Genomic DNA, 69,410 nt, shown 5'->3' on the forward strand with positions numbered 1-69,410 from the left:
ATTGCTCTCAGGTTGGCTGTGCATCCTTCTAGATGTCCGGCCCTCACTCATTCCTTCACTCGTTCATTCAGTGTTTGTTAAGCTGCCTCTGTGTGTTCTGGTCCTGAGAACACAGCTGAGAAGGAGGCAGATGGAACTCCTGCTTGCCTGGAGCTCTGTACGCAGACTGTTTTTTCTAGCACGAATGTAATCAAATCATATTCACTGTTTCATAGTGGGTTTTTTTTTTTTTTGAACAATATACTGTGAGCATTTTCCCTTGTTAATATATGGAAATCACAGCTCATTCTTGAAGAGCTTTTTTTCCTCCAAAGATTTTATTTATTTATTTGAGAGAGAGAGAGTGTGGGAGAGAAAGCATGAGTGGTGGGGGAGGGGAAGAGGGAGAGGGAGAAGCAGGCTCCCCGCTGAGCAGGGAGCCTCAGGCTGGACTCCAGGCAGACCCTGAACCGACTGAGCCACCCATGCACCTTGAGAACATTTTTACATCTACTTTTTGACAAGGCAATATGTTCACATGTGTGAAAAACTTAAGCAAAATACATCCAGGCACCCAGGAACCATCAACCTGCTACCCGTGTCTTCCCGGCTCCCTGCCACACACACACAAGCAGTTTTACTTGTTTATTATGAATCCGTCCAGACTTCCCATACATACACGTGGGTACATACAAGTAGATAATCCTTCCTCCCATTTTTAATCCAAATTAGCATAGAACCCCCAAGTGTGACATAGCGCCCGCCGGGACGCCACTGTGTTGAGCTGTGTCGGCCCCGCGTGGTGTCCCCACTCCACAGCTGTGCAGTCTTTCATTGATGGAATTGCATGACGTCACTAACAGATGACAAGACCCTAACCATTCTCTTAGACACAGCCCTTTGCTGATGGCTATTTGGGTCATTTCTAAATATAGCATCTTTGTCTCCACTGCAGATTCTTCCATCTTATGGATACAGTAATCAACCAGTTCTCTGTTGTTGGGCATTTAGGTCAACTACCAACGTTTCACTGCATCGAGGTGAATGTTCGCACAGATGTCTTTGCCTACCTTTCCAGCTGTCTTCACAAGAGCACACCAGCTATAAACCACAGCTCCCTAGTGCTCCTACGCCAGGCGCCAGCACCGCTGTGCTGGGTGCCTCATGTGTGTGAACCCATTAAATCCCATTAAATCCTCACACTCACCGGGGGTAGCAGAGGTCATACAGGTGAGGGGACCAGACTTTGGAGAGGCTGAGAACTGTCTGTAGTCTCCTCAGTGGTAGGTATAGAGCTGGGATCCGAACCCGGGTGAGACTGAGTCCAGAGTCTGACACCCCAAACAGAGGACAAGCCACCAGCTGGCCCAACAGATGGGACCTTCCCAAGGGCAAAGATGGCTCCCTCCCAACAAGATCCAGTCTCTCAGAAATCTTCTGGAGTACATCGGGGGTCCAACATTCAGGGGCTGCGGGGCCCAGGCATTCTGTGATTCAGGGAGCCCAGGTGGGTGTCAGACAAAAGGGAGCAGTGTGGAGTGCAGCCCAGTGCCGATCTCCTGCCCTGTGCAAAGGGGCAGGGACTGCTCACTCCAGCCCCACTGACTGTCCCATGTGGGAAACCTGTCCTGGTTTTTCAACAGGAGCTGGAAATCAAATAATATAGTGAGGTCTTCTTATGTACAAGTGATGGCAGCTGATTAGAAAACACAATTGCATGTGTCTGCTGCTAAGTCTTAAATGGTTGGTGGGGAGAGAGAGAATGTGGAGAGCTTAGCTAGCGATGTATCTGGGTGAAGGTCATGTGCACATTCATCGTGCAGTTCCGGCCACCTTTTTTCTGGAGATATCAACTTTTAAAAAACAAACAAACAAACAAACAAACAAAAAACAAACCAGAAAACGGGGAAAAGAAGAGACAAAACCAAATAGAATAAGTGATTCTGGGCTAGATCCTGGTCAAACAAAAAATCTGGCCATAAAAGATACTTTGGAGACAACAGGGTGACTGGAATATGGATCATGGATTAGATGGAGTTACAGCTTTTTTCTCTGATGGGATAGCCATATTGCCGTTATGAGTGAGAATGTTCTTGTTCTTCATGCTGAAGGGCTAGGAGCCAAAGGTTTTGGTGGCAGTAACTTACCCTCAAATGATTCAGAAAATAATGTATACCTACATGTGGGACAGCGAGAGAGATGGAGAGAGAGGAAAACATGTGGGCTCAGCATTAGCAATGGCCATCCCAGCCTTCAAAATCTCGTGTCCTTGAAATTTTTCATAATAAAAATTGTGTATGTGGGGGGCGCCTGGGTGGCTTAGTTGGTTAAACAACTGCCTTCAGCTCAGGTCATGATCCTGGAGTCCTTAGATCGAGTCCTGCGTTGGGCTCCCTCTCTGTGGGAAGTCTGCTTCTCCCTCTGACCCCTCCCCTGTCATTCTCTCTCTCGCTCGCTCAAAGAAATAAAATCTTTAAAAAAAAAAAAGTGTACGTGGGTCCTCGAAATGGCCCCTGTTTGCCACCTATATGTAGCTCAATTAACCCTGATACCAAATGGGGAAACTGAGTCCCAGGGAGAAGAAAGAAGCCTCTTTTTAAAATTTTTTTAAACGGCTGTCTTACCTTCCTAATTCATTTTCCTCAGCCAGTGTGAGAGTGAGTATTTGGACTGGTGGCGAGAGGGCACTTCCTGTCCCTTGGTCTTTTCTTTCTCCCCCACCAGAGCTCTATGAGAACGGTTCTGGTAGAGCCCCATTTTACAGAGGTGGAGACCTAGAGAAAGGAAGAGACTTGACTGAGTTGCACATCAAGTTGGGGAGGGAAGCAGGTCCTCAGGGATTCCTGTCTTCCTTTCTATACCTAGAGAAAGAACCTGGCTTTGGGGTCAATAAGCCAGGTCTGCCACCAGCTTTGTTGCGTGACCTGGGAGGCTGACCTCACCTCTCTTAGCTATAATTTGTGGTGAGGAATTAATGAGGTAACATGTGAGAAAGCTCCTGAACCACTGCCTTGTGAACAGTTAGAGCCGTCCCACGTCCCTCTGTCCCAGCAGTCCCCCAAATCTCAGAAATCTCCAGCTGTTACACACACCCAGCCTGCCCCAAAGAGCCATGGCTCCCGCTTCCAGCCCTTCTCTTCTCTAACCCCAGACCCACCTGGCTGCTATTGGCCCCCAGCCTTGCCCTAGCCTCTGTGGGTCTCCTCCTACCAGGGTTGCCACAAGCCTTGGACCCATGACATCACCCTTCTGAGCATTGGGTCCCCTGTACCCTCCCTCCATACCCTCCCCCCTTGTGCTGCCCAGGGCTTTTTTTTCTCTTTATTGAACTGGCTTCCCTCCTCCTCCCCAAGCTTTTAAGATGTAGTTTATATACCATAAAATTCACACGGTAAGTATGATTTTGATGACTTTGGACACAAGTCTACAGCCCCGTAACCACCATCACAAGCATCCTATAGAATATTTTCTTCACTCCCAAATTTTCCTTGTGCCCTTTTGCAATTAATCCTCCTACCTCAAGTCCCAGGCAACCACTGATCTCTTTGTGCCGCTGTTGTTTTGGCTTTTCCAGATGGCATACAAAGGGAATCATATCTGATGTCACCTTTTTTAGTGTGGCTTCTATGACTCAGCAGAAGGCACCTGAGAGTCATCCATGGTGTTGCCTGGATCTGCAGCTCAGCCCTTCTTCATTGCTGAGTAGTAGTCCATGGACAGATATACCAAATTTTTTTTTCTATTCACAAGTTCATGGACATTTGGGTTCTTTCCTGGTTTTAGGTCTATGAAAAAAGCTACTATTAATATTTGCATACAGGTTTGTTTTTTCTTTTTTTAAAGTAGGCTCCATTCCCAGCATGCAGCCCAACATTGGGCTGAAACTCATGATCCCACAATCAAGACCTGAACTGAGATCAACAGCTGGACACTTAACCAACTGAGCCATCCAGGTGCCCCTACATAGAGGTTGTGTGTGTGTGTGTGTGTGTAAACACAGGTTTTCACTTCTCTTGGGAGTGGAATGGATCGTAGTCAGGTGTATAATTTTATAAAAGATGGCCAAGCTCTTTCCCAGACTGGTCATACCATTTTGCATTCCCACCAGCAAGATTTTCCACCTCCTGGCCAACACTTGGAATTGTCAGTCTTTGAAATTTTAGTCATCCTAATAGGTGTGTAGTAAGCCTCGTTGTGGTTTTAATTTGCATTCCTCTAATGACTAATGATGCTGATTGTCTTTTCACGTGCTTATTTGCCATATATCTTCTTGGTGAGGTGTCTGTTCAGATCTTTTGCACATTTTTTATTGGGTTGTTTGTTTTCTTATTTTTGCGTTGTAAGATTTCTGTGTATATTCTGGGTACAAGCTCTTTATCATAGATGTGTTTTGCAAATATTTTCCTTTGGGCTTGTTTTGAGGATTCAATAACATCATAAATGTTCGATAAGTGGGTGTTTTTATCATTATTATTCTTATTACTGCTCTTGCATTATTACTCTGTTTTGTCTTTGTGAGTAGAACAATACTGCATGCCTCTGAGTCCAGAACTCCTTGTGGCACCTGCCAACGGAGGCTCCCCTGCGCCTCCAAGCCACATACTCAGGTTCCCCCAGGCTGGTCCTCTCTGAGGGAGGCACAACCTTCTCTGGAGTCCAGGATATCTCTGTGTTGTTTGTCATTTCTAATATTCACTTATCAAAACCAACCAGCTGGCCCAGGCTGCTCGGCTGGGCTGCTGCTGGGAGGGGAGGCTGGCCCAGAGGAGACCTCAGATACAGCTCGCCCTCCCTGCCCTGCCCCCCCACCCCGGCAAAGCCACATCCCTCCCATTGCCCGGCTCACAGCCCTGACTCTGGCGTGTTGGGCATGCATGGACGCGCTCTCTCCTTTGAGCCTCACCGCAGCACTCGGGATTTGATTTCCGTTTGCCCGAAGAGACGCCCGAGGCTTGGAGAGCCCATCTGGCCGCCCCAAGTTCCACGAACGGTGGCTCTGAAGGGGAATGGCTGGTTTCTCCTGCAAGCCCTGGGCGCATGCGCACACGCTCAAGGAGCACCGCCCAGCTCGTACGTACCCTAGCCGGGCCGAACGCAGGACAACAGGAGGCAAACAGCGACTGTGTACAGAGCACTGGGCCCGCAAGAGTTATGCCGCTCGGGGGAGTAGCTGTAAATTTGTCCCATTTTACAGATGAGAAGACTGAGGCTTGCAGAGACCCAGTGACTCACTCGATGCAGTAGTGGCAGATCAGGCTTTGCACGCCAGGCACGCCGTCTTCTCAGACCAGGTGCTTGACCGTCCTGCCACGCTGGGCCCACAGCCTTTGTCCCTTCCGCGAGGCCTGCCCAACCTGTGGGGCCAGCTGTTGCGTGCTCCCAGGCACAGTGTGTGCGTAGCCTCACCGACCGCCGCAGTGCCGCTGGGGAGTCCGTCATGCCCTCCCCACTTCACCTGTCTCGGGCCCCTTCCCCTCTCCCTTCAATCAAGCTCGCTGCCCCTCCATCTCTGCACCATTTTCCATTTGCAGCTGCTTCTCTGACTGCCCTCTCGTACCCAAGCATCTTCCTCGGTCATTGAAGCCTTCCTGGTGGGAACAGGCTGGCTCAGACAGCGTGAGGAGAACCCTGTGGCGGGACCTAGCTACGTTAGGATGCGGGGGACCCTTCCCCCCAGCCCGCTCCCTTCTGAGACTCCCTTCTTCAAATCCCCTGGCACGGTGGGGAAGGAGTTTGCCCCGGAATATTCACTGTAGACGCGAAATACACGCAACTGCATCGCAACAGGGGACCTGCTAAATCCTGATGGCAGAGTCGCTGGGATTGTTCGCTGGGATTGTTCGGAGGAGCAGAAAGGATGCAGATGCCCTCCGCGGGCTGAGATGAGAGGGCTTGCAGGGTCTTAATGCGATGTTAAGTGATGAAGATATGTATAGGGCGGTGAGAAAAGAGCAGGTGTGGCCTTGTCCTTCCTAGGACACACGAAGGGCTAAGTCCTGGGTGGGCACCAAGGTGGCTGGTGGGGGGGGGGGCGGCTGGCGGCATAGAGACATTTTTTCGTCTCATACCTTGTCACTTTTCACTGTGGAACTGAAATTTCCTCCTCTGTGAAGCTATCTCTGATTCTGCCACCCCAGGTGTTACTCTAAGGAGTAACTTAGAGGTCAGGGATAGGCCCCGCCCTTCTCTACATCTGGCTCCCCGCCAGCCCCTGGGAGGCACCTTCCACCTGCCATCGCTTGTCTGTCTGGGTCAGACTGGGCACCCCTGAAGGAAGGGCCTGGGTGGGGCATCTCCTTCAGGGGAGCCCCCACATCTAGCTCAAGACCCAGGAGGCCACTGAGTTGGCCCAGATCCTGAGGCCTCTTCCCTCCCCAAGGCCTCAGGAGGGGGCTGATTTCATGGCCAAGCCCTGGTTGAGCTCTGACTGTGTGCTAAGCACATCCTAGGCCTCCCTTTTGAAAGTGAGTATCCAGGAGTAAACTGAGGCTCTCGCAGCAGTTACGAAATCCCATAACTCGCCTGGTGTCATGCACTAGCAAACGAAGGAGCCAGAATTCCATCCCAGAGGCTCTTGGCAGGCCTTTGAGGGATACAGGCCATCTGTGGTTCCCCCTGCACCCCCCCTGCTGGGAGGCCACTCCGCCTGGAGGGGCCTTTCTCTTGCCCTTGGATGAGGCTGAGGACCCAGAGACATGTTAGGTCTGGGCTTGTGGGTTCCCTTCTAGCTTGACGACAGCCGCACAGGGTTTTTGGGAACCCAGAGTGGGGAGCAGTAACTCCACCTGGAGCAGCAGGGAGAGCTTCTTGGGGGACGTGGTGTGACACTCCGCCTAGAAGGATGCGTCCAATCCTTCCACTCCATGCGTTTCCCCCAGCAAGCTCGTTATCTTCTCTCCCCACACCTACTGCCTGGCCTGGTTTTATCTTCATGATTGGCACCCTTCTCCTGAACCCATGGGAGGCTTGAAGCCTCATCCCTCCGGCCTCCTCCCTTAGCCTCCACCCCCTTCCCTGTTCTAAGAGATGCCGACACCCTGGGAAGTAGGGGAGGTGGCTCTTCGAAGAGCCCCTGTCCACGAGGAATTGCTGAAGGACTGTGGAGTTTTTAAAGAAATGGTTGCAAGTTATCCAGCGTTCTTCCCATTGTGAGGCAGAGTCTGTCTCCTGTCCTGAAAACTGGGTGGGTTTCTTTGACCAATCAAGTAAGGCAGAAGTGATACTGCGTGACTTCTGACATCGCATCAGAAAGGACCAGGGAGCTTCCACCCGGTTCTCTGCTTGCCAGACCGAGGAAGCCCAGGCTGCAGGCGGAGGCTGTGTGCAGGTGCCTCAGTCCACAGACCCAGCCGCACCCAGCCCTGCGGTCCTCTGGTCTCCGGGACCCAACACTGAATGAAGGGGTCTCCAGGTGACTCCAGCTGAGGCCGCAGATGTCCTGGGTCAGAGCCAGGCCGCCCCTGCTGTGAGCATGATGAAATAGTTCTTTTACCCTCCTGAGTTTAGTGGGGTTCAAAACTCGGCAAGAAACAAGGTGGGGAGTGGATTTTGTGACTTTCCCTGTCTCTATCATTCTTTTCTCAACACGTATCTGCTGGGACCTAGGAGGGGCGGCGGGGGGGGGGGGACTGTGGAGGACCTCGGCCAAGGGTCAGACCCTAGAGGTGCTGTTTACCCGTCCTCTGTGAAACAGTTGGACCAGGTTAGAACCAGGGAACTTGGGCTCCCTGCCTCCCCCAAACCACTGTACACACCCCAGCCCCTGACACCCCTGGAGCCTGGAGTTTTGAGTCACTGAATGGTGTCAAGTCCCGTGAGTCTCTCAGCTTGGATATTTGAGGAGGACTGCCCAGAGGAGGCAAGAGTGAGATGTAAAGAAGAGGCAGAGTTAAAAATAATGATGACAATTTGTTTATTTACATTACAATGTCAAATAGGGGCGCCTAGGTGGCTCACTTAGTTAAGTGTTGGACGCTTGAGTTCGGCTCAGGTCACGGTCTCGTGTTGTGAGATCAAGCCCTGCGTCAGCCTCTGCTTAAGACTCTCCCTTCCTTTCTGTCTGCACTACCAGCCTCCCTTCTGCTCTCATGTTCTCTCTCTAAAAATTTTTTTAAAAATAAAATAAACAGTAATTATATTACTGGGCTTTATTAACATACCAAACTACTACATATTTAATATATATTAAAAATAACACATGGTTCTTACAGAAAGAAACATTTGACAGAAAAGCATAAAGAAGACAAACACATTCCTTGTGGTCTCTGCCCAGAAATCACCCTGGCTGACCTGTTGGGAGTATTTCCTACATTCTCACCAAGCATCTTGGTCTAGGCAGCCACTTTTAGCAAAATTTCCCCATGGTTCAAGCAAGGCACAGACCAGCTGTAGTAGCAACTACAACAGAAGAGGCCATATTTGGAGCATGTGGCTCGGTGCCCTCCCTCCCTGCCCCTGCACAGCCCCTAAGGACAAGGTTATCACAGCAGCACCCCCTGCAGTGGCCCCAGATCTGAGTCATTCACGGAACAACACCGTGGGGAGGGGGGCTCTGAGTGTGCAAGACGGAAGCTCCTTCCCACTACTTCTTGGCTTTCTGATCCCCAAGCACAAGCAATAACCTCCAGGGCCAGGGCAGTGGAAATCTATCCCTAGGAGTGGGGCAGAGCCAGCCACTTGTCTAAGCAAGCCGGGGGCATCATGGCTGCCTGCCCATCAGATGCCTGAATCAATCTCAGTCCTTCACTGGGGCCTCCCCCCAGGACGGATTCTCTCCACCCAAGAACGTTTGCAACCCTCCAAATGACAGTTTCACCAAGACGGATAACCTGAACGCCCTTTCTCCCGTTATAGCGGGAAAATCTGTGGTTGCTGGATAGGGTCTGCTCCCAGAGCATTTCGAAGGATGGGATGGCTGAGCCTTTGACTCTGAGCAGGAGCAGGCTGGGGGTGGCAGCCAAGGGCATTTCACGCAGGAAAGCTTCCCCAGCTCAGGGCTGTGGGCAGTGCCCTGGCTCTAGGCCTGGACAGGGCACACCTGGGCCGGAGGAGGCTTCCCCTGGGGCCTCTATGTGGCGTGCTGGGCAATGCTCAGTGCCATGGGGGTGCTGGCCAGGACAGATCTCGGGCCTGCCTTTGGGCAGGACGGCTGTACTGCTCCAGTTTCCTCCTGACCGGACGCCCGCACATTGGCCTCTCCCACCCAGGGGCCCCTGGGTAGGCACCTGTGTCCCTTTCTGGCCTGCCCTGCAGCTCACCCTGGCCTGAAATCTCTCCAATGCATCCCCTGCCTCAGGGGTAGAGCCACCTCCCCTGGAGACTTCAGAAACCACCAGCCCCTGGTGTCCCAGCCTGCCCTGGACGGCGGACCAGGGCACAGCCCAGCAGACGGAGGGTGCGAACTCACTGAGCACAGGCAGCGGGAGAACAGCAGCGCCGGGCTCTTCAGCGGTGGGCGTGGCTTTGGCACAGACCCAACCCCCAAGCCCCCCCCCCCCCGCCCCCAGGCCCCTGAGGCCCCCTGTGAGGTCTGCAAGGACAGGGATCTGCAGAGGGACCTGTGGCTTTTCTGGGGAGCATGTGGTGGGCCGGCCAGAGTGTCCTGGAATGACTAAGGGTTCTCGACACCGTTTCCATCATGGCCTTCCACAACCTGGGCCTGCTGACACTAACCTCATGTCCTTCCTCTCCTGTCCGCTCCTCCTGCTGGAACTACGCTCTAGATGACCGGCTTGTTTATTTTCCCCTCAAGTCGACTTTTAATTCTTCTTAGGGCCACGCACGTCCCCAGTGTGGAAAGGCACACAGCACGACGAGGCCTGCAAGCAGTACAAGGACACCCCAGCAGCCCCCTGTTCCCACCCCCGGGGAACAAACAGGAATCGAGCGTCCGGTGTGTGCCGGGCTCTGTTCTGGGCACTGGGGACGCCACAATGTCCTCAAAAGAGGAAGTCCCCCCTCACCGCCACCGTTGAGATTCTAGTGGGACTGCCTGCAACCCTTTTAGCTCTTTCTTCCTTATTTCTTCATCACATGCTTTGATGGCCATTTCTGCCTTTCTTTTCGGTTTTAGACAGTATCTGATAGCTTCCCAGGCTGGAAGGTGAGGGTTCAGTTCTCTTAGACGCGGACCTCTGTGGCTCTCCTCCCCAGGAGCCCAATCTCTTGGCCCCAAACTGTGGGGCTACATCAGACTTTGGTGTTTACAATATTGTGATCATGGAAATGCTGTTTCCAGCCGAGCTGCGCAGAACTACGTTCTCTATTGTGTGTGTTTTGTTTGGCGGGGGTTAACTACTGACTTTTGTCCTTTTTGTGTCAAGGTGGGCACTCAGGGGATCCTTTCAAACTGGAGGCTCATGGCCTTTGTCTCTGGGAAGTTGGGAGGCATCGTTCACTGCTCCTTTTACAAACTCTTAACTCATTTTGTTTCCATGCCCACCTGTCCCACCCTCCGGGGGACCTGGTGCCTCCCAGCTGAGTGTTTCTAAGGGTCTGTCAGGTCGGTGGTCTGGCCTGGGGTTGACTCCTCCTCCTCCAGACCTGATTTCACCTTTCTCTACTCTCTAAGTTGGTCACTGTTTGTCTGCTGATTTGCTAGCTTATTGTGTTGTGGATTCCTCTTATCCTATCCTTGTCTTTTTGTCCTTGTGTGTGTCCTAAAGATTTAATCTATTTATGTCATTTTATTTTTTATTTATTTTTTTAAAAGATTTTCTTTATTTCTTTCTTTTTTAAGATTTTATTTATTTATTTGACAGAGAGAGATCACAAGTAGGCAGAGAGGCAGGCAGAGAGAGAGAGAGAGGAGGAAGCAGGCTCCCTGCTGAGCAGACTCGATCCCAGGACCCTGAGATCATGACCTGAGCCGAAGGCAGCGGCCTAACCCACTGAGCCACCCAGGTGCCCTATTTATGTCACTTTAGAGGGGTTTTGGGAGGGAAGTCCCGTTCGGCTCCCTAAAGATCTATTTCATTCTATTATGTGTCCTAAAGATTTATTTTATTTTATTTATGTCATTTTAGAGGGGTTTTGGGAGGGAAGTCCCATGGTACAATGTCCCCATTCAGTTCATGGTTATTCCAAGTCCCCTTTACGTTTTCCTCTGAGCACCTATTGTGTACCATGGACTATTTTAGGTCAGCTCGTACCCCCTTTCACATGACTCTTTTTTTTTCATCCAAATCTGAGCTCAGACAATACTTCCTCCAGGAAGGCCTCCTTGACTACCCTGTTTAATGGTGCCTGTCTGCCACATCACCGTACTTTACTTTTGTTCATAGTCCTGACATTTTCAAAAGTATTCTATGGATTTACTTCATGGATGTATTGCCTTCCTTCTCAACCTATCCCAGAGGTTTGCTCCATAAGGCAGAGACCTTGTTCCTCAGTACTTAACACAGAGTCAGGCCAAAGTAGATGCTTAGGAAATAAACGTTGAATGGACGGATGGATTTGAGCTTGGGATCTCCAAGAGGCAAGCTTCAGCATGACCTCAGGAAGAAGCTGGTAATGGTCAGAGTTCCCTGGGAATGGAAGACTCTTCTAGGGAGGGAATGAGACCCTTATCATGGGAAGGATGGAAGTTAAGGCTTGGGGATGACTGAAAGGGTATAGAAGCACCGAAGAGAATGGATGCGGGAATCTCTGAGGCCTTGGCTCCGGGTTACTCTGCTACTTTCTAGGGAAGCCAGGTCACCTTTCAATCCAAAAACAGCTCTTTGCAGGCCGGTATCGGGGTGAGCTCCGGTCACGGAGTCAGCGCGATCTTGACGCACTTCCGCCTCTCTTCTCGGTGGTCTGGCTGGGCGACTTGTTTGTCTCCGTCATTGCACTTGGTGCAAACACCATATGATGGTGATAAGGACAAATCCGAGGTCCTGGATTCGTGATGACAAGCATGAGCCCTTTCGTGAGCTACTTGATATACAGTAGGCTGTTCTGATGATGTGGGTTAACACTCTGGTTTCATTCTTCCTGGCAGTGAGAACTTGGCTTGGGCCTCAGTTTCCTTGTCCGTGAGATGAGGCTCTGACCATGCTGACCTGACTGGGTCATGTGAAGTCTCAGCCTTGGAGTGTGACAGGTGTCAATCAACACCCAACCCTGCCTCTTTGGCAGGCAAGACCATGTGTGAGGACCTGGGGACAGAGAGCCTCTGGACTGGGCCCCTGGGCATGTTCCTGGGGGCAGCCTCAGGGTTTCTGAGCATATCCTTGCAGAATATCGGGCTGGACAGACCCAGGGGCTCCGTCCGAAACAAGGGCTTGGCATCGTTCCAGAAAGCAGTGGCAGGAGTGCAAGGACAGCTTGTTCTGCTCAAGGGAAGGATGTTGCAGATCATTCAACGGAAGCTCCGCAGAAAAAGGCAGGGAAAACTCTGTCTCCGTCTGACAGTTTCAACAATAGTTCTGCCATGATTCACTGCTTTAGACATCTTTTTGGGCCTCAGTTTTCTTTTCTGTTAAATGGACACAGTAATATTGTTATGCCTCTTGCTGGGCTGTCGTGAGCCTTTCGCCACTCCACAACTGTGGAGTGCTGGGGACACTACAGGGACAAAGTGGTTACCCTCCTCATGCACCTGTATCATAGGGAATCCCCAAGATGATGTGTTTAGAGTAGGTGCCCTGCTTTGCTGGCAGAGTCATCAAGCTTGTATAAATTCACCCTTTATACTTGAGAATGGTGGCAATTTAAGTAAGGCAGGTGAGCCCCTGCCTTTCCTCTTGGTTTTCACCTCTGCACACCACGCCCTCGGAGCCCGAGCCCGAGGAGGAGGCACCCACCGACTGCCGTACTCTTCCCCGCATGCCTTCTGTAGCTTCGGTCCACGGCTTCCTGCCGGTCCAGTGCTGGGCCCGAAGAAACCAGCTCCAGCTCTGGTTTTGCAGGAGTACAGGTTAGACAGAGAGGCAGATAGGGGTGCAGCTGCCGGCAGAGCCGGGGTCCTCCATGAGAGGGCTGGGATGGAAGAATTGGGATTGTTTGTCTGGGAAAGCCTCTGCATTTTATTTCAGAACTGGGCCTTGAAGGAGGATAGGACTGAATCAGGTGGAGAAGGCAGGGAGGGCATTCCCGGCTAAGGGAACGGCCTTTGCAAACAAAGGTTCAGGGAGGAAAGCTTGGGCTGGGAGTGGCTGCAGTGGGATGGCACCTGGGTTAGCTCCCCGCTTAGGGAGCCCTGGCAGGGTTTGGAGTGTGGCCAGTGCTGTATTTTGGAAGGCTCTCTCTGGCTGCAGTGTGGAGGAACTGGGGGCAGGAAGCAGAGAGAGGAGGGGGAAGGAGTAGAGGCGATGGCTGATTCTGCCCAGGCCTAAAGTGTCCCGCTCACGTCCAGCCACCATGCCAGAGATGGTCACCAGAGGGCGTTGTGTGTCAGCAAGCCACGGAGGTCCCTGCCCCTGTCAGGGTGGTGCAAGGACACAGCTGTGCACGTGGACTGAGTCTGTGAATGTCTCTACACCGTCTGCCCATTCCACGTGTGTGTTCACACTTGTGCACCCTGCTGTGTTCACGTGCACATATGTATTTGGGCTCCGTGGACTTACAACGGTGTGAAACGGGGCTTGTGGGGTTTTGATCATGAAGGTAGGTGTGTTGGAGATGTGCCAGAGGTACATATAGAACAGCACCCCCACCATCTCCCACTACTCCAGCCACAGTTATTCCACTAGAAACCACCTACCTCAGGGCCTTTGCACATGCTGTTCCCTCTGCCTTCATGCTCTTCCACCACATATCTTCTTGACTCCTTCCTCACCTCCCCAGCTCTGTGCTTAAGTCACCTTCCAGTGAGCCTTTTCTTGACCTCCATCTTTAAAAGTATAGTCCCCACACCCAGACACACTCCCAGTTCCTGTCCATCCTTTGTCCCATAGCACTTACCCTCTGACAGAGTATAATGATGTAATCTACACATTTTGTTTGCCTGGTTTGCCCACCAGACGTCTGCATCATCTCCCTGAGGGAGTTGTGTCTGTCTTGTTCAGTCTTGTACTCTCAGTGCTAGGCACACAGTAAGCGCTCAACAAATAGCTGCTGAATGAATGAATGAATGAATGAGCTTCCCCAATCCTGGATTCTGACCATCCTCTCTTTCCAGTTCTCTGTCCTCCCGGCTCCCTCCCACCTCAGCTCACACCCACATCCAAACTTTGACCACCCCCTCTTCCTCCTTGCATCTCAGTTTCCCCCGAGTCTACAGAGAGGGGTGTTAACGGACGTTCCTTCTCAGAGTCCGGGCAAGCTGTGGGGACCCCATCAAACTCCCCTTCTGGTTTCTGAGTGATGATGGAGTTGCTCAGCTGTCCCGTGCTCCAGAGAGGCAGAAGGTGGCCGGCAGAAGCTGCCGCACCTCGCTCAGAGGAGAAAGAGAGGCTCCGGGGTGGGGCTTCCTCCCCAGGCAGCAAGGCAGCCCTGCATCCCAGACTGGCCCTCACAGGGGGCTCCTTTTGCACCTCCTGCCCTTTGCAGGGAGACCCTCTCTGCTTTTCTACTGACCAGCTCCTACTGATTCTTCAAGGGCCAGTCTCAAAGTCACTTCCTCTGAGGAGCCTTCCCTGAGCTCATGCAGGTGGTGTCTGGTTCCTTCCTGAGGCTCTTGCTCATGAATCTATTTATAGCACCCCACATGGAGTTTTGTGATTCTTGGGCTGTCTGTCAGGCTCCCTGCCTAACCGTCAACTCCTCCAACCGAAGGGCCTTGTCTGAGTCACGGGGGTGCCTGGGAGGCTGGCACGAGACTAGAGTCACTCCATTGATGTCTGTGGCATGCTTTTCATGCTTCCTTTGTTCATTCCTCACGTACTTACGAGGCACCTACTACGCACCAGCCCCCGGCTGTGCATCAGGACTGCAGCAGGGACTGAGCTGGCAAGATTCCTGCCCGGGAAGGGCTGACGGTGTAGAGGGAGAGCTGGATAAAAAAAACAGAACAGATAGGAAAGGCTTCGGTGGCATGAGTTCTGTGCAGAGAATTAAAACTGATTTGGGGACATGGCCAGGAAGGCCTTTTGGAGGAGTTCATTTAAGTGGAGGCCTGCAGGCTGGAAGGGAACCGCCACAGGAATCCTGGGAGGAAAGGGGTTCCAGGCAGAGGAAACAGTGAGGGCGGAGGGCCCGAGGCAGGATGGGTATTGACACTGTTCAAGGGGCAGCACTGAGACCCTCAAACATAGCAAGGAATGGAGAGGGCAAGGGGGCGTGTGGAAGTGTGGAAGGCCGAGCGGATGGCAAGAGTCTGAGCCTAGAAAACCTGCAGGACCAGGATTACATTCCTGGTTGGGAGGTAGCTGCTACTGGGTGCCCATTTTACAGATGGATAAGCAGCAGGTCCTGAGGTGAAATGACTGGCCCATGGTCACATGCCCCATTGGGAACAGAGCACTCCACCCACCCAGGAGTGGTAAGGCTGAGATGGCTTCCTGGAGGAGGTAGCCTGCAGTGTATTTGCAAATATTTCCTGGGCATTTAGGAAGTGCCAGGCCTAAGCCAGGGACTCCCAAGCCCGAGCTCACGAGCTAATTTCAGAGAGGCCTCGTTGTCCCCATGGGACAGGTCAATAAACTGAGGCAAGGAGCTGCTCCATGACTTCTAGTAAGTGGCATAGCTGGCATTTGAACCCATACCTGCCTGAGTCCATAGATCATGACTTTCCACCCACTGCCTGGAAAGGCTGAGCCAGAGACGCAGGAAGAGAAAAATGATAATATAAATAACATATCCCCCTTTCTTATCTCATCAGGCCCTCTCCATCATTGCGTGGGTGGGGACCTGCAGGCATCACCCCTTTTTACAAATGGGCAAGCAGAGGTCAGCACCCCGCACCAAGCATTTCTAGCAGGAGGTGGAATCTGCTTCCCTCATGTGAGGCCCCTGGCAGACCGCACACTCATGCCTGCCCAGAGGCAAGGGTTGACCCCTTGACCTTTGTCAGGCCCTTCCCGCCCTCCCTAGCCCGAAGCTTTCCTTCTGAGTCAGCTGATCTCGGGGCCAGATTGGTCAGTGGCTCCTAAAATCCCCCTACCTCCACGTGGAAGCATAAGAGAGGACTGGCCTATGTGGTCATTATATACTTTAGACAGTCTATATACACAGATGGAGGCCCCACGATATACTTTAGACAGTCTATATACACAGATGGAGGCCCCACGAGCAGAGGAGAAGATAACCAACGCCCCACCTTACAACCTCCGAGACTCAGTTTCACTGTGTGGGGAAGGAGAGGCAGTAAAGACACCCACCACCACGAACAGCCACGTTTCCTGCTGTCTTACTAGGAGCCACAAAGCTCACCATTGTGACCCACCAGTTCCCGGTGCCCTGCACACGGCGGCGGGCGCTCAGTGGATGTTGCAGAGCAGGGAACAAATGTGCGCACGCCGGGCATTGTGCTTAAGGCTTGTACAACGTTTGGTGAGAAGGATGGAACATCTACTAAAGCCCGGGTCCCGACCTCTTGCACAGCGCTGCTGTCACAGTCGCTTTTTCACACAGGCGAAAACTGAGGCTCAGGGGTCACCAAACTTGCCCAAGGTCACCGCTTCTGGAAAGTAGCCACGTAGAGATCTGAACCCAGGTCTCGGCCCCGGGGGCGCACTGTAACCCCTCCATGGGACCCCGCCTTCCCGCTCGCGCCACCCCAGCATACGTGGGGTTTTCCCAGGTTACGCACCCTAGGCGGGCGCCCGGAGCGCTTTGGAGGGGGGCGCCGCGGGGCTGGGAGAGCGCGGGGGCGGGGCCTTAGTGCCTGACAGGCGCGAGGCGGGCTCCGCGAGTCCCGGGCAGTGGGCGCGGCTTGCGTCTGGACAGGCGGCGGGAGGGACCCGGCTCTCGCCTGGGGGGCACCGAGCCGGAGTGGGCCCGGGTTTCCCGGGTGGAAGGCGGGGCTTGACAGACAGAGGAGGAGCCGGATTTGGGGCCAGCAGGGGCGAGGCCTGTGCTTGACAGGCAGGGCAGGTCGGTGTTTGATAGGCAGGGGACGGGCCCCGGAGACGGACGGGCCAGTCGGCGTGCAGGGGCGGGGCTTACGTCGGCGCCGTCCGGCCGGGGCCCCCGCGGCGCTGCCCAGTCTGGCTCCGGCACCGCCCGTCCTGGACGTGTATTTGCCGCCGCCGTCGCCGCCGCCGCCTCTGCTCCGCCGCCGCCTGCCCGCAGCCATGAGCGCTCTCCGCCCGGGTAGAGCCCGCCGACCTCTAGATTAGTTCTGCCGCCGCCCCTGGACCCGCCTGCACCATGGAATCGCCCGCCTCCAGTCAGCCCGCCAGCATGCCCCAGACCAAAGGTAGGAACGCCTGATAGGGAGCGCAGCTTGGACACCCCCCCCCCCCCCCAGCCCCACCGCCGCGCGCCCATTCGGGCCTGGACTGCGGACCCCGACTTCGGTCTGTGTGATCCCATTTCAGGCCGTCCCGGACGGAGGCAGCATTCCGGTCCAGAATCCCTCCCTCTTCGGGTCTCCGTCTCAGCCTAGACCTCACCTGGGACCTCACCTGGACCCCAGCTGAGGCCTTGGAACAGCTCTCGGGCCCGCATTCAGGCTAGGATCTCGTTGTGATGACCCCGCTCCAGATCAGAAACCTCACTCTGACCTCCTCATTTAGGCCTTAACTGCCCCTAGAACAGGAACTCTCCCAACCTGGTCCCTCAGTTGGATCCAGGTGGGATTCACTCTGATCTGCACCCCGCCCCCACTTCCACTCCCTGGTCCCAGGGCTGTATCCACTCTGAGATTTAAAGGACTCCCCATCCGAGCCCCAGCAGTGCTGCCCTGCTGGGGAATCTCACTGTAACCCCCTCCTACCCCCCCATGTGGGTGCCCTGGCTATACTCCAGCTAAGAACTCGCTCCTCTCCCCCAACTCTGTCCATCCTTGTAGGCTCCTCATTGCTCCTTCCCTGGCGGGCCTGTGGCCTGCAGCCTGGTCCCCAGGAACCTCTCTTGGCCTCCCACCCCACCCTAACACACGGCCCCCCTCTCCATCAGCTTCTCCTTGTCTCGACTTGCAAGCTTCTCTCTGCACTTGGAGAGCTCACTGCCTTTTGCTCTCCTGTATCTCCAGGGTTAATCCGCACCGGGTTTGTCCCTGCTGCCTCTGGGTTCAGGGCCGCCGCTAGGCCAGGGTGCTGGCTGTGCAATCGGCTCACTCTTGTTTCTCCAAGTAGCCGGCCTTCCTGGAAATTTTTGTGAGGTGGCGGCTGCGGCGGCAAGGCAGCAGGATTTGTCATGCGGGGCGGGGGTGGGGGGGGTGAAACTTGGAGGGTGAAAGGGGGATTTTGTGTGTGTGTGTGTGTGTGTGTGTGTGTGTGCGCGCGCGCACGGAAGAGGGAAGGATGTTTTTGGCATGTTCAAGCCTCAGCAGGCTAAGGCTGTGTGAGATTTCCAAACCGGACATAGCTGTAATGAATGGGCTGCCTCGTTGCTCTCTAAATCTGCTGCTGCCTCACACTGGCAGCAGGAGTATCTCTGGACCTCAGTTTCCTTGTCTGTAAAATGGGAGTAATCACACACCCCTTGTGTCGTTTTCTGGGTGTGATACGATGCAGCAAATCCTGAAGAGCTTCCAGCAGGCATGGGTGAGGAGGGGAGGAGTGCAGCAGGGCACCTGGCACACAGTAGGTGCTGAGGCAGGCACAGTTGCCCACACCTTGTTACCGTTTTCCTTGTTGGGAAGGCCTCAGCATGTGGGGTCAAGGCCTTGCCTCTGTCTGGGTTGCAGCTGCATATAGTGAGGTGGAGAAAGGTAACAGATGTCACTCAGTGGGCCTCTGCTCAGGAGCTGATCCTACCTCTTTTTCTCTGGAGGAGCCCAGGCACCGGGAGGGCCTGTGGGGTCCTGGGGAGGGTGTGGGTCCATTTCTGCCCCTGTGGCCAGCAGCTGCGGTGGCTGGGGGCCAGAGCCCGGCCGGCCCGGTGGGCAGGGTAATTACGTCTTACGTAAGTGGGAGGCCGGATCCCTGACCATTGCCCAACCACTGTGAGTAACTCAGGAGGCACTCAAGGGGGGAGGCGGCTAGGGAGGGACTTGCACTGCACAGACCTCGTGGAGCTTGGGAGCTGGGAAATCATATGCTTCTCCATTCTGGAGAACCAGGAAATCAGACACTTCTTTTCTCCAGCTTGGGGTCTGTGCCTGGCTTGGTCAGTGCTGTGGGACTTAGGACAGGTCCCTCAGCTTCATTGGGCCACAGTGTTTTCACGGGCAGAAGGAAGAGGATGGAAGCGGTGTTTGTCTTCGAATGCTCTTTCAGCTTTTCCAGGCAGGCAATACCTCAACCAATAAAAGTTGGAGTTGTAGAGTTGTGAAGGGAGAGGGGTCCTAGGTGTGAAGGGAAAAGGGAATTTGGGGAGGCACTGTTTGATTCCCATGTGCTGTGTGACTTGAGTCCTGGTGTTGCAGTCTCTGAGCCTCTGCAGAGAGAGAACCAAGGTGAATTTCCAGTTTGTGGGTCCAGGTAATAGATGGTGTTGGTGGGTTAGATGGAGATTCAGGAGCCTCTGCAAGGCTCAGGGACCTCATCTGCCTCTTTGGGGTCTGTGGAAGGATATGGTGGGGAGCCATAATACCTCCTCATTAAAATCCTGAGACTTGTCACTTATCAAGCTTTTTTTCATGTTCCATGTTCTCTCCCATTCATTCCTCCCAGCCCCATTTATAGATGGGGAAACTGAGGCTCAGAGGTGGTTAGTGCCTTGCCTAGGGCTCATACAGTTGTGACAGGTGCAGCTAGGGCTCTGTCCACGACTGTATATCTCCAGAGGTCTCCCCAGTGCTCCTTTATGTTCCATTCTGTGCTGAGTTGGTGGGACCCACCCTCCCTGCACCCCATCATCCTAGCTGTTGGGATGCTCTGTTATGCCTTGAATCTGGGTCCTCTCCAGGGCTAGCCTGACCTGGCGCAGGGCCTGAGCTGGAGGTGATGCCTCTTGTGTGCACAGCCCTTTACAGTTGGGACATTTTATATTCATTCAGCCTGACCCATCTGACAGATGAAAAACTGGGGCCAGACAGGGGGAGTGGCTGGACTGAGTCCACAGAGCTGGGATTCTTAGCGGGGGCCCTCCCCATCCTGGGCCCAGCATCATGCTCTTCTCCACCTTCTCAGAGGAATCTGAACAAAACAGGGCGTGGTTGGTACTTGACCTTACCTTTGAGCTTCAGCTTTGAGCTTCCTGCCTCACAGCTGGTGTCCTGCTCTGTGCTCCATGCCACAGGCCTGGGGAGTTTTCCATGAGTCTTTGAGGCCCCAGGTCCCTCAGCCCTGCAGGTTTTCCCCCAGCCTCCTTGCCCACATGCCTTCTTCGGAGTCAGAGGCCAATGGCAGCTGGCGCTGGGGCCAGTGGTCAGGGGCACATTTGCTCGGCATGGTTTGGGTCTGCTGCTTCAAGCCACATGTGTCCTTGGGGGTACCGTATGCATCCTGTCACCGCGCTCACTGCACTGTGAGTGCCGCCCATGCAAACGTGTCATGGTTGATCTTCACATGGCTCCCGCTGCCCAGTGGGGACACTGAGGCTTCAGGAGCATTGTCTGTATCCTGGCCCTGCCTGCTGTGACTACTGTCCCCCCCTCAACCCCCCCGTCCAGTCCCGTTCCTGCTGTCGGAAAGACTGGAGGGTGACACCTTGGGGACTTCCCCCACCCCTGATGTGACGCACAGGAAACTCTCTATCAGCCAGCCCATGGCTCCAGGCCTGAAAGGAGCAAAGTTCTCAGTTGCCTGTGTGGGGAGAAAGCTGGGGCAGCAGGAGGCTTCCGGTGGGTGAGTCAGCGGGCACTGGGTGCTGACTCACCCGCCGGGCATGCCAGCCCAACTGGCTGCTGCTTAAAGGGGCGATGCCTGCTGACTGGTGGGTTGGGAGGGGGGCTATGAGCCCCGGCCTTGCAGGTCAGCATAGAGTCCTCAGATGGGCATCAGAGGTGGCCCCCTTCCTGGACCTCAGACTAGGTTGGGACCTCTGGGCAGGCCTTCCCCGGCTCTGCTCCCGCCCCGCCCAGGAACTTCCTCTGTTAGGCAAGAGCCCTGCTTCCTCTTGTTCACAGAACAGAAGCAGGTGGTGGTGGCCATGCACCGCCCTTGCCTAGGGAATCCTCTGGTCTGCTGGGGGCTCTGGGAGGTTGGGGAGGAGAGGTGGTATGGGGTCGGCCTGAGCTCCTGGGGTGGAGAGGTGACCATGGTCCAATTTCAGGGCAGGCTCTTTTGCTATGTGATGTTGGCAAAGTTACATTCACTGCGCTCTGTGAATGATTGCAGTGCCCTGGGCATGGCGCACCTATCCCATGAGAGGCCTCAGCTTCCTCATCTGCAGACTGGGAATAGGGACTTTTCCTGCCTGTCTGGCTGGCAGCCACAAAGATGGATGCAGACAGCCTCCTTCCAGTCTTGCTAAGTGTTAGGTTGTAGGCCGGCCAGATTGGCCTCAGTCCCCAAAGAACCTCAGCTAGACAGGAAGGAGGTGCAGGGAGTAGACAGGCCTGTGTTCAAATTTTGACCCCCTTCACTGCTTCCTGACTTCCTCTTGTGCCCTCTCTGACCTTCGGTCTCCTTTTCTGTAACGTGGGAGTGAACACTCCTCCCTTGCAGGGTGGTGGTAGAGATTGGAGACAGTGTCTGTCTAATGTGTGGCATCTGTTATTATGTTCTCATTGTTATGGTCATGGCTGGTTATTTGGCGATGGGTGAGTAAATAGAACCCTGGACTCTGGAGATGGGCTTGTAAGTCCTGTGACACGAGGACTCTGACGCTGGCTGCAGGGTCCTGCAGGGTCCTGTAGGGTCCTGTAATGCCAGCTACAAGGTACCAGGCTCTTTCCCCACTGGTCCACAGCTGGAGCTGGGGCCTCCCATTGCCTCTTGGGCCTTCCTGGGGAGGCCTGTGGGGAACAGAGGGGACTGGGGCAGGCCTCTTTGCAGGTCTGCTCTCCTGAGCACAGGGGAGTGTGGGGTGGGGAATCAGGAGGACAGGTCAGTCCCTCAGTTGGTAGAACTTCACATGTCAGGTATGGTGCTGGCTGTGGGGATATTGGGGTGAGCAAGGAGCACCCTGACTCTCAAAGAACTCTGCCTAAGGAGCAGGAAGAGGTTTTGGAATCCAGATCCAAGGTCAGGTATGTCCGTGGATGGGGGTCAGGTGAGAGGGAGCAGTTGGGTTGTGGGTCCAGGCTGGGTGCAGGGCCTTGGCAGCCATGCAGAGTATTGTCAGGGTCTCAGGTGGGGTCCTCTGTGTCTCTGTTTGTCCCAGAGGAAGAACGCTGGGGGTGGCACAGAAGACGCCGTGCACAGAGCCCTACCCCCCGGCCAGATGGGGTGATGAGGCAGGCCTTGAGCTCAGCTCCTGAGGTTGGGGTTTACAGCCCTCTGGGGACCATCCTTCTCCACATGGCCCACAGGAGTCAGGCTTGCTTGCTCGGCTCGGCTGCTTCTGTCCATGCCCTCCCTAGCACTGAGCATGGAAACCCAAAAAAGCTTCATATAAAAGGCATGAAGAACTTACAGGGCTGGGCAGTGGCAGCCTGGTAGGTTGCCTGCAGCTCACAGACAGCAAGCCTGGGAGCTGTGTCCAACTTGGGAGAGGGTCATCAGGCTCACCCTGAAGGGCTATTGTCCCACTTTCCCTCCTGAGAGGTCCCTGTCACCTCTCCCTGCCCCGAGGGTCCCTTTCTGGGGTGTCACAGCTGATCTGGCATTCCAGGGGCTGTCCTGGCTTCTCTGCCCTTCTCCCAACTGGTGCCCTGCTCCTGGGCGGCTCAGCATTGACCCTGTTGACGCCTCCGGGCTGAACCCCAACCTGGCAGGTGGGGTCTTCCATTCGTTTTAAACTTTTCAATTGAAGTATATCACAGACCCCAAAAACATATATAAAATGTACCTCTGTATTTTAATGAGTAAAAATAAAATGAAATCTGTGTAGCCAACACCCAGCTAAAGAAATCGAACATAACTGTACCCCAAAGCCCCTCCCAGAATTGTGCCTCCCTAACAACTGCCCTGACTTTTGTATTAAACTTTTTTAAAAGATTTTATTTGAGATAGGGGGAGTGAGGAGAGTGAGAAAGCACAAGCACAGGGAAGGAGCAAAGGGAGAGGAAGAGGCTGACTCCCTGCCAAGCAGGGAGCTCGATGTGGGATTCGATCCCAGGACCCTGGGACCATGACCTGAGCTGAAGGCAGATGCTTCACCGACTGAGCCACCCAGGCGTCCCTGTATCAATCACTTCTTTATTGTTTTTTGAAATTGAGTTCTAATGTACGAGGGGCATAGTGACGCTCACCATCCTTCAGAAGGGGGTCTACACTGCTGTGGTGGTGGGGAGAGGCTGCAGCCAGCTGGCTGGGTTCACGGCCATCTCCTGCACTCACAAGCTGTGGGGCCTCAGTCTGTATGATGGGAACGATCCTAGAACCTTAACGGCAGGGTCACGGCGAGGCCTCAGTGCACTGGTGTATGCAAGGGCTGAGTATGGGGCCGGCCCAGAGCTAGTGTGGCTGAGTGTGGACTTGTTACTTCATGTGGGTCTGAAACTCCTGGGCTGACTGTGCGGGGCTCAGCCAGTGTAAGGGGAACCTGGTAGCTCTTGACTTTCCTCCTCCGCGTCACTGTGCTATTGCCACCATCTAGGATCATGAAAGCCAGTGGGTGGGAGGTGACCTGGGAGGGGCCTTGGGTGTCAGGGGAGATGTGGAGAGCTGAGGAGCGTTTCTGTGCGCCACTAAGTAGGGGCTGGCGGTCGGAGGCCTGCCCGAGACTGCTGTGGGTGTGGGGCGGGGGGATGTTCTCTGCCCTCCCTGTCCTTCAGTGTCTGTGTCTTGGTCTTCCACTTCACTTCCTGCCTCCATACTAGTGGCACAGCATGCTCTGGCCCGTCTGCCTGGGGCAGACCCTGGGGTGGTGCGGCGGGGACCCTTGCTGGGTGAGCCTGTGCGCGCTCCCGGGGGGAGGGGCTGCTTCGAGGCCCAGCTCTGTGCCACCTCCCTCTGTGACCTCCTGGGTGAGTGTTCTCATCTGAACGGAGGGAATGAAACACCTCTGCTGTTGAGAGTGGGGAGTGATGTGATCTCTCCAGTTCAGGGACGCCTTGTGTGCTCATTTAATGCTGAATTAGAACCTGAGCTACGTATTGGCATTTTTACCATCAAGAATACATTTTAGGTTTTCTACACAGTGAACCCATGTTTTATAAGATTTTGTTTCGATGCCAATGATAATAAAAGCAAGAATGGCCTTTGTTAAGGAAAGGGGCTTTTACCATATTGCAGGAGCAGGCGTGTGGGGCCCGGCAGTGCCTCCTGGTGGCCTGGGTGACCTCCCAGTGGCCCCAAGTGGTGACCTGTGAGAACTTAGCCCACTAGCCTGAGCAAGAGGAGTATCCCATCTCCCCGAGGCCCTGGGAAGGTTAGATGTCACTCCAGGAATATTCCTCCCTAGGCATAGGCTCTTGAAGCCCGGGATCTGCAGTCTGGGGGTTCACTTGGCAGTCTGGGGCCCAACTTGGCAATGGAAGGCCTTGCGGCCAGGGTGGCCACTGATCCGACCCGTTTTGTGCCAGACACTTCCTGCGCAATGTCTCATTCAGCTGTTGTGGTTACCCAACAACATGGGGTGTCGTCAGCTCTCCGTCTGACAAGTATACTCGCCTCGAGGGGGGAGTGACTTGTCCAAGGTCACACAGGTCTGTCTGAGGTCTGTTTTAATAACCCCTGACTCTGGCTCACCTGTCCTGGAGATCAAGGTCATTGAACTCCCCAGGACATCTGAGAGGAAACAGGCTCAGGGAGGAGGTGTGCTTGCCGGTGGTCACACAGCAGCTCAGCAGCTCAGGTCTCCTGGTACCATAGCCTGTCCTTCTGCACTCACTGCCTATTGGCCTCTACCATCGTGGTGTGGCAGATGGTCTCGTGGCTGCAGATGAGGTGTGTGGAGCCAGGATCAGGGGGCCTGAGAGGTTGGGGTCTGTGTTTGAGTGCCGGCATGGGACTCTGCGCAAGTCTCCAGGTCCCTGGCCTGCAAGTCTGCAGTGGTTGGCCTCTGGGGCACCATCCAGGGCTGAGCATCCCCCAGGAAGGATGCCAGCGAGCCTGGCTCCCCGTTTCACAGGGAGGAGGAGCCTGAGGCCCAGACCTGCAGCGGCCCCAGGCACAAGTTTCCACAGGGCTTCTTTCTTCCTTGTTCTTGCATTTAAATTCCTTCCATGGAACTAGCTGACACTGCATGTGGTTAGGAAAATCTCAAAGGTGCAGGAAGGTGGTCTGTTGATCCTTGGACTCCTCTGTGAGGAGACCGATGTTCTCTCTCTCTTGAAATCTGCACGCCACCTCCTGCGTGGAGAGTGCTTAGCATGTCACCCTGCCCAGGGGCCCGCTGGACCCTTGCTGGTTCCCGGGGTGGTCTCTTTGTTTTACAAACCCTGCCTCAGTGCCATCCTCTGGAGAGTGGAGAGCCTGTTGTCCCCACTGCCTGGGGCTGCTGCAGTGGTCCACGGAGACAGGAGACGGGATCCGAGGCTTAGCACTGGCCAGGCACACGACAGGTGCTCAGAGATGTTGGCGGTGCTATGTTCTCTCTCTCTCTGGCGGGAGTTCCCCGAGGTGGGCTTCCTGGGTCGGTGGGTGCTTCGATAGGGCCGAGGTGTCTTCACATTGGTGGCCCTGTGAGCTCACACAAGTACTGGCCCCATGGGGCCAGACTCTGTGCCTCGGGGTCCCGCACCCCAGCTAGGAGTGGGCCTCCCACCCCACACCCTCCAGTCGTGTTACCCCCCACCCCCCACCTTGTGCGTTTCTCCCCTGCGCCTGACCCTCTTGGCGCTAGAACTTTCCTCCTCCTCGCCTGCTGTGTGTCGGCCTCAGCTCAGATCCCACCTCAGAAAGGTCCCCGTCCCTGGCTTATAAACATTACACCCACGGGGCTTTGTCTGTTACTTGCTGGTGGTCCTGGCTTTCCCGTCAGCCCTGGGTTTGGCCCTGGTTCATTCTTGGCCGTTGGGGCTGGGGGTGCGCTGGGAGCTGTGGAGCAGCATCTCCGGCCCTGGCCCCCTGGGTACCAGTGGCATTGCCAACAGTCATTGTCGCTTGTCCGAGGTGGGAGCCCAACAGTGGTGGGGGGCGGGCAGGGGCCTGGCTGCTCATTGTCCAAGGGGCGTGCACTGGTGGGGGGCGGGCAGGTGCAGAGTCCTCCCCTCCTGCTCTGTGGATGAGGAAGACCCTGAGAGGTGGAGGGAAGGGGGTCGTCAAGGGCCTCAGATGCCAGGGCCTGCCCTGGGGGGCCAGCACTCAGCCGGAGAGAGGGCAGGGCCAGGGGGTTGAGGGGCCCCCACCTGTAACCTGTTGCTCACCTGTGGGGTGGAGCCCACAGCGCCCTTGGCAGGTGCCACATGCTTGGTGTTCGGTAAGTAACAGAGCCCTTTATCTGCTCTAGGATCTTGGGGACAGGGCGCCGCAGTGCTAGGGATCCAGCTGGCCCCCTGCCTGGGGGAGGCAGGTCTGTTCTCGCTCCCCACCAACACTTGGTGGCGGTGGCCCCTGAAAGCTTCCCAGAGGCCTCCTGTGGGAGGGATGCCACGGGGTGGAGACTCCAGCCTCAGACATATGTAGGCCTGAGCACCCAGCCCTGCCATTCGGCTCACTGTCTCTGAGCCTCAGTGGTACTGTCTGTGAACTGGGTGCCCTGAGCGCTTCACCTGGACTCGAGCACAGACCAGCAGCTGGGGCTGGTGTAAGGTCTGCAATGTTCGGAGATCACTGGGGTCAAGTGGGGGTCTGGGCTTTGGCTCATGAGAGCCCCCGACACCAGCTGTGTGTTAGCTGCCTGTGTGGCAGGAGTAGCTGGGACCAGTTGATCTTTCTCTGAGGGACCTGCATAGGATAGAGGCGACGAGCCAAGTTCGGCAGGGGCTGGGAGGGGGCATGGCAGCCTGGGGCCGTCTGGCCTCCCACATCTGCAGGGCTGGCCCAGACACTCAGGGCCTAGGACTTCTCTAGTGGACAGCTTACCAAGCAACCAAAATACCCCAAAGGTGTGTGGGGGGGTAATAAATTGGGAGCAGTTGGTGTTGCTTTTGTCATTGGAAATCAGGGGTTGCGACCCAACATGACGACATGTGGGGGGCTCCCTGTGTGTGTGAAGGCCCCCGCAGCGTCTGTGGTGAGGGACGCACCACCCCTCCCCCTCCCACCGTGGACGGACCCTGAGAGCAGGTGGTACTGTCCAGTCTGTTTCCCCTCTCCCCGAGGCCTCAGGGTAGGGTTGACACAGGGGGTGGGGAGACCCCTCTCTCAGGCTTTCTGTTGATATTTGGTCTTTGGAGCTACACAGACCTGTCTTTGTGTCTGCTCCCTACCAAACACTCACTGTGTCACCGTGGTCAAGCCACACCTCTTCTCTGATCCCCTTGGTACCACAGGTACAAGAAAACACTTTCCTGTACAGAGCGGCTATCTGGGGCTGAGGGCCTAGTGTTATTTGGGGTCCTCCGGGTTTCCAGATGGCTCCGTCTAATCTTTGCCTGTCAGGCACCACCGCAGCGTGGCCCTGATAACTTCGGAGGACACGCCTGGTAACCCGAGGCTCACCGTGGGCCCATTATCCCCATTGCACAGTTGATCTCTGACACCCAGAGAAGTTAAGGCACTTGCTTGAGGGCATACAGCTAGGAAGAGGCAGAGCTGCAACTTGAACCCAGGCTGCCCGACTCGAGTCAGTGCCCATAAATGTTTTCTTAGCTGCCCCTGAAGTAGTGACTATAGAACCATGACTTGTGAGACGTGACAGAAGCGAAGCCAGTGGGACACAGTGAGAGGCAGGGACAAGGAGCTTAGCTGGAGTGATCAGGAAAGCCGCTTTGACTAGGCGAAAGGTGAGGATCATATACCAGCAGGGATGGAGCTGCAGGGAAGAGCGCTCTAGGCAGAGGGAACAGAATGTGCAAAGGCACTGCGACGGAAGAGAAGGCGGCTCATTTAAGGAATGGTGAGTGGGAGGAGATGAGAGCAGGGCCAGGCAGAGGTAGGAGTTGTGGGAGTCCGGGGTGCCTCTCTTTGTGGTCTTCTCCTGTCGGTCAGTAGCCGAATTCCTTATTCTCTGCCTGTGGTGGTGTTGAGAGGTTGGAGAGGGCCGAGGACACACAGAAGCCTGGCACTGTGCCCACCGGTGCCAGAGGCCCCGCAGGCTGAGGCTGGCAGGCTTGTTGTGGTTTGCTGGTGGCTGCCCGTGAACCTTTGTTTGTTGTGGTGACGGTCGTCATATCGGGCCCACACCTGGGCAGCCCTGGGCCGCCTGGCCATCTGGGCCCAGCACTGACGTGAATGGCAGACAGTGGCGGTGGCTGGTGGCCTGTGGCCCGTTCCTGAGCTGTCTCCAAGATGGCCTCACCCACTCCCTCTGACAGCTGGGGAGCTGCTGCACGGAGCCCATGTCCCTGGCAGGCAGATAGGTGAGAAGGCCAGGACCCTACTCCTTCTTCCCACCCAGCCCATGTGCTTGGAGCAGCCTGTGTCCTGCCCCAAGCCCAGAAGGAGGAGCATGTGGGAGATCTCATGTACTGAGGGCCTTGTTCCTCTTTCACCCACCTGGCCTGGCCACACGCATAGAGGCTCCCTTGACTACTAGGGAAACTGAGGCCTGGTGAAAAGGGGCCCGTCTCATGACATTTGCAGATCCTAGGGTGGGAGATGGGTGTGCAGGTTAGGGCCAGAGAAAGGTTAGGGAAGGCCAAGAGCAGGTAGTGTGGGGGGATGTGCTGTGAGCCCCAGGAGACCCCCTAGTGGATTGTTTTGTTGTTGGTGGTGGTGGTGTTGTTTTTTAGGGTTTTATTTATTTATTTGACAGAGGGAAGGAGAGAGATCACATGACCACACACGCAGGGGGAGCAGCACAGGGAGAGAGAGAAGCAGGCTGCCTGCTGAGCAGGGAGCCCGATGTGGGGCTCAGTCCCAGGACCCTGGGATCATGACCTGAGCTGAAGACAGACACTTTTAACGACTGAGCCACCCAGGCACTCCTGGATTGTTCATTTTTTAACATAAAATATTTTACTTTCTGGTTACAAAAAGCTTCAAGTGAAGAGTAAAAGCTCCCCATAATTCTCATTACATAGGGTGGCTTTTTTCCAGCTTTGTGCAGAGGCTTGTAATAACTGTAGTGACCTGTCGTGGGCCATCGTATAGGGCTATCTGCTGTGCCCCAAGCCTGTGCCGAGCACCTCATAGATGATCCCACCCTGCAGGGTGGCATGCGCTTACCAGAGTGCTGCTTCGAAGATAGAGGACTTGAGGGGCCGAGAGAAGGGTACCATGCCAGGTCTCATCAGGGGTCGAAGCTGGACTAGCTCAGGCTGCTGCATGTCACATGCAGCGTTAGCAATGCTGGCCTGGCCAGTAGCCTCCTCAGGCCTTAGGGCCTGCAGCCCAGGGCCCCTGCCCCCACCACCAGGGGTCAGTGATGACTTAGTCTGACCCAGGGGCAGCACGGATGTGGCCTTAGGAACCCACGGGCCTGGATACCTTGCCTTTTCTGTTTTCTTCTTGTCATGCAGAATGTGCAGGGCCCTGGGAAACCCAGGGAAGCGTCTGGGTCCCTGTTCAGCAGATGTCACAGAGCTCTCTGTGGGGAGTACAGGAGGCCCGTCCCTCCTCCTACAGGGAGAAGCTCCCAGCAGGAGAGGGCGCCAGGAGTGGCTGACCTGGCCCAGTGCAGTCTCCGAGTCACCAGATCTGGAAGCATCTCCCCCTGAGTCACCATGCAGCATCTTAGTTCCCTCCAGTAAAATAAGGCTAAGAACTCCCTCCAGGGTTGTTGAAACATCTGGAATAGATGGGAAGGGCCATTTGTGTGGCCAGCAGGCTGTTGCTGGAGGAGAGAGAGACCCACTATGCCCCTGAGAGCTGGCCACGTTGTCTTATCTGTAAAATGGGATGAAAACACCTCACACAAGGGCACCTGAGTGGTGTGGTCGGTTAAGCGTTTGACTCTTGCTTTCAGCTCAGGTCACGATCTTGGGGTTGTGAGATTGAGCCCCAGGTCGGTTCTGCGCTCAGTAGTACTTGGGATTCTATCTCTTTCTCTCTCACTCTGCTTGTCCCCCCTTGTGTGTGCACACTCTCTCTCTTTCAAATAAATAAATCTTTAAAAAATCCAAACGATGGCCACATGCCTCACACGGGAGCTCATGATTACGCAGCTGGTCTGCCCCGGCACCGGGCGAGCGGTGGTGGCGCCCAGTGGGTATTATGTGTGGAAACTTGTTTTGTGCGGCCCCTGGGTTGTTCCCGGACAGGCCTGGGCTTGGGGGCAAGTCGTGCTGATGCCAACAAGGTGCTGTTCTAAGTTCTCTAAAGATCACTACCATGTAGGTAGTGATCATTTGTCTGATTGAGGATACGGGGGCTCAGAGAAGACTGGGGACTTGTCGAAGGTCTCTAAGGGGCAAAGGTGGGATTTGAATTTGGGACAGAGAAAGCGTATGATTCGACGACAGACGTACTCCAAGAGCTGGGGCCAGCGTGGGGAGAGCAGGGCTCCCACTGGCTCTGGGGTCGAGGACAGTGCCATTGCAGCCCTGACTTGGCAGTGGGCATGAGGGCACCTGGATCAGGCCCTTGGGCTGCCAAGGGCTAGGCAGACCTCCCTCAGAGCAGGCATCTGAGGCCTTGGGCGGCTTCTGTGGGGAGGAGGTGCCTGCCTACACCAGCCCCAGGGCTCAGCCCACCCACCCCCATGCAGATCCAGGACTCTCTTCCCACCAGGGCTCTTCTGTGGCAAGTCATCTAGCTCTGAGGACAGCTGGGGCCAGGCCTCATCTCCCCAGCAGCAACAACAACTCTATCCCATCCCCTGACGGTGGTGTCAGGCCCTGCCTGGCTGCTGGGTCCAAGTATGTGGGCCTCCAGGCCAGGGGCACATGGGGCACTGAGGCCATGCAGCGGGATGTGGTGGAAGCTGGATGTGAACCCAGTTCAGAGGTGGCTTCCGGGGCTTGTGCTTCCCAGTGTGCCGTGCATGCTCATGGCCGGTGGTGCGGGGCCCCGGGCAGCTCCCACTTCCTTCATCAGGGGCGGTGCGTGAGGTGGGCGGGGAAGGCAGAGCACATAACAGGGCTATGCCTGGGAGGTGGGAAGGACACTCCCGCAGGAGCTGGCAAGTGGTCTGCGTGGTTTTGGGGACTTAGGGTCACGTGCCACCTCTGCCACCTGCATTCTCAGTGGCCTGGGAAAGTCACTTCCTCCTCTGGACAGTGGAGCTCCAGTCCTGGTGGCTAAGAGCCAGGGCCATGGACTCAAGCCAGCCTCGGTCTTCCCCCGTGGGTCTGGATGTGTCCCGCCCTTGCTCTCCTGCCTGTAAGGTGCCATGGTGGCCTCTCTGGAGGGCGGCCCCCACGGAAGCTCCCTCCACCGTGCCCAGCGCCGCCGTGTCCAGCGCTCCGGAATGTGCACTCCGCTAGCACGGCTGCACGCTGGGCTCCTGGCCACCACTCTCAGCCAGCCCAGGAGCCATGGGCATGCGGTCTTGGAGAGGCGCAGCCCCTCTCCCGTCCTTAGGAGACTGCCTGGTGCCCTGGGAGGGAAGTGCCTTCCGGCAGTGCTCCTGGAAGGGAAGGCAAAGGCGAGAACTTTGGGGGAGGGGGCGGCAAGCAATAGGCAGCAGGCTTCGGTCAGTAGCTCCCCAGCCTGCATCTGGTCCAGACTTCCCAGCCGCCCCTGAGAGGGGCCTCTGCGGTCCCGATGACAGATGGGGAAAGGGAAGCTCTGAAGAGGGGCGGGCAGCAGAGCTGGGACCTGAGAGGAGCTCTGTCTGCCTCTGAGGCTTTCCAGCTAGGTTAGCGCCACAAGTGGGAGCAGGAGCTGGGTCAGTTTGCTAGCACCTCGGGCTGGGGGCTGCCAGATGCTTCCTGCCTGATGGTCCCAGAGGCCAGGAGTTCCTCAAGGTGCTAGTGGGCTGGTTCCCTCTGAGGCTGTGACGGAGGGGCCCGTTCCAGGCCTTTCTCCTAGCTTCTGGATTCCTTAGGGATTCCCTGGCTTGCAGATGGCCATCTTCCCCTGTGTCTCCTTACATTCTCCTCCATCTGTGCGTATCTGTCTCTGTGTGTCCAGCTTTCTCCTTTTCTAAAGCCACCAGTCCTGCTGGACTAGAGCCCACCCTCATGACCTCATTTTTAACTTGATCATCCCTGTAAAGAACCCATCTCCAAACAGGGTAACACCCTGAGCTACCAGGGCTTAGGACTTCAACACATGGGGTTTCTAGGGGCACAGTTCAGTCCTTACCAGGCACTTAGGATGCAGGGCTTTTGCAGGGGGTGGGAGCACAGGCCCTGGCGAGCACTTTGGCTGCTGGGACGTGGCCCTACTCCCTCGGGGGGTGCCCAGTGGTAGCCTGGTGTGTGCCCCAGGGGGGCAGATCTGTGATGGAGTGAGCTTCCTTGGAGGTGTGCTCTGGAGACATCTTGGGTGGCTGTCGGGTGACTGCCCGAGGCCGGCTTCCGGGAGGCCCTGTGGGGCTGGAGCCAGAGATGTCCCTGTGCCCAGAGATGTCCCTGCGCCCAGAGGCACCAGGCCCCTCAGAGCACTGCCCACACTGACTGATCCTCAGCATCTGTAACTGTGCTCGGGGCCTCTGAGGGCAGGGGGCCTGAATCATCTCTGTCCCCAGGTCTGTCCCCAGGGGATGTTGACAGACTGAGCGTTGACCAGGTGCCTCACCTCTTTGTTTTAGGGAAGGCCAAAAGGAAGAAGGACTTACGGATATCCTGCATGTCCAAGCCGCTCGTGCCCAACCCCACGTGAGTCTGTCTCAGTTTCTCCGCTGGCTCAGCCTAGAGAGGCTTCCTGGAAGGGGTCGAAAGGAGGGGAGCAGGCAGGGGACAGCGTGGCCCAGAGAGCACCTCCTATGAACTAGGCCCTGGGGGCGTGGCCATGGGGGCTCACAGGTGTCACACGTCCATTCTGCATCCCCTTCTCGCCCACCTTGGGGATGGAAGGGTGAGGCTCTGGCCATGTCTGTGTGACCACGCCTTGTATGTGACACCGCGGGTGCCTGATGACAGACTGGGTGCCGTGAGGAACACCACGGCCCGCAAGCTGCCTCCCGGGCACAGGACGCGTCTTGGGCTCATAGGCCAGGCTGGTTTGCTCCTTCTCTCAGGCAAGGATATGCTGCTTTCTGAGGCTCATGGGGTCCTGCTTTTCCCCCCACAGACCCCCCCGGAACCTTGACTCCCGGACCTTCATTACCATTGGAGACAGGGTAGGTGCCGGCTGCACACCTGGGGCGGGGACTTCATGGGTTGGAACCTCAGCGTTTGCATCTGACAAGTGGGCATAAGCTGACCCTGTAGGGCCACTGGGAGGTGGCTGTGGGCGGTGGGCAGAACTGGGCTTTGGAGAGGAACCTCACTCCCCAGACGTTAGCTCTTTGGTCCTGGGCTGCCCACCCTTAGACCCTCTCACCTGGAATGGGGAGAGTTGGCCTGCCTCATAGGGCTGGAGAGCCAGAGCTGTCATGAAGTTTCCTGATCTCAGAGTTGGGGTCCTGGGGCTACCAGTGCTCATGTCACCTGTGGGAATGGTGCATCAAACATGGGGACTCCTGGCTCTAGCCTCAGAAGCAGCACCAGGTGTGTGCCTTGCACACACACCTGCTGATGGCTTGCTCCCCAGCGATTGAGATCCTGGCTGGAGACTGTGGTTCCCCCACAGGCAGAGACCCACTGTGGAGGCCTCTCCATGGCTGACAGCCCCCCCCCCCTCTCCTCGCACCAAGGCTCATTCCCTCCTGACACTTGTCAGTGGGTGACGTTTAGCTTTCTCATCTGCCGGACAGCAGAGGGCATGAGGGAGAGCAGGAGGCCCAGGGCCATACTGCCTGCTGTGAAAGCAAGAGCTTCGCTCTGTTCTTTCTGTCTCTAGTGCCTGTAACCAGAATGTGCACATAGTGGGGACTCCACAAATACCGGGTGAATGAATGATTCCGTCCCAACCCCTGAGTAGGGTGGGGAGCAAGAGGGAAAGGGCCTCTCTGGAGCTCCCTGTGCCAACTGGGGGCGTTTTATAGGCGGTCATATTTATGCCATGTGATCGTCTTGAACACTGCTGTACCCATTTTACAGAGAGCGGTGTGAGTCTGAGAGGTGGTGTGACTTGGCCCAGGTCACACAGCAGAGGGTGGTTGGTGTAAGATTTGAGCTCAGATCTAACTGACTGGCTGTTTCCTCTCTGTTGCCCCTGCGCTCTCCTGACTTGTGGCCTCTCTTTTTTCTGTCCCCCAAGAACTTCGAGGTGGAGGCCGATGACCTGGTGACCATCTCGGAGCTGGGCCGCGGAGCCTATGGGGTGGTGGAGAAGGTGCGGCACGCCCAGAGTGGCACCATCATGGCCGTCAAGGTATGCAAGGGCTCCACTTCATCCTGCCCCACGCAGCCCGGGAGCTTGGGGACACTTGGGGGGCTTCCTGGAGGAGGCACAGGGGCTGAGCCTATAGTATGGCCCATCGGTACCCCTTGGAGCGCCTAGTCCTCCTGCGAGGGATAGGGGGTGGTTGCCCTCTGCCGCATGGCCCCTGACCGTAGCCCTCTGTCCTGCAGCGGATCCGGGCCACCGTGAACTCACAGGAGCAGAAGCGTCTGCTCATGGACTTGGACATCAACATGCGCACAGTCGACTGCTTCTACACCGTCACCTTCTACGGGGCCCTCTTCAGAGAGGTGCGGCCCTGGTGCGTGGGAGGGTGGGAGGTGGGGGCTGGGCCGCAGGGAGGAGCACAGGCCGCCCCACCCTACCTTCCCTCTGCACACCTACCCCCCTCAGTCTGGCTGCCCCACTGTCTGCTGTTGCTCACTCGGGGACCCCAGGAGACGTTTGCCAAGCGCCGCTGTGTGCCAGGTGCTGGGCACCGAGGGAGTGAGACCACACGTGCAGGGTTCTTGAGAGCTTTTTCCCAGGACCCACGCTGCCAGTGACCCTGTTTCCTGCCTCGGTTTCCTTGTCTATGAAATGAGGCCAGTGATTGTATCCACTTCCCAAGGTCACGTGAAGATACAATGATGTGACCCAGGGCCTGGCACTCAGTCGGTCTTGGGGGTCACCTGCTTGCTTCTCTGGCGTCCAGGCTGGCATGGTGGGGTTCTGAGCAGGGGCAGCCAAGGAGGTGTGCAAGGGTCTGGTTCTTGGTCTGTGGGCAGCACTGGTTGTGGGATGAGAGAGCAATCGGGAGTGATGCCAGGCAGTGTGGCTTGCTGCAGCTGAAGGATGGCCTTCTGCTAGATGCTCCTTGAGCATCTACCAGGTCCCAAAGTGTGCCCAGTCCGTGCCTCCTCACCCTTAGCTCATGTGCTAAGCACCTGGTGTGTGCCAGGGGCAGGCTGCCGGTCCCCTTGCTGCGGGGGGGCAAGACACAAACCTGCGCCTCGCTGCATGCTGGGTCAGAGTCGGCAGGGAGGCACCTGGGCCTACAGGTACCCCACGGAGATGCTGTACCCAGCCTTCATAGAAGACTGTCCTGAAGGATGAGCGTTTGTGGCAGAGCTGGCAGTGAGGGAGGCTGGGCTTTGCAGGAGAAGAAGGGAAGCATCCTTCAAGGCTAGAGCTAGGATGACCCGTGCGTTTTGGGGGCCATAGCGGCTGAGGTGAGGTTGGTCTGCAGGGCTGGGGCATGGAGCTGTGCTGCAGCTGGCCTGAGAGCCCCCATGTGGAGGGACACAATTGGGTGTGTGTTTTAGTTACTTCTTTCTGGAAACTGCCATGGACTTCAGAATCAGAGGGAGGAGACCAGAGGCAGCAGAGCTGGTAAGGCTGGCTGGCGTACCACTCACTAGGGTAGACAAGCAGGGAAGGCGGAGAAGCGGAAGTTGGAAGATTGCAGAATAGGAAGAGCTGGGAGCAGGCAGGTGTGTTTGTGGGGAGGCCTGAGCAGCGCCAGAGGGTCAGGCCCGTGCTGACATGGCCCTAGCGCAGGCTGTCCAGATACCGGCACCACCTGCACTGACCCGGGCTCACCTCCAGCTGTCCTTCCACAGGGAGATGTGTGGATCTGCATGGAGCTCATGGACACATCCCTGGACAAGTTCTACCGGAAGGTGCTCGAAAAGAACATGACCATTCCAGAGGACATTCTGGGGGAAATTGCTGTGTCTGTAAGTGACCTTGCTCTTGGGAGGGGTTGGGGGATTCAGGTCCATAGGCAGGGGCCCCAGCCCTGTGCAAGCAGGCACAAAGCCCAGCCTCATGGTGAGAGCTTGGGCACAGCTGGGTCCCCAGTGGGGCCCTGAACCTGGGCGACTGCCCTCCAGGGACCCAGTTCTCCCAGAGCCTTCTTGCTGAGGAGACCCCAGAGCCTGGGGCTCCCAGAACCACACAGATTTGGCAGATCTTAGGTTTCTAGTGTTTTTTTTTTTTTTTTTTTTTTTTAAGATTTTATTTGTCCGAGAGAGAGAGAGAATGAGAGAGAGCAAGCATGAGAGGGGGAAGGTCGAGGGAGAAGCAGACCCCATGCTGAGCAGGGAGCCAGATGCGGGACTCGATCCCGGGACTCCAGGATCATGACTTGAGTTGAAGGCACTCGCTCAACCAACTGAGCCACCCAGATGCCTGGGCTTCTAGTTTTTGTGTACCCACTCCAGAGATTTCTACACCATTTTTTAAAAAAAGACTTAGTACTTAAAACTTCCTTATGCCAGAAATGCCCTAAAACAGCTCACAGAGGTACAAACTAAACTGGGGGGAAGCGTAGCATCCACCGCTTGAGGTCAGGTATGTCTGGAGGAAAGTAGCCAAGCTGGGCTTGAGCGTCTGGCAGCCAAAGGGAAAAAGGAAACGGGATCAGTTATAGTGGTGCCTCTCGGTCCTCACTGCACGTGGAGCATTGAAAACACACCGTGCCAGAGTATCGAGTTAGGGTCTTTGGGGTAATCGTCAAGGGTTCCCCACTGTGTGTTCTGGAGGGGAATGGCTCAAGCACATGGGCCTCTGGCTCTGCTGAAGGAGAGGAACCAGGGATGCTGAGGAAGAGCTGGGGTTTGCCCAAGAGCCTGCTAGGGGTAGTGACAGCCCCTTGGAGGGGTCACAAGCCTGGGACTCTGCAAGATCTTGGGTACATCATTTTCCTGGTAAAGGCTGGGGCCTGAGACACTGGCCCACTCGGGTGGGAGGGAGAAAAGCAAGAGGCCGGGTATGTCTGCACCGGGATGAGCACGACACTAGGGTCAAAGCTGGGATGCAGGCAAGAGCCTGGGACAGTGGGCGGGGGAGGGCAGGGGTGCATCTGTGGCAGAGGGAGACAGGTAGACATGAGTAGGGGGTCTTACTGCTGTGTCGTGGTTAACAGAACCAGGAGTAACAGCAGCCTTGTCTTTCCTCCTCCTGCCCCCAGATCGTGAGGGCACTGGAGCATCTGCACAGCAAGCTGTCCGTGATCCACAGAGGTCAGTCTCTGCCGCGGCCCCACCGGGGGTGGGGTGGGGTGGGGTGGGCGCCTGTGGGCTGCTCAGAGGCAAGGGCTTGCCCAGTCCTGCAAGGAGCGGGGACCTCTCCCCTTTCTCCAGATGAGCTGCCTGAGGTGATAGGTAGCGAGGTGCCCTTTGGGATCCTGATTGAGCCTGCTTCCCAGTCCAGGCCACTGTCACTTCTCCAAGCCATTGTCTTCCGGTCCCACCACACTGGACCCAGCTGCACGCCCCCCGTCCACTCTTCCAAGCCCTTAGGTTTGCTGGTGCTTGGAGCAAGAATTGGACTTCGGTCCTGGGAACACTGACGGGATTTGTTTCGACATAGCGTTGACATATCGTGAAATGCACAGATCCGTAGTTAACACCTGATGAGTCTATTCAGAATTTACGTCCACATAACCTGGCCCTTTTCAAGATGCAGGATGTTTGCACCTTCTATCCCACTCCAGAAAGTTCTCTGGGCCTTTCTTGGTCAGTCCCTGCCCCTATATCCCCCCTTTGCCTCTCATCTGGTTTCCCCCACGGTATATGGGTTTTACTTGTTCTTGAACTTCATGTAAATGGATTCGCGTGGCCTTTCTCCAGCCTCTGGCACTCAGCCTAATGTTTGTGAGGCTCAGCGGGGTCGTGTAGGTCGTAGTTCCTTCTTTCTCATTCTGAGTAGTTCACTTACCCGGATGTCCCACTTCTCTCAAAGCTCATTAGACCAAGGCCGCTTCAACTCTTGGCGGTTCCCCCAGCCCCTGTTCCCCCCACCCCCAACCACTGTTGGCAGCTCAGTGTGGAACCTGCTGGTCCTTTTCCTGTGCATTTCTGTGCTTCTGCATGTCGCTATAGGAAAGCATGGAGGTTGCATGTGTGCTGCATGTGCTTTTGCTGGAAGATTCCCTGCTGTGTGGCCTGTATCCTACTCAGCATGGACCCCTGACCTGTGTTTATGCTTCTACCCTGTGCCTCCTGGCCGAACCTCCCATTCTCTCAGCGTGGATGCTGGTTGGCTTCTGGGTTCTCCACCGGTCAGTGGCACCACCCCCCGCCAGAGCCCCAGCATGGGAGCATCCCGGAGCTGGAGGTTCTGCCAGGAAACAGGCCAGGTGCCCCCTCTGGACATTGTGTCCGAGTGCTGATGGTGGGTGCAAAAATGAGGTCCTGGTAGAAACTCCCTTTCTTCCCCCTTGTGACTGGTGGCCAGAGCATGTTCTGGCTGTGCTGCTTTGTGGCCTTGGGCTGGAACAGCACCTCTTGGAGCCTTGTCCCTCATCCACTCCCTGGGCCCTTGTATCATCTGCCCCGTGGGTGGTGGCGGTGTTGGAGGAGCCTGTTGGCCTCTGGCAGTGCCCCACAACCCCAGAAGATGAAAAAGGGGTGTTCTATCCCTGGCAGATGTGAAGCCGTCCAATGTCCTCATCAACAAGGAGGGTCACGTGAAGATGTGTGACTTTGGGATTAGTGGCTACTTGGTGGATTCTGTGGCCAAGACGCTGGACGCCGGCTGCAAACCCTACATGGCTGTGAGTGCTCCCGCTAGAGGTTCAGGAGAGAGGTGCCTGCAAGATCAGGGTTGGGTCCTGTCCTCTGTCTGTTGGGGACAGGGCTGTCCTGAGGCCCTGCATTTCCTGCCACAGCAGGGGTGATCTGTAACCCAGCCTGACCAGCAGCCCCGCTTTACCCCTGGTATTAGCGGTGTCCCAGATGCCCTTTTAGATGATAAAAGTTTCCGTGACCTGTAGGATTTGTGTAGGTCCCAGCCCTGTCCCACAGGCCTGAGGGTGCTCCCCCTTCCTGGGGCAGGGGTGGCTGTGAGGCACAAGGTTTAGGCCTTTGCCATAAGACCCTAGCCCTCGTTGGCCTCAGTTTTCTCCCTTGCTCTGTGGGGGGTGGGAGAGAAGGATTAGCACTGACCCTTCTGGTTGGGGTGGGGGAGGGAGGATCTAGCGGAGGGAGCCTTGGGTGTCCCCTTTCTGGCCCCTCACCATGAGGTGGGTGTTCAGGCCTCACTGGTCCCTTACAGCCTGAGAGAATCAATCCGGAGCTGAACCAGAAGGGCTACAATGTCAAGTCCGATGTCTGGAGCCTCGGCATCACCATGGTAACTGCTTGCAGCAGGGCCCCACCTTTGCTGGTCTGGGGAGGGGGCCTGGGGGTGCCATGGCCCTCCGGGAGCTTTTGATGGGCCCATCCAATAGTTTAGGCCTGGAAAAAAGGGTTGGCTTCACAATCTGAGAAGAGAACATGCCATCAAAAATTATCATATATCTAGGGGAACATCTGCAGTGATGTTAGCCCTTTCCAGCGGCGAGTGGTGTCCTTCATGAAAGTTCGCGACAGCTTATGGTAACCTATCAGACCTTCCCCAGAGCTCGTGGCACTTGTTGAGAAATCACAGCCAATTCCGAATTAAGTGAGCTCCTGGTACACAAATGATTTAAAAAGCAAAATGGCAAAATTCTTAAGAAAATTATTTTCTCACAGCAAGAAGTTTGTTGCTTGTGAGGTCCTGGCGCATTTCCTGGAGTGTGGTGGGATGGGGTGGATGGGTTGTCAGTCCTGGGGCTGTGGGGGTAGGAGGGGTGAGGGCGGGTCCCCAGCCCTTAGCTCAGCTGGGATGGCTACATCTGAGGTCCAGGAGGAGGGCTGGGCCATTGTGCCTCTTGTTCTTTCTAGAACCGCCCAGTGAACGCCTGTTTCTGCCTGAGTCAGGGCTTGGCTCAGGTCTGGGTCAAGGTTTATTTAGATACCAATATAGAAAGCCTATTTTGGTACCCATGTGGAGACCAGAATGCGGGCTCCCCAACCCGGGGTACATGGGAAAACGTTGTCAAAATGGCCCCAGTGTGCATTGAGCTTGCTGGGGGGGTCATCGGCCTCCATCCCCATCCCAACCATTGGCGCTAATGGGAAGTGTCCACAGTGTGGTTGTTTCCATGGTCATCACCCTCCCTGTCCCAGGCCCCTTGGGCCTCCAGGTGTTGGGGGCGGGGCACAATCAGTAATCCAAAACCAAACCAGTATAACACCTAGTGGGAAGGGGTGTGGAGGGAGAGACTCAGGGGCGGCAGAAGAGCAGCACAAGCTTCTGAAGCAGTAGGGGAGGGCCCTGCAGGACTTTGGGGGCAAAGGCCCTGAGGTGGGGGGTGCTGCCTGAAGTGAGCCTGGAGGGTCAGATTCAAGAGGAGGTCAGAGAAGGGGTGCGGGGCAGTTTAGGGTCAACGTAGATGTTTTGGATCTTACTGATAATGAGTTTCATTATCCTCACTGCCTTCCTCATTGTGTGACTGTCACCCTGTAAGCAGTGCCTGTGCCCACTGACTGGGAAGGGACCCAAAGCAAAATCATATTGTCAGAGACACGGAATTGGGAGATACCTTCCATTTTTCCATTGAGTACTGCAGACTCAATCCTTTTTCAAGTAAATGGTTTTTTTTTTTTTTGAAGCAGAGAGGAATGTTTGAAGGCTAGAGGTGCACGGTCTACCTGCAGATAAGAGTCTCCCAACTCCTCAGTTAAAAAATCAGAGCAAATTCTGGCTGGATTTCCAGATGACACAGGGCTGGTTGGATGTTAGAGACCCCCCACTCATGACCGCTTGACACACATACACCCCTGCACCCCTCCATCTCTTCCTCCCATCCATCTGTCTGTCGTGACTGGGGACCCACCACATCCCAGTGACGGTCTCAGGTGTTGGTGGAAGTCGGGCAGGGTATGCTAAGTGCGTATTTCAGGTAGCAGGAGCTGCGTCACTAAGTGCTCCAGAACCTAGTGCCAGAAACCGGCGACAGTTCCTTGTTTCCCAGGCTTCTGCAGTGTGGGCTGGACTAGCTGGGCAGTACTTCCATGCCGTCTGGCTCTGGCTGGGGTCAGGGCTGGGCTGGAAAGTCCGGGGAGGCTTAGCAGATGTAGGGCCACTACGTGACTGCCTCGGCCATTTGCTTGCTGGGTTCCAGGGTAGCTGATGTCCCCTGCGATGGCTGGCTTCCTTGAAAGAGAGACTCTGTCCTGCCTGTCCCAGGATGGGCACTGTGTCGCTTTTGCCTCATTCTGTTGCTCAGAGCGTCCCAGGCCAGGCCAGGGTCAAGGGGAAGTAGAGTCCATGTCTGGAGGGGGGACTAGCTTGCACAAATGGGAGAAGCTGCACTGGTAGCTTAGGAACCTGACTGCCCCAGTAGAGGTTAGGTTTGTCCCCAGAAGTTATGAAAGTCATAGAAACACCATCTAAAAATAGTAAAAACAAAAACAAAAACAAGACGAAAAATAAAAAAAGACGAGAGGTAAAAAAAAGACAAAGTAAAAAACAAAAACGAAATGAAACAAAAAAGACCAAAAAAAGAAAAAAGACGAAAGTAAAAAAATCATCAAGGAGACATAGCCCCTTCTCCCTGCTGTCCACTGCCAACATTGTGCAATTCCTTCTAGATGTTTTCTCTGGTTTTTATTTTGCTTTTTTCCGTTAGCACGACATCACTCGTGTTTCCCGGAGTTGTGAGGACCCCCCATGGGCATCCCCTTGAGAGACCCCACACCATCTGCCCCCATCTCCCCAGCCAGTGTCAAATGGGGGCTGTTTCACTGGATTCCGGATTTCTCTTTCCTTTCAAAGTCCCTGGGTGACCCCGCGGGAGGGACTAGCAAAACCCTGGGTGCCAGGCCTGCTCCGTGGGGGGTTTCCCTCCAGGCCTCGGAGCCCACCCTGGGTAGCCATCTGCGGGCACGTGGGCACAGCCACGGAACCTACAGACGTGGGATGAGATTGGGAAGGCTCTTGGCCGTAACAGGTGTTGAGCAAGTGCTGAGCAGATGAACAGTGAATGGGGTATCACGGAGTGTGGCCCTTGTGGTCATGGTCTCGGTTAGGGTCAGCCGCCCTGCAGCAGGCCAGTCCCTGGTGCCGTTTTGACTGCCTCTTAATACTCTGTTACAAATCACACCACACCATGCATTTTGTGCCCAGAGGCTGTTTTGTTTTGTTTTGCATATTTTGAACTCTAGAAAAAATTACGGGGGGTGGGAAAAAGGGTTAGGAGGTGAAGAGTCTGGACGGTTTTCTGTTTTTCTAATTGTAACTCTGGCAGACCACTGGATCCTTCCGTGGAAAACCACACAGGACCCTCACTTCTGCTACTTGGAATCGGTGAACGTTCTAGGAAAAAGCACCCTGAATTAGTCCTGTGAAAGTCTTACCAGCTCACAACCCTGCCCGCTGCGGTTTGCAGACCCTCCATCTGTGGGGTGTGTTTATGTCTTGGCTGGAAAGGGGCCTTTAGCCTAATGGGAAGGCCCTTTCTTAGCACAATAATTAGTGAGCTGTTCAGGCAGCAGTTGCCAACACGAAGCATTTGTTTGAGCTGAGGTCTCTTGTGTTCATTATGGTGATTATGGCCTGTCAGTGAGAAGTCTCTGTGCTATTCCAGGCGGGGGCCTGGGCTGACCTGATTTTTTTTTTTTTTTTTTTTTTTTTAATTCGGCAGTCAAAATCAGAACCCAGAGTTTGTCTCAAGATAGCTGGTCTTTTCCACAAATGACTTCCCGCCAACTGCAGGCGAGGCATGTGGCGAGGGGCCTGGCACGGGGACAGAGGCCAGGTGGCTTCTGTGTCACCTGCAGGGAGCTCCGGGTTCAGTAGGACTGACCAGGCCTCCATGGTGGCTGTGTGTTCAGGAGGTCAGCAGGGAGGGGGAAGTCTTCCCGGAGGAGGAGGCCTTGCACAGGACGATGCTGTGAGGGTGGGGTGGGAGCAGCTGCACACTTCAGTTGCTGATGGGCCCCGGGGGCTGTGGCCAGAGCTGGTCAGCTCAGGCCTCTCCGTCTACAGCTTTGGGGAGAGACCGGCTTGGGAGGATAATTTCATTTCCCATTTGCCTGCTCTCTCATAGCAACAACTGCCCAAATGAAGGGCAGCAGGTCCTTAAGACCCCGTGGAGACTGTCTGGGGGTGGCCTGTGGCGAGCGGGGAGGCCACTGCCTACCCCACGTGCCTTTGCTGACTGCTGCCTTGTGGGAAGGTGTCCCAGGGCTGCAGCGCCTCTGATTCTTCCAGATGAGCTGGAACTTGGGTTTTTACGTAAAGCCTTCTGAATTTAGGTGGTTTCAAAGCCCGATGACAGTCCCACCAGTCACCACCCCGGGCTTGATTTGCTTCGTGAGCCGTAGTCTGTGCCGACTGGGTCAGGGGAACCGACTACTGCTGTTCCCCCAGCTTTGATCTTTGTTCTGATATCATGCGTCTGCCCCTCAACCCTCCTGTGGCCCAGCTTCGGGCGGCAGGCCAGGCCAGGTTCCCCAGGTTCCCCGCACGGCCTGCCTCCAGGGGCCAGGTGTATGCGCCTCTGACCCGCGCTCCTGCCTCCCCGCAGATCGAGATGGCCATCCTCCGCTTTCCGTATGAATCCTGGGGAACTCCTTTCCAGCAGCTGAAGCAGGTGGTGGAAGAGCCGTCTCCCCAGCTCCCAGCTGACCGTTTCTCTCCCGAGTTTGTGGACTTCACTGCACAGTGGTGAGTCTGCAGCCTCCCAAGTCCTGCCCACATGACATAGCATCAAAATATGCAGGGCAGAAAGAGAGCACAAGGAAGAGCTGGCAAATGATGGTCTTTGGATTTTGAAAGAGATCTGAAAGACCACAAGGTATTCAGAAGTGGAAGAACATATGGACATATCTTTGTATTGTGGGCAAAGAGATACTCAGAGGAAAATTTGTCTCCTTTATTTTTTTTATGGGAGAATAAGAAAGACTGCAGACAAATGAGCTTGGCAGGCAGAGGTCACTGGTCCCCTTGCCCTTTCACACCTGGGTGTCCCTGGTCCCTGGAGCCGGGATGAGGAGTTTCCCTCCTGATGAAGGACACCATGTCTGTGGTTGTTAATGACTGCGTTTCACTGTCGTTTGGTACTGGATCGTTGAGAATTCTCTGGATCACTCTGGAGATAAGAAAACAAATATCCCAAGAGGCAAAGCAACTTGGTCTAAGTCTCTGTAATGTGTACCCCCAGATCCCACTCCATCCTCAGGAGTCCCCCAGAACAGTCCCAGCCCTTCCTCCCAGGGCCCCAGGAGGACATGTGTGTCCTCACTGCCCACTTAAGGGTGAGCCCACCCTGGCTTGGCTGGCCTGGACCTCCCTCCTCCGTGCCAGTCTGGCTTCAGCCTGCCCCGTTCTCTCCTAGCTTGAGGAAGAACCCTGCGGAGCGCATGAGCTACTTGGAGCTGATGGTGAGTGTGGGGCTTCGGCCACGTGGTGGGGCTGTGCGGGGAGGGCCTCCCTGTGCACAGAGCCCTCAGCACCTCTGGCTTGCCTCGTCCTGAATCATTCAGCTACTCAGTTGTGCCTCAGGGTGTGCTCAGACATACCCCGGCTCCCTCCCCATCCTCCACACCAGGCCCCTTGGAGGGGCTCCAGCGGTGCTCTGACAGCTGGTGCTGAGGGCTGGGGTGGGAGATGGTAGGGGGAGGGAAGCCATTTCCTCCGAAGCTATTGGAGAAGGCCTCACAGAGGAGGTGATATTTGAAGTGCGCTTGGAAGGATGAATAAGGGCTTCGGTGCTGATGGGAAGGGCACCTGCGCCTGGTAGGGGTGGGGTGGAGGGAGTTCAATGTGGCCGGAGGGTGGCTGCAGGAAGGAGGGCAGGGGGAGGAAGCCAACCTGCTGTGTCTTAGCTAGGAGGGCTTCCTGGAGAGGGAGGTTCTAGAAGGAGGCATAGGAGATCGCCAGGCAGAGAGACGGGCCCTGGGCAGGCGGAACGCATAGGAGCCAGGGGTGGTTTGGGGAGGCAGGGGCGTCGCTGCCTGGCCTCCGAGCTCTTACCCATGGTGACTGGCTTCTCTTGTCCCTCCAGGAGCACCCGTTCTTCACATTGCACAAAACCAAGAAGACGGACATTGCTGCCTTCGTGAAGGAGATCCTGGGGGAGGACTCGTAGGGGGCGGGGCCGTGGATTCCCTCTGGCCCTCCAGTGCCCCACACCCCCTCCGCTGGGGCACTGCTTGCCCACACCCATGAGCTAGTGCCACCACAGCCTTGGGTGTTTGGGGGAAGACTCAAGGGGGTTGCTCTTGCCGGACTTGGCAACAAGCCGTTGGCCCCAAGTGCCAAAGAACCAGACCATCGGGGCCTTCAGCCAGGCCCATGTGGGCCCCACCAGTGCCTCTGCCCCTGCTGTTCCATGGACCCCAAGTCTCCGGCCCCTAAGATCCTGGACTTGGACGGGCCTGGATGGCTTCCGCGAGACCCTACTGCCCCTTGCGGAGAGGGCAGCCAGTGCCTGAGTACGGGAAACTGCCTGGGCCCAGCCCTGGATGCCACCCAAGTTGTATATTTTTTTTTAATCTCTTGACTGAATGGACTTTGCACACTTTGGCCTAGGGTGGCCATACCTCTGTCCTGGCAGCGGTGTTGGGGGACACGGTCGGGGGATGAGCCACGTGAATCCTCCTGCGCCCCCACGAGTGAGACAACAGAGCCATGTGAGCCTTCAGCCCAGCACTGGCAAATGGGGCCTCTAAGGGCACATGGGCTCAACCCAGCCCCTGGCCACTGCCTCGGGAGGGGGGGTTGTTTCACTTTTTTTTTTAATTTATCCTCTTGATTTTTTTTTTCTTTTGCTTTGTGGGTTTGGCTCTTTTTTTTTCTTGCATGGTGTGGAGCCGATCACTTTTCTCCCACCCCTTAGGGACCAGCAGGTGGAGACCCCCTCTCTGCTCAGTCTGGGGTCTAGGGGGATGGGCCCAAGGTCTCTGCTCAGAGAGGTGCTAGGGGAGCTGTCCAGCTCACTCTCCTTGGGGACCGGCTCAACAGGGGCTGTGGATTTGCTTTTGGTGTTGTTTAAAAAAAAAAAAAAAAAAAGGAAAAAAGAAAATATATTTTTTTGAAGAAAGGACTGTGCCCAGGGTCTTATCCCTGATGGGTTGGGGCAGTTACCTGATTGTTGTTTTAATTTAAAAAAAAAAGAAAAAGAAAAAGTGGGACAAAGATTGTGTGAGACTGTGTGTCAGAGCGGCGAGCCCCACTCTTTGGTGAAGGTCATGTAGGATGTGCTCTTACCCTTGGGCCAAGGCCAGAGCAGCATGATCAGGGGAGGTGGGGGTTGGGGGAGCTGCTGCTGAACCCCTCAGGCCCTGCCTTGAACAGACCCTCGCACACGTGAGGGCACTGCAGCTCGCAGCGGAGGCTGCAGGCCCGGTGCTGGTCCCTGGGCAGAGCAGCAGACACAGGCCCAGCCCACTGGAGGACTGCCTGAGCAGCGCCCCCCGGTGAAGACCGCACTGCCCGGTGCACAGAGGGATGAACATGTGCCAAGCACTGGCCCCCAGCCTTGCCACAGCCACCTCATCCAGGCTGTTAAGTAATTGTTTCCGGTTATGTTGTCATCCCCACTTTACAGATGAGAAAACAGGCCAGAAAGCTGAAGTAACTTGCTCAAAGCCACACACCTTGGAAGGTGGAGAGCCTGAGGCCTGGGTCCCCTGAGAGAGCTCTGAGGAGAGTCGTGGGGGAGCTCAAGGAAGGTACCTTGCCAGGGTCCAGAGTGGCTCTATGATCCTGTGATCTGTTAGGCCTGGGCTAGGGCTGACACCCTCCTCCAACAGATGAAAGCAGAAGGGAATTTTTTTTGCTCATGTAATTACTGGCTTCAGGCATGGTTCGATCCAGGGGTCTGGCTAATATCCTGAAGAACTTGTGTCCAGCTTACCTTGGTGTCCTCTGTCTGGTTTCACACTTCCCTCATGGGGACCAAGTCAGCAGCCAGTGGCTCCCACCAGCTTAGGGCTGCAGCAGAAGTCTCAGGGCTGACTCTCCTAGCTAGGAAGGGGTCACATGCTCATCCTGCCAGTCGCAGGCCAGGAGGATCAAACTGGGGATAGTCAGCCTACTACATCTTGAGGCCTGAGAGCAGGGCCTCCCTAGTCCTCCATGGGAAATTGGGCCATGTTCCCTGAAGGAGGCACTGATACCTTTGTTGGGTACATCTCAGTGCACACTCCTCTCAGCCTCAGTTCAGCCAGAAGTGAAGTCTGTTTTTTACCCCAAGTTGGTCCTCAGTCTGGGACAGGCTTCTGCCTATGAGCCCTTCCCCAGCACAGCACTGAATCATTTCGAGGCACTTTGTGCCCCTCCCTACTTCCCTCATGAAGGCAGCTTCTCACCTCTGGCCTCTGCCCCGACTGTGGCCTCTGCCTGGTGTGCCCCTCCCCATCTTCCTGTAGCTGTGTTCCAGGTCTGCTGTGTCCACCTGCACATCCACCGCCTTGTGGGTCTGCGGTGTCCCTGCCTCAGAGAGCCCTCCCCCATCTGGTCCAACCGGGCTACCTCATCTTTATCAGCGTTATCTGGGTAGATCTGCCACTGTTGTGTCCCCATGCAAGTATTGACATCTAGCAAGTACTCAGTCAACGTTCCTTGAATGAAAACGCGAATGAATGAATACACGAAGGGAAGGATGAGGGCGTGAATGAATTCTGAAGCCTTGTGTGTAGGTGTGCGCGTGGACGTATGCGCGTGCGCGGATCGGCTCGCAGGCGCGTGCGCGCTCGTGTATGTATGTGTGCGCGCACAGGACAGGCAGGACCCGAGTCCCAGGGGCGCGGCCCCAGTTGTTCCTCCTGCCGCCACCAGGAGGCGGCAGAGCCCCGACTTTGACCTCGTGTCCCCGGAGCCCCGCCCAGCCTCCGAGCTCTCTGCCCACCCACTCTGCTCCCCACCCCTCATCCGCGGAGCGACCGGGTGGGTCGGGGCCTGCTGGGGGCCCACGCTGGGGCTCCGAACCTCTCCGCCCAGTTCTCGGTCTCTGCACCCTAGGCCCGCTTGTGCTCAGCCAGTCCTCTCCTTGTGTGCGCGGGCCGAGTTGGGAGCTCCGGCTGATGCAGAGTGAAAGGGCAAAGGCCTGACTCATCTACAGAACCTCATGGGTGCACAGCTGCCCCCCCACCCCCCCAGCTGGCAGATCGCTCTTCAGTTTACAAAGAGCAACACAGTTTACAAAGGACTTTGCACTTTGCAAAGCTCGGGGCTCTTTACAGCACAGTGTGCAAAGTAATTTACGTTTGCAGAGCCCTGTACTGAATTATAAAGCACTTTGTAGTTTCCCAAGTAGTTTACAGTTTGCCAAGTGGTGGCCCCATTAGGAAGCACTTTAGGGTTTGCAGGCAGATTCCTCTGCACATAGTTCAAACAGAGGTTGTTTACAGATTCCTTTACTATTTATAGAACCCTTCAGATTTTACAAAGGGTGTCCAGGCATCCAAGTGGGGGGTGCCAGTGTGCAGATAATTTGACATTTACAAAGGACATGCTAAAGCCCCAGGCCATTGACAGTTCATATAACCTATGACCTCTGTGAAGGCTTCCGGCGTGCTCCTCACTGAAAGTGGCCAGGTCTTCTCTTCCCTATCCTCAGGTTGTAGAGGTCAGAGGCCCTTTGCCAGTGCTGGTTGTCTTCATTCCTCTCCAGGCAGCACAGTCTGGTTGGGGATGGGGTGCCCATCCCTGGGGCTAAGGAGTCTCTCTGGACCGATAGATGGATGGCAGAGGCACGTGGACTTTCTGTTGCAATGACAGTAGTGAGAGCATCCTCATCAGGCAGCATTCAGGCCTGGTCAGGAGTGGGAAGGCAGCCTTAGCGGGAAGATGAGGCGAGTTCCCCTCCGGAGGCCAGGGAAAGGCCAGGGAAGGTAGCCTCCCTTGTTAAATATCAGCCCAGTCCCTTGTCTCCTCAGAACTATGCTGTGGATCCCACCTCCACTCGTCCAAGCCTCCTGATGGCCCACAGCGCCCACACCAGCTGCTGGCCATCTCACCACTCTCCCACTTCTTATCTGCGCTTCAGACACACAGTGCTCAACCACGCTAACCCCACCTCAGGGCCTTTGCACTGGCTATTGTCTCTGCCCAGAACACTCTCCCAAGATGTCCAACCGGCTGGCTCAGATGTTTACATGCAGCCTCATGACAAAGGCCTCCCAGACTCCCCGAGACTCTATCCCTCACCCTAGCATATTTTCTTCCCATTGCACAGAGCTCTCATATGGGTACCCAGAATGGAGGGGGCCCTGGCACTGACAGGAGGTGACAGGTGCAGGGAAGGTGCCCTCTAACTTCAAGGCTGAACCTAGAACCAAGGCAGCGGGCCCCCGGGAGCCCAGCCCCATCAGAACTGTGCCAAGGTTTGGGCGGCGGCTGGGGGAGGTGCTGCGGTTCTATTTATTTTGGGGCATCAGTCCTGGGAGGGCTCTCCAGGAGCAAGGTAACAAACACTTCAATGCGCTGTGTGGAGCAGTGCACCTCCGAGAATGGGAGCAAACAGCTCAAGGCCACACAGCGAGCAGCACCAAAGCTGGGCGCTCAGCGCTCCGTTGGCGTGTCCCGCGCAGCAGCCATCCACAGCCTGGCTGGGGCTCTGAGGGCAGGGCTCCCTGCGATGCTGCGGACTTGAGCACAGCCCTCCCGAGAGAGAACCGTGATTAAGGCTTACTCCCCCGCTCCAGTTCTGAAGCCTGTTTGGGTAACTCTGGCCCCAGGGGAGGGCGGGCAGGGAGGGGGTGGCTGGCAAAAGGCTCCCAGTCCCGGGCTTTATCTTGGGTCTGCTCCATTGCTGCCTTTCCTCTTCCGGCAGGGACCTAGCATCTGGCCTGGCCCTCCTGGGCTGGACTGATCCCTTCCCCGCCAAGCCCTCCCACCCTGAGTCTGTGGCCTCTGCTTGGACACCTCCCCCGACGGGGAGCTCATTCTCCTTTAGACTTCCTAGAGGGATCAGAGGTTCTCCTTGTCCTGGTTCTACTCCCTGAGGCCTGTGACGTGAGGGCCTCATGTGTAAACCCTGGCACGCTGTAAGTGTTCATTTCTTTGCCTCTTGTGAAAGCCATTCGGAACCCTTTTGGAAACCAGGTGGGAGGGTCTATATATACATCTGCTGTGCTATGTTTATCGTGGCTCGTGCATCCTCACACCCGGGGACTCGGGGTCTCCTGGAGGTTACAAAGGCCCAGGGAGGGTCTGGCCCTGCCCGCAGCACCCCCCCCAGACAGTGAAGCAGAACTGGGTGAACCCAGAAACCCGGGCGTCTTGCCCCGCCCCCTACCCCCAGCCCAAGCTTTGCCCTACCCCGAATGAGCCACCTGCCAAGCCAGGTTTAGCTGCCTCCACCCCCTCCAGGCTCGCTGAAGCTGTGGGCTGCTCTATTCTTGTCCTGGGCCAGCCTTGCTGCGCAAGACTGGGGTGGAAAGATGCTTGGGGTGCACCAGCCGAGGAAGTCCTTCCTTTCCGTGGCTCTCCATTGCCCAGGGCAGGGGGAGAGGGGCAGGCAAAGGACACCGAGTGGGTACTCTCCACGGCAGAGCCTTATCTGGATTGCTCACTGTGGGGCTTGGCCACGGAAGGTGTTATCTGAGCGCCCACTGTATGCCAGGGAGCCTTCCAGAGCTGGAGCTCCAGCGGGGCCGAGGCTGACCGGGGCCTGCCCTCAGTGAGGTCAGCGAGGGCACCGGAGCGGGAAGGAGAGAACTCACAGATGCTTAAAGCAGCATTTCCCACTTCTTTTCCATTATTGCTCCCTGAGGAGAAACACCACAATAAATTAATTAATTACATCATTTATGTTCATTAAACTTAATTATAATTAAGTAGTTTTGATTCATGAGGTGAATTATTTAAATTTACTTTCTCCTGAACAAGAGATAACTTGAGAGAACTAAGGAACACGATTTTGTCACGTGGGGTCACAGATTATTGTACCATCGAGACTCTTTTACTACCCCAAGAGCCAACTTTTGCCAAATGTATGGCTAAGAGTACTATAAACCACACTCAGTGTTATGACAGAAAAGGGGACAGGTGGGAGTGGGACCCTTATGGGTCCTGGCCATGGGAGAACCCACAGCCTCAGAAGACTCCATGTAAGGGGACCAGCAGGAGGAGGAGGAAAGAAGTAGGTGAGGAGTGGAAAGAGTATGCCAGGAACAGCCTGTGCAAAGGTCCTGAGATGGGAGGGGACTTGGTGCCACTGAAGAGAATCAAGGGTTTGGGCAGATCCTGTAGGGTCCTGTAGGACATGTCAAAGACTCCAGATTTCATTTTCACAGCATACTGGGAGTCGCTGGAGGGTTTTAAGCAGAGGAGAGATGCGGTCAGACTTACACTGAGAACAATAGTAACACCTTTCTGAGATGTCATCATCTCTGCTATGTAATGCCTTTTGATATCCAAGCCCTGCTCCATGCCCCGACCTCCCTGAAGGTTTACCTACCCTCCATCCCCACTCTTGGGTCAGACAGCCCTCCCTGGACTCTGTCACCCCAGGCTGTGTGGCCTTGAACATGTCACAGTACGTCTCTGAGACTCAGTGTCCTTCTCTGGCCACTGTTCTTGCTGACATGGTTTCCATGAGACCCTGGAGGCCCATTACGGGCCTGGCGCACAGTGGGTGCTCAGTCCCTCTGGTCCCTCTGGTTCCTGCTCTTAGCCGCCCCTCTTGTGCTGTTCCAGGTCCAGCCACGGAATGCAGAGCACCAGGCACTGTGTTCCTTGGGCTCCAGAGTCATTCTCCTTCTCATAGTTGCCTTTAAACCCAAACTTCATTCCCCGTAGTCCCGCCAGGATGGCAGAGCTAGGGTTGCGTTTTAAGCCTTGGTCTCATTCTCTGTCCTGGGTCTGGAACATTTCACAGGCTGTGACGGTGGATGGGGACAGACCTCCCTTCTGGGCTTCCGGGGGCCTCCTGAGTGCAGCAGTGCAGAGCCTGGCCAGGTGTCTGACCTGATGTTAGAGCCTCCTTGGTCCCTCCCATCTATGGACAACTTTTAGCAAATCGCCACTTCTCAGGGCTGTGTTGTTGGTTGTGCGATGGAGCAGAAAGGCAGCCTGCCTCCTTGTATGATCTCTGTGAGTGTTGAAGAGGAAAGCGCGGAGGAGGGGCAGGCTTCAGTGCTGGGCCTTTTGGTTGGGGAGCAAAGGCCAGGATCACTGGAGCAGGCCCTCCCTTGCATTTCTTGCTCATTTTGGGCTTTCTGCCGGAAATTCCCTTCAGAATTCTTGGTTGCAAGCAACAGAAATGTGATTGTTTACCCGAGGTAAAGGGGGGATTCTTGACTCAGTCTTAGGACTTACTGAGTGGAAGGGAGAAGATACAGGGGCCCGGGGCCTCAAAGCCAGCCTGGTCAGGACTCTGTGGTGACCCTTGTCCAAAATTAAGCTTCCAACCCAGGCAGGGGTGGTCTAATGACCAAACCAAAGTCTGGTCCTTTCAGACTCTGCAGGAGGACACAGAACACTGCTGGCTTGGGATGCTCTGCAGGAGCTGCTCCTGTTCAGAAGAGATTTGGATGCCAGACGGCCAGCCCACCCAGATGCAGATACTCACTACGCCTTACCTCTTCAGCCTGTGAACTCCTATTCATCCATCAAAACCCACTTCCTCCAGCTCTGCCTTTGTGTGGTTTTCCTGTATTTGTCACTCATTTCTTGTGGTTCCTATGGCCCCTTGCTTCCCTCTACCCAAACCCAATCACACTGGGTGGCCGTGCCCATGTCCATGCCTGCTTACGGCACCAGACTTCACTCCCTTGAAGCAGAGGCTGACCTGGCAGTTAGTGATCACTTACCCTCTGCCACACACTGTTCCATGCACTGTGCACAGTTTACCGCATTGAATTTTCACAACAGCCCTTGGAAGTGGGTTCTGTTGCCTTTCCCATTCTACAGAGGATGACACCGAGGCACAGAAGATGCTAGGCAATTTGTTGAAGATCACATGGTGGGTGGAAGGCAGGCTTGGGGTCCCAGCCCAGGTAGCCTGGGGTCCAAGGCCTGGGAGGGTCCAGCTCTCATTCAGGATGGTATCTGGCCGCCACTTGGGTGCTCTTCCCCTCTCAGGCATTTGAGGACCTCCCTTCCCCCCAGACTGGGTTAATGGAGCCCAGTAAATACAATGCCAGTATCTAAATGAAAAGCTCCGTGTCATTCAATTCTTCAAGTTGTAAGAATAAAGAAAGCACATAGTTCTCCAAACATTGGCAAGCACTATTTTCAGAACTAGGAGGGAGAAAGAGCTGGAAAGAGTGGGAAGATCCTGCAGCTTGGGTCACAGGGACCTGGGTGGCAGTGCCTCCCAGCAGCGTGGCCAGGAGCAGCCCCTCGCGTCTCCATGGGATGAGGCCGTCACCTGCCTGCAGCCACGGCTGTTGTGCCCCGCCTCGCCCCCGGCTCCGCAGCTCTGCCCAGGGCACGATACGGGCCAGTGCTGTCCCGGGCCTCCCCAGCTGGACAGAGCTCCAGGAGCCCCTGGGGGCACTGTGGTGAGAACACACCCCGTAGTGGCTCCTTCTGGCTTGGGTCTCATTTCCCTGTGGCTATTTCCCAGGATTCCTTGGGAATCCTTGCTCCCAAAGAATTCCTTGTTCCGTGTCCGCTCCTGGGTGGACCTAAGGAGAGGGGGTGCCCCCGTGAAGTACACTGAGGGACACAGAAGCTAACAGAGGCCGGGGCTTTAGTCCATAGAAGTGCTCAGTGAATGAAACCCCAAGCCCTTCCATTGTCCCTACCCACTGTGAGGCCATCCTGCCCCCAGAAGCTCTCGTGGCTCTTCACAGGGCCCGGAGTCTACTTCTCCAGGTTCTCACAGCTTTGGGCTTTCCTGTAGCATTGCTCCTCCCTTCAGCCACCCACCTCAGTCCCCGCGTTTCAGCTGGGCGGCCTCGGGCAAGTCGCTGCCCCTCTCGGATTCGCCACATTCTGAGGCCCACATGCTGGCACCTACTGCTTTCTCTGGGAAAAATGCTGGCGTGGTTTCCTGGGCAACTGAATTATGTGGCTCCTGTCATCTGCCGGAACTCGCGGCCAGGGGTCCTAGGGGAGTATCTTTGGGGTTGTTGGTGTTCATCTCCGCTGGGGCCACTGGATGAGGAGGCCGGGGGAAGAGGTCGACAGGGTGGGAATCACAGAGGTTCTGGAAGGCTTCACCTCCCCATGCGTGGAGCACACTGTTGGCGTCTGACCAGAGCCTGCAGACCTCCTTATGGGAACCATGTACCCAATCCTCTCTGCGGGCTCTGGGCTCTGGGCTCTCTGGCTGACCACCCACATCTCCGGCCTGTTTCAGAGAATGGCCTGTGGGCCTTCTTCGCCCCATACGGCGGAGTGGAAGTACGTGAGAGCCGATGCCCTCCTCCCTGGGTCACCTCAGCCAATCTTCTGCAGCAGGAAAGCGCACTCCCGAGCTCCCAGGGATCAGGCTCTGGCCAGGACAGAAATGCTCCCTTGCTGGGCTTCTCCTGCTTGCTCCCGTTTCCCTCACTCTCTTACTGTCTTCTCGGAGCACTTCCTTCATGGAGCACCTGCTGCAGAGTCCTTGTCTCGGAATCCGTCTCCAGGAGAAGCTGTCATAAGAGAGCTCGCTGGCCTGGTTGTCTTGGGGGCACGTACTAGAGCAAGTGTATCAGGTAGGATCCAGGTTTGGCTGCTTATTAACAACAACGATAGCCAAACCAAACTGATGGTGGTTGAAACCAGACAGATGATTATCTTCCTCTCCTATAACAGCTCGAGGGACAGTGAACTGTGGCACAGAGGCGGCTTCATGGAGTCAGGGCCTGGGTTCCTTCCATTTTGCTGCTCTGCTCTTCCAGTGGTGTTTGCTGCCTTTGTCCTTATGACCCAGGATGGTAACTATGCTCCAAGCCCACATTCTGGGTGGCAGGGATGGGGAAGAGACGAAGAGGTGGCAAATCCCTTCCCTGGAATGGCATAACCTGGAAATGGTACAGCATTGATTCACATCCCATTGGCCATATTTCAGTCACATGGTCATCTGTTGTTGCAAGGGATGCTGGGAAATGTAGTTTTTGTACAGGCAACCAGAGCCCTACCTAGACCCGCAGGGATCTATGACTGTAGAAGGACGGGGAGTAGAGATGAGGGAAATCTATCAAGTCCCACCACAAATAAGGGCACAAATAGTACTTTGAAGCTGGCACAACGTTCATCTTTCAGTGAGAATGGCCTTAAAGAAAATATGCTGAGGATTGTGTGGATGTGCGAACGGGACCTGTCAGGGAAGGCGGCATGGCCCTGGGTGGTGGGCTGTAGGATACTGTAAGGTTTTCTGGAGACGTGCGGTGCACCAGGGCCTCCTAGGGTCAGGAGTTGCGGAGGAAGAGACAAGAAGTGGCCAGAGGGGAGCTGCCAGTAGTGAGGAAACCTTCAAGCTTCTCCACTTTTCAGTTATGCTGTGACACACATGGGAGCCTGGGGTGGGGGGTTGCTGATGGAGGGAAAGGAAATGGTGTCCAGATAGGCAGTGGGGATGGTTGCAAGAGACAAAGCTAGACTGATAGTGAGAGAGACATAGGGCACTGGAACAAGTTGGGTCTAAGGGAGCCGTCGGCCTCCAGAGGGTTTCCAGAGGAGCTCTAAGAAAACCAAGTCTCCCTTATCAGGAGCAAAGGCATTTAAAATTAAAATATGATGGGCTGTTCTGTGAGGCTGTTCGCTGGGTTCTATTCATTTTCCATGAATGTTTGCAAAACTAGAATCACGGCAGACTTACCCACGTGCATCCTTGGTTCACTCAGCATTCAGTCCGAGGCTTTCAGACCAATAATCACCATTTTGAGGGCTTCCTAGCATTCCATCGTCATGATGTACTGTCCTTTCCTGAGACAATCCCCTTTCGTTGGATGTGGCTTCTGACTCCAAGAGTCTGCTCCAAGAGACTAATGCTGGCGTGGACATCCTTGAGCCGGCAGCTTGGTTGGCGGTTCAGAGTTTAGATGATTTCCCTGGGCACGATTCCCAGAAGAGAAGTGGGGCAAAGGAGAAGCACATTTGCCTGTAAGGGCCCCGGTGTGTGCAGCCAAATGGCTTCCTGGCCTGGTTCTGCCAAGTTACCCGCACACCTGCGGAGCCCGAGAGAAAGCTTCACCTCCTGGGAAGGGTGTGCTGCTTTGGTTTAATTTTCCTTTCCCGGATTTTTGAAGTGCTGTGTGTTCATTGTACACATTTCAGAAGCTATTGAACAATTTAAAAAGAAAACTTGCTTATAATCCTGTCTGCCAGAACAATTTATGATTCGTATTTTTTAGAATTTATTTCTTTTGAGACATACTTGACACAGAACACTGTGTGAGTTTCCGTATACAGTTAGCATTTTGATGTATATCTTTCCAGCCTTTTTTTCTATATAAAATTTTTTATGGTACAAAAATTTGCACACATAAGCCTTCTATTTTTTAAAAAAGATTCTATTTATTTATTTGAGAGAGAGCGAGAGAGCACAAGCAGGGGGAATAGCAGAAGGGGAGGGAGAAGCAGGCTCCCCGCTGAGCAGGGTGCCTGATCCCAGGACCCTGGGATCATGAGCTGAGCCAAAGGCAGACGCCTCACCGACAGCTACCCAGGCGCCCCCACACAGAGGCTTTTATTATGAAAAGTTCAAACATAGATAAAATTAGAGCAAGTAATGAGCAACTGAGTACCGAACACCCAGTTTCAAGAGTGCTTAGTGCACGCCGGTCTTGTTTCTAACGTGGTACCTTTTTACCTCCCAAATTATAGGGGCAGTCACCCTATTCATCCTAGACATCATATAAGTTCATCCCCAAATATTCCAGAATGTCTTTATGAACAATTAGTCCCTAAATAATAGTATTAATATCATTATTTAATACCTCACCTGCAACAATCATTGGTTAATATCAGCACATGTCCGGTCTCTGTTCAAACTTAGAATCGTCTCAGACATGTCAAAATGCATCAAAACCTGGTTGAAACGGGATCTGAATGAGGTCCCCACATCACACGGGCTGATGGATCTCCCAAGTCTGTTTCATCCCCAGCTTGCCCTGCCGTGTGTTTTTCCTGGTAATTCATTTGTCGAAGAACATGGATTGAAAGGCTTGCAGAGTTTGTGTACTTCCTGCAGATTGGGAGCTGGATCTCAGACTCAGGTTGGATTTTTTTTGGCAAGAGCTCTTGGTAGAGAGCTCTGTGTTCCTTTCGCAGGTGGCATTGCGTCCCGCTGGCTCTGGGGTGAGAGCAGCTGCTGACGGTCAGTGACGGATTGCTAATGGATTAGTGGTTGCTAACTGGTGAGCTCTCACTCTGTTGTGACTACTTCATTTATTTCTATGTTACTATGGAGAGAAACTCAGCTTCCTCTACTATTTGACTCCCTGGTGGTACGGTTTATAAAGGAAAGGTAGAGTACATGCTTGCGTATCCCCTGCCATAGTTAATCACTCTGGTCTTCTAGTGGTGGCCCAGTAGGGATTACAAACATAATTATGAGCTCATGGGTTCAAAGATACTTCATATGTTTCAATAGATTGTGAAAATGACCCTTACTGAGGGTTTCTCCCCTGTAGGTTGTCATTAAAACAATATATGGTTTAATCTTAGTGGCAGTTGGAAAACATGGCCAGAAATTTTGGGACATTCATGCCATTGAGAGGTGTGGTCTCTGTGTTTCCCCTTGGCTCTGGGTGACTTGCGACTGCTTCAGACCTCGGCAGAGTGGGGGACAAGTGATGTTCAGACCTTCTGAGCTGGGTTGTACAAGGCCACAGAGTCTATACCCAACTCACTCAATACCCTGTTGCTACGATCCCTTGCTGCTTCCAGACCCTTGGCTGGAGAGGCCACGTGTAGCCCAGCGACCCACAGTCCCCACCACGCTCAGCCTCCCAGCTGCTCCACCAAACCCCAGTCACGTGGGCGAAAGCGTCCTGGATCTTCCCGACCAGCTCACCTCCAATTGGATGCCAATGAGTGAACTGTACCAGCCTGGGGGCGGGGGTGGGGAGGGAAGCACGAGCCCCCCAGCCCACCCGCCCTCAATTCCTGACCCACGAAATCATGTAATAATGAAACGACTGTCTAGGCCTAACATAGGGGTGGTCATGGAACAATGGATAATTGGAACACTCTTCCTTTTGTCTCTCTCACATAAGCCAGCTCCTATCTGCTCGTATAGTCCTCTGGATTAGATCAATGGCGCATACCACACTCTCCCCCACCTCACAGGCCCTCACTAGACTACATGTTCTGGCCAGCACTCCAGAGAGATTTCGAGCATAGTATTGGAGTTTCCTTTCTTAGCCAACCTAAAAACCTTTTTTCTATTAATAGGTGAGCTAAGACCATATAATCAATACGTTTAGCCTCCGTTCTGCCATATTGTTTTATGATACATTTAGACCAGTGTGAGTTTTTTTTTTTTTAAACAAATTGTCTTTCAGTATGATTTTTATTTCTGCCTCTCTTTGGTTTTATCTTTTCGGTCCTTGGAAAGTTCCCGTATCTGCTCCCGTTGTTACCTTTATTACTCAGCTCTGTACGAAATACTTTCCGCCCCCTCTATTTTGTCTCTTGGTTCTCCACTACGAGCGATACTGAAACCTGCTCTGATCCTCCTCCCACAGCATCTGATCTGAATTACTACCTTGTACAGGCTGAACCGCAGGACAGTTGGCGAGCTCATGCCAGCTTTTACGCGCTCTTGTCGTGCTCCCTCAAATATCTGCTGGCTGCATTGCTTCAGACCATCCTGGAGCTCTTAGAACCATTTTTCGGTCTTCGCTGTCCAAGGAACCACGTGGTCTGTCTGTGTACAACTCGCACGACTTTTGTTCGTGTCTGTCTGGTCATTTCAGTTGTCTGAGCTTCTTTCCTGGGAGCATCCTCAGAAAGTGTCCACAGGAACAGTAGCCTTGGGTCTTTGCTTGTTGGTGACCATTTCTAACCTTTATATTTGGGAATCAGTTTACCTGGATCTACCCTCGTTGGCTCATGCTCTGGTCCCCTCCTTGTAAACAAGCCTTCTAGTTGCTTCTGGCAGGAAGTGTTGAAGGAGGTCAGTCTGATGACCTGAACTTCCTGCCAAGTGACTGTGTCTTCCTTTTGCCTGGATTCCCAGAGGCATCCATACAATATGTCTCTCTGGTGGATACTCTGGGCCAATCTTCCTACGTATCCCGTGTTGTTTCAAGGTAGTTATTTCAGGAAAAGGATTTTGTTGCTGCTGTTGGTTTATTCTTTTGTTTTTGTTTTTTAAATTTTAATGTATGGACATTGAGTTCAGCTTTGATTACTTTCTTCAGCGACTTCTATTATACATATGTTAGCTCTCTCTGCCTGTTCTCCGCATACGCACTTTCTCTTGAATCCCAGTTATCGCTCCCCTTTTTCCTGACGCCCCACAACTTATCTTCCTTAGGTCAATCTGGTGTGTTTCTTTGCTCTCATGTTCTTCTCAATTTGGGCTTTTTTCTCTAATGAGGACTTTCTTTTATTTGTAATTTTCACCTTAGTCCTAGCACATCTTTTCTGCGGTCTTTCCATTTTGATTTGTTACTTGTTATTCTTTTGTGTCTTTTATTCCTTTGAAAATTTTTGTTGACTCATTTTTAAATTAGGATATGTTTTTTATGTTCTTGAGTGTGTGTTCTATGGGCACACATTTTGGGGGTGCCCTCATTATCCGTGATGACATTGCCCATTATTCCATTTTCACAAAGATAACTTTGTGTGGAATTAAATGACAATCTTTTTCTGATTTTCATTTTTATATTAAAGGAGTTTTCTGAACTTTCTAGAAGAGAGAGGGGTCAGAATCTGCTTTTAAGCTTCGTAGGTCTAGAGTTCCTTCTTCCGTGTGTCTACAAAATGTTAAAAAAAAAAAAAAGGTCTTGTAACCCCCCTTCCCCTCTATGTAGACCTTCTCTTCCCCCTTTCTCTCTCTCTCTCTCACTCTTTCACACACACACACACACACACACACACACTCTTTTTCTTGCTTCTAGTTTGTGGTTCCTGTTGTCACTGTTATGCCCAATGTGCCTTCTCCTTTCAGCAGATCCTTCTTGGTGTGGTCCTACCCTGAAAGGGACTTTTATCAGTACTGGGAGTTCACAGGGCCTGCTCTGCTCCCTTAAGATATTTCTGTGGCCACTTGTGCTCACCCGCTCTAGGGAGTGCATGGTGAGTCTTCCCAGCTTCCACGAGGCATGGGTCACTTCTGATCACTTCCGGGCTGAAGCAGCCAAGACCGTCTCTTTCTGTCTCTTTCATTCACTGCTGTGGTCATCTTGGAAGATACAGCTTCAGCAAAGATGGCAGGGGCTGGACCCCTGAATCCCGGATTCCCCCACCTGACCATATCAGACCAAATGGGAGCAAACAGTAACCTTTATGGTGGTAAGCCATTGGACTTTGGGGGGTTATTAACACAACCTCTCCGATTATGACTCACACAGAAATTGATATGAGGGAGAAATGCTACCATTGCAAAGGCCTGAAAGAGGGGGCTCTGGTGGGGGGGCAGTGAGTAAGGAGTCTGATATGAGAGACTGGAAAGATGGAGATCTGTGTTAAACATTTCACAAACCTGTCTCCAATGACAATTTGGAAGGGACAAGGAACTCCTGGACTTATGGTTCCTGGGGGAAGAGGTTGGAACAGAAGATGCAGGTAATGTTTCTTTGCTACCGCTGGCTGCATTTGGCAAGGATTACGAGGGAGAGATCAGCACAAGAGGAATGGATGGGAATCAGGATAAATCTGAAGTTCAGGACAGAGTCAGGCTGATGTAACAATCTGGGTGCTTCTCCAGGCCCAACAGCCAGAGGTGGTGTTTAAAGAGCTTTGGACCTGAAAACCCACAACACCTCTCCTTTGCTTAAGGTGACTGAAGGGCAATATTACAGTAGGACCTGGCCTTCCCACCTCTTGTGTCTGACAGAGTCAACCATCCCATTGAGAGAAATAAGGTCAGAGGTGATAAAGCAAAGGCATATGGGTGAGAATTTTTTCTTGTCAAGAAGTTTAGCACATAGAATACACTTGAGGCAGATAGAGCAGATGCCTGCTGGGGTTTTAATTAATTAATTAATGTTAAGAATTAATTAAATTTTTTTAAAAAAGAGATTATTTATTCATTTTCCAGACAGAGACAGAGAGAACACAAGCAGGGGGCACGGAAGACACACACAGAGAGAAAAGCAGGGTCCCTACTGTACAGGGAACACGATGTGGGGCTCTATCCCAGGACCCTAGAATCATAACCTGAGCTGAAGGCAGATGCTTAACCGACTGAGCCACCCAGGTGCCCTAAGAAATAACTTTTTAGAGGGGGAGAGAGAATGTGCGTGCACACATATGCACAAGTGAGGGAGGGGAGGGGAAGAGAGAGAATCTCAAGCAGGCTCCGTGCCCAGCATGGATCCCAATGTGGTCTTGGTCCCGGGACCTTGGGATCATGACCTGAGCCGAAATCAAGATTCAGATGCTTAACCGACTGAGTCACTCACCCAGGTGTGCCCCACCTACTAGGCTTTAAAGGGAATATAATTAAATTTAATTAATTATAATTTAATTTATATACATTTAGTATAATTAAATTTAAAGGGAATGAAATCCCAGGCCTGGGCTACAAAAGCCTTTGATGATCTGACACTTTAGATGGAATGAAATAACGTTTGAGTTTTCACCCCTTCTAGGAGAAAGGAAGCAGACAAGAAAGTGAGAAAGCTCACTCCGGATATGGCCAAGAAGGAAGATAAAATAGAGTTGGGGGATGGGGGGACAAAGAGCCCCAAAAGGTACAGTGAGGGGCTGTGGAGGAACCTGGACATGGAGATTTTGTCAGAGAGAGGACTCAGGGCTTCAGTCGAGAATCTTCTCACCCGCAAGGTAGGGGCTACACAGTGTGCCTGGCAGGTTCTCAAGGTTGCCATGCTTTCTGAAATTCTCAAAGTTTTTTTCCTTAGAAATTCCAGATGAATTTTGAAATGTCTTGATGGACTCCAAATGGGAATGCTTATTGTGATTATCTGATCCCTATTGCCCTGGGAAGATATTGGGTATACGTGGAAAGGAGTATACGACTTGTGGTTTTAGTTCAAAAGGCTCTGGACAAAGAGGAGCCCCACACAGAGGATGACCAGTGCATGTTGCCCACAGATCCTACACTGTCAGCTGGAGGCAATGGTGGGGCAGGACATCGGTGTCTTCCCTTAAAGAAGGGGTGCGTGTTCTGTGTAGGGAGGAGGGAGGAAGGGGTAATTGGAATATTAGGGCAAAAACAACTAGCACTCACTGAAGATCCATGTTTTCAGTCTTCCTTGCCATTGCAGTGGGATCATGTGACTTGTTCTGGCCTCAGACTACTAGCAGATGTGACCTGGGTTAATTTCAGGGTGACACAGGTAAGAACTGCAACTCTCTTTCGACCTCTTTCCCCCGATGATGGTAATTGTGGAAGTCACGTGTCCCAGTGATGGAGCCACAAGATGGCGGCTGGCTGGATGCTGGGTGCACCATGTGGAGGAGACCCGCCTTGCACAGTCCTCCAATGTACGGGACACTGGGACAGGAGAATGAGGCAAACCTCAGTTTGGTTACGATCGTGGGGAGCTCTTACCACAGTGTATCTTAGTCTCTCCTGAGACTCGAAGCATCCTATTTTTTTAGACAACACTGAAACCCTACCCACCATGTTATTAACAACACACTCAGAAAAACTGGTAAACATCAGCTTTGTTGAGGTATAATTTACAGACAATAAGATATTTGTCTCTAAATATAATAGTTTATAGACAATAAAATCCACCAATTTTAAGTGACAGTTTGAGGAGTTTGATAAACACAGACAGCTGCGTAACCACCACCACAATCAAGACGTAGGACACTTCCTTCATCCCCCCCAATCTGCTCTTACTAATTTGCAATTGATCTCCATGTTGACCCCCAGCTGCTGACAAACGCCGATTCGTCTTCCGTCACCGTAGTTGTGCCTGTCCCAGTCTGCCGTAGATATGTAATTATACTGTAGCTAGCCTTTGGTGTCTCGACGCATTCACTTAACATGATGTCTCTGAGATTCAGCCAAAAGTCTGTTCCTCGTTACTGGGCACCAGTACTCCATTGTATGGGTACACCGCGTTTATCTGCGCCTCGCGTGATGGACATTTGGGTTCGTTCCAGTTTTTGACTGTTGAAAATAAAACTCATGACCATGTGTACCCAAGCTTTTGTGGTCATGTTTACATTTCTCTTGGGTAAATGTCTAAGAGTATAATTTCTGTGTTGGATAGAAGACACCGTCCACCGTGTTCCCACTTGGGTGTCCCATTTTGCGTTCCAGTCATCTGTCTATCAGAGTATAACCTGCTTTTTATCTCAACTGGTATCGCCCTGATGAAGGGAGACATTTTTCCGAGACACGACTTCAGTGGTTTTGATAGTTCAAACCATTCCCTGGTGTTTGACATTTAGGTCACTTGCATTTTCCCCCGATTGTAGAAATGATTGTGAAGGACATCTCGTACATGAATTGTACTGTACATCTCTGCCTGTTCCCTCCGGTGAAACTCCTACATCGGCTACTCCAGGGTAAAGGGTACACACTCGTCTTTGGGTACATACCGCCATATGTCGCCCGCTCACCAACCCGCTCACCATTCAGACCAGCAGTGTGGGAGCATGTTCAGCCCTTTCATATGTAATCTGAAAGACCCCTTCATATGATGAGGATATTGGTCTTTTCTGTGTCTTCTGTTTTGTTAATAAGTGTTCACAGTTTGTGTTTTGCCTTTGTAACTCTGCTCAGGGCATTTTTATCCACAGACATTTTAAACTGTTTTGTCATCCAACATGTCAACTGATTCTTTTGTGATTTCTGTCTTTGGTGTTATGCTTGGAAAGGCCTTCCTCATCTGAAGATGACAAAAATAGTCACCTAGATTTCTTTATTTTTTAAAGAACTTCAATCTTTACATTTAGCGCTTTGTGTTTGTATTTTGTAACTGTGAAATTTATGAGGCGTACCAAAGAGCCTGTGACACATATGCAAGCTTAACAAATCGTAACAGTAAAAATCCTCACCCCAAAAATATTCGGGGAGAAGAGGAAGTGACAGAAGAGATACAGCATTTGCTTTTTTGTTTCATTTATGTAGCATTCAGATTGAGCAAACCTGAGCTCTATATTGTTTAAGCAAAACAATAAGGGAAAGCAAGGAAATGAACAGCGTTCTAAAGGGCCATTTCTTCTACAGGGGAGGGCGGGGTGACACCAGGTAGGGACACCCAGGGCATCAGAAGTCTCAGGTGCTGTTTCTTCAGATGGCTGGTGCTCCCACTGGTTCATCTTAGCATTCTTGTTTAAACTGGACACAGTCATTTTATATACCCTTTCGGATATATATTCCATGTCATTTAAACACTTTTTAATCATGACACAATTTACCAAAAATTTAAGTATACAGTTCTGTAGAGTTAGGTATATTCACACTGTTGTGCAACCGATCTCCAGAACTCTTTTCATCCTGCAAAACTGAAACTCTGTCCCCATTAGACAACTCCCCACCCCCTCCTCCCCCCAGCCCCTGGCAACAGCCATTCTATTTTCTGTCTCTATGACTTTGACTACTCTAGGTGCTTTATATAAGTGGAATCATATAATTTGTCTTTTCGTGACTGGCTTATTCCACTTAGTATAATAAGTCCTCAAAGTTCACCCATGTTGTAGCATCAGAAGGATGCTGCATCAGAAGTTGCTTCCTTTCTAAGGTGAAATAATATTCTATCGTATGAATACACCACACTTTATTTATCCATTCATCCGTCAATGGACTCCACATAGAATTTTAAAGAAATAAATACAAATGTCAACTCTTTGCTTCTGCATTTGACTATCATTTACTAGGAATATGTTTGTGTGTATGGTGTGAGGTAGGGGTAGGCAGCCTGCTCTGAATTTCTCGAGTTCTGAGAACTGTGAGAAATGCACTCCTTCATTTTGCAAGCTTTAGTGTAAACTTTACCATGTAGGGATGCTAAAATAAAGCATCTGTTCTTTTATTCATCAAGTATGAATCAAGTACCTGCTACTTGCCAGGAACTCTTGTAGGGCCCGGGGATACCACTCCGTGAAGACGGCTATAGACACTGCCCTCACTCTGCCAGTGCCTGGTACCAAGGGCTGGCAAATAGGGACCAGTGTGGGATCAGAGGAGAGAATGGTCACTTCCAGCTTCATGACGGATGTGAAGAGAGGTGTAGAGGGAACAACTTAGCCAGAGGCCTGAAAATATAATGCAACTATCATTTCCTACTTTGTCACCCAGAAAGCGTTTAGTGGCAGGTGACAGGAATCCCCAACGACAGTGGCTCGAATGTTCATATAAAGGGAAGTTTGGAAGCAGCTGGTTCCAGAGCTCAGCGGAGCCCCATATCTTTCCAGCTGCAAGATGGTCACCTTGGCTTTGGCCACTGCAGCCTTTCACGCTAGCCTACAAAGTCTGGAAGCAAGCGGGTGGCAACCATCTGAAAAGCCTGCTCCTCCTGGGTCTCTCCCTTTGTACCCAGAGGCCCATCCTGCCCAGGCTGCCTGCACACCTCACTGTTGAGAAGTCACGTGACAGCCACAGCCCAACCGCTGGAGATGGGGAGTGGGATTCTGTGGCCAGTTCAGGCCAATCATAAATCATCCTCTAGAGAGCCCTGCCATCCAAGATAGGAGCCACAAGGCACGCGTGGCTCCCCAACACTGGAACTGCATGCAGCTAGGGAGACTGAGGAACTGCATTTTTATTAAATTCAATTTCAGTTAATTGAAATGTAAATGGCTATCGTAATATTAGGACAGCAGAGCCCTGGAGTCTGGGCACTTTGCCCTTGGCTGAAAAAGTCTGGGTTGGTTTATCCGGGGAGGAGGGAGGCAGCTGATGAGGGAGTCACCGAGGGGGTGTGTGTGTTGGGGGAGGCGGGGTAGAGGCGTTATGGAGGCTGGTGTGGCCTCACACACTCCCGATTGTTTTCTCAGGATGGGAGTGAGGGGGACCCCCACCTCATGCGTTGGCGGGGGTGCTGGCCTCACATTTCCAAGAACTTCAGCCCCGCCCGAGCGCTATAGAAGGCACAATTTCCTCTCCAGCGTCTCTGAGGATCCTACGGCTGTGATTTACTGCTTCTACTAAATGTTGCAACTCCTCTTCGGGTCTCTCCAGCTGAGGCCCTGAAGAATATTGAGGAAGTGACACAGCGGCAGAATTCCTAATGTCCTTTATCCTGTCCTGAGTCACACTTCGTAACTTGCCTTTGCCTGGTGGACCAGACAGGACCGGAGGAGCCAACTGCAGACGCGTCATCCAGAGACACGCAGATGTGAGCCGCCTTTGGGGAGGGGCATTGCTAGCCCATTTCACAGGTAGGAAAGGTGAGGTCGTCCCTGTGGGCTGGTTGGGCTCACTCAGGCTGTGCACAGTCTCCTCTGTGGCCTCTGGAGTCAGAGCCAGAGGCAGCCAGAGGCCTCAGCCCATAACTCAGAGGGAAGTCGATGGAAGCATCGTTTGGGTGTATTTTTAACCTCGCTGGCTGTGAGCGGAGAGGACGGCGCTGCTCCATGACATCAGGGAGGATAAATGGGCGAGGTGGTGGCAGAGACCGCTGGCTGACCAGGCCTTCCCAGGGAGTCAGTGCATGGCAGCGAGCCATGACTTGATGATGGAAAATCGAGGCTTGGAAGGTGATGACATGGCCAAGGTCCCAGGGTGCATGTGTGGGAGTGCGTGTGCGCGGGGCGGACTGCGAGCTGAATATCCGCCAGACTCCAGGGCCCTCCTGCCTCCCAGGGCAGAAGTGCTCGGGCTCCACCTCTGGCCCACGATGGGAGCCTGATCAGTTACTTTACTTCTTGGTGCCTCAGTCTCCTCATCTCCAAAATGGTGCCGTAGCCCTATGTCCGGGGGTGGGGGTGGGGGTGGGGGGTAAGCTTGCCGCTGCGTGTGGCCGCCACTCACATCCACTGTGACCTGTGTGCAGCCAGATATGTGCTGAGCGCCCTCCACAGCGGGTTGCAGTTCCAGAACCACAGCCCAGGCCACTGCTGTCAGGAGGTGAGACCCTGGTCCAACGCCTCCCACGCCGGGATGGCACGGGGTAAAGATCCAAGCCCAGGCAGTTTTGCATCACGACCTGAGCTCCTAACCATGACCCTTCAGGTCAGGCTGGTTCTAGAGCAACTTTCCTGGCACTGCTGTTTCCCTCGGGCCTGGCTCCTGGTTCCTGGCTCCTGCTGAGTGTGTCCCCCCTGCTCCCCAAACTCACTGGTCTCAGCCTCCGCTCCGTGGCCTCCACTCCTGCTTGCAATCTCGGGGGCTTCTCAGTTCGGCCGTCCAGTCACTGATTCAATAACCTCTTCGGCGCATCTCCTCCGGCCCTGCTGAGAACAGACCGTGGACACGGCACTGAGCCCCGCCTGTCCCGGGGAGTGGACAGACATCGAAGACATAAATAGTCATCATGACACAGCCCTACAGATGTGCACATGGGGTGGGAAGAGGGTAGGGGCGGCTCTCTGGCCTGCGGCCGAGATGTACGGGAGGTCTCTTAGAGGAGGCGACACTGTGTCCGAGCTTCAGGAATGAGAAGGAGTGGGGCACACGACGAGCTCAGGGCCCATGATCCCGGCAGGGCCATGGGCACCGGCCTGCGGGGAGGTGAGGTACAAGCAGGGTCTCCTGGAGGCCCAGAGAGAAACCAGTGTGGCTCAGTGAGACAGGCCACCCTTGCTCCAGCCCAGCCAGTCCCAGTCCTGGCCATGTTTGGGGGTCATGGGCGTGGGGAGACGGTAAGGCTTGTTACAGTACACATTCCAGAGCCCCATCCCAGTGGAGGTGGATTTGAGGTCCGAGGTGGGGCTCACGGTCCAGGAGTTTTTATGACTCCCATCCCCCTGGATTCAACCAGAGACTCCCACCCACAGCAGGGTTTGAGAGGGTAGGAAGAGACACTGTGCCTCAGAAACGTGTTTTCGGGGATGAGTGCCATGAGAGATGGTGCCTGAGTTTGATTTCCTGGTGACCAACTTTAATTTGGGTGCAGGCAAATCTAGCTATGGTCAAGGAACACGGGTCCTGCCCTCCAGAGACTCCCACAGTGGCAGGAGAGATGGTGCTGAACTGATGGTTTTAGGTCAGCGCTGGGGACCAAGGGGTCACAGAGAGGTGGATCCTGCCAGAAACCACAGGCTGGCAAGCAGGGCCCAGACAGAAATGCACGTGTCTGGGCCTTGAGGACTGCACACGAGTCTGCCACGTTCCAGCAAGGAAAGAGGAAAGAGCATGCCAGGCAGAAGGAAGGGCAGTTGCAAAGATGTGCTGGGTGTAGCCACCGCGGACCGTGTCCCCGGGCTGCCGGCACGCGGGGCAGTCCCTGCCAGCCCGCGGGGAGCCACGCCGTTCCCGGGTCCTTCTCCTCTCCTCCTGTCTGCCACCATTCAGAGCACAGCTGACTTCCCAGAGGACAAGCCCCCTCCTTGCGGCCCCCAAGTCAATAGGGAGGAGGCTGATGCTAGCTCTTTCATTCTCTCTGGCGGGGGCCGCTACCCACTCAGTCAATGAGCAGCCGGTGCAAAATTGTCAGGAGCAATGAGAAGGCACGAGCTTGATCTTCCACAATGCATCTTTATTAATAATGCTTTTAATGATGCAACCCAAACGGCTGGCAGGAGCGGTCGTGGCCGCCCGTCCCCTGGGCGTGCCTTCTCATCCACCCCTGCTGCCTCCCTGACTCTCTCTCCAGAGGAGAGTGGGCAGTGCGTCCCCTTGCAGACGGAGGGCAGGCCTGCGGCTGTGGCCCAGTAGACCACGATGAAGCAGGGCCGAGGAGTGTTGCCACCCGCTGGGACACCTTGACAAATGCCTCTTACACTCACAGGTGCAAAACAACCATCATTTTATTTAGCTGACAATTCTGTGGACTGATGGTCGGGTTGGGCTTCATTGTGCTCCGCTGGGTTTCTCACTGCATGCGACCTCACCTCGGACAGCTAGGCCTCCCTCCCCAAAAACTCCCAGCCTCCAGCTGGCCAGCCCTGCCTCGCCCTCATGGTGGAAGGGTCTCCAATCCAGCTTGGAAGCTGCAGGGCCTCCCGAGATCTTGGCCAAGACCAGGTCTGGCCTCAAGTCTGCCTTACCTTACTGGCACTGCAGCTCCCATGATGCAAGGGGACAGGAGA

At 54.3% G+C, this 69,410-nt stretch overlaps 1 protein-coding gene and 2 long non-coding RNA genes across 3 annotated transcripts; 2 read left to right on the forward strand and 1 right to left on the reverse strand.

Annotated features, from left to right (window-relative positions):
- The first annotated feature begins 16,975 nt into the window (after positions 1-16,975).
- On the forward strand, positions 16,976-46,378 carry MAP2K3 (mitogen-activated protein kinase kinase 3). Its single transcript, XM_059381120.1, has 12 exons — positions 16,976-17,263; positions 32,686-32,752; positions 33,168-33,216; positions 34,239-34,352; positions 34,553-34,672; positions 35,984-36,100; positions 37,336-37,387; positions 38,795-38,922; positions 39,423-39,500; positions 43,765-43,904; positions 44,575-44,620; positions 45,244-46,378. Exons 1-12 carry the CDS (start codon positions 17,215-17,217, stop codon positions 45,325-45,327), a joined length of 1,044 nt encoding a protein of 347 aa, XP_059237103.1. The 5' UTR covers positions 16,976-17,214; the 3' UTR covers positions 45,328-46,378.
- Positions 46,379-48,659: 2,281 nt separating this feature from the next.
- Positions 48,660-56,156, reverse strand: LOC132003760 (uncharacterized). Its single transcript, XR_009400292.1, has 3 exons — positions 55,942-56,156; positions 50,519-50,953; positions 48,660-48,996 (listed from the first exon to the last, which is right to left on the reverse strand). It is a non-coding gene; the product is annotated as an uncharacterized LOC132003760 (long non-coding RNA).
- A 6,025-nt stretch (positions 56,157-62,181) lies between these two features.
- LOC132004306 (uncharacterized) lies at positions 62,182-63,356 on the forward strand. The gene is made up of 3 exons (XR_009400486.1): positions 62,182-62,415; positions 62,507-62,596; positions 63,142-63,356. It is a non-coding gene; the product is annotated as an uncharacterized LOC132004306 (long non-coding RNA).
- The last annotated feature ends 6,054 nt before the right edge of the window (positions 63,357-69,410 follow it).

Source organism: Mustela nigripes, chromosome 16, assembly GCF_022355385.1.
Source record: "Mustela nigripes isolate SB6536 chromosome 16, MUSNIG.SB6536, whole genome shotgun sequence".
Lineage (NCBI taxonomy): Eukaryota > Metazoa > Chordata > Mammalia > Carnivora > Mustelidae > Mustela > Mustela nigripes.

What these genes read in the sequence shown, in the direction of transcription:
- MAP2K3 (XM_059381120.1), top strand. Translation starts at nt 17,215, where the DNA reads ATGGAATCGCCCGCCTCCAGTCAGCCCGCCAGCATGCCCCAGACCAAA. An exon ending in CAGCATGCCCCAGACCAAAG is followed by an intron (nt 17,264 to 32,685) that starts GTAGGAACGCCT and finishes TCTTTGTTTTAG; the next exon opens with GGAAGGCCAAAAGGAAGAAG. An exon ending in GCTGTCCGTGATCCACAGAG is followed by an intron (nt 37,388 to 38,794) that starts GTCAGTCTCTGC and finishes TATCCCTGGCAG; the next exon opens with ATGTGAAGCCGTCCAATGTC.